Raw genomic sequence first — 72,089 nt, forward strand, 5'->3', positions numbered from 1 at the left:
GCACGGCGTCATGCCGGCATCCATATTTAAAATGTTTCAACATAATATCCAGCCTCTTATACATTCTTCCTGAAGGCCTGGACTCACTGCAGCCCCTCTGAAGAACAATGTGTAAATATTATACCATTAAAAATGTACATACTCCTAACCCTGAAATTCTAATTCTACTAATATCCCTTAAGATACACTAGTCAGGCCTATTTATTGCAACATCATTCACAATAAAGACTAGAAAAAACCTAAATGATCATTAATTGATGCTGTTTAAATAAATTATGCTGATTCTAGCAGGAATGCCATGTGGCTCTTTAAAAAAAAAAGCATAAGGTGGACACTTAAGTGCTTTATGGAGCAATTTGCCAAAATATTTTTAAGTGAAAAAATAAAGAAGCAAATTGTGTGATAGAAGAGTGTAAACAGTATAATTCTCTTTAACAGTGACAGAAAAAAATGTACTATATAGTTCTTCATTTAAGTATCATTTGTCTTTCCACACTAAAATATGACCTCCATAAGTGCAAAGACTCTTTTTCCCTACTCTATCCCTAGTATCTAAACATATCAAGTGCTCATTAAAATTTGTTGTTTACTAAATCACAAAAAAAAAGGCCTGGGTGATTGGGGGTCTGGGGTGGGAGAAAGACTTGTTTTTCACTGTTTACCCTGCACATCCTAGGGCAGAGAAGCTCCTATCGGCCTCACTTCCCATCTCCCCACCATGCATTCTGACCTCTGGCTACCTCAGCCGATTTACTATGGCCTGAACACACAGGCATGTCCACAGCAGGGCATATTCTCATTCTTTTGTCTTTGGCAACCTTCTCAGCTCTTCCACTGAATTCTCACTCACTCAGCCTGAATCACTGACTCTAACCCCTTAGTTGCAAATATACTGGTTTCTTCCTCTGGCTTTCCTTAGTCCTTTTCTTTAGCACCTCTCAGGTTATCTAGACCCTAAAAACAACACTCTCCCTGCAAAGGCCTCAATGTTCTATCTGGACAAAGACCAATTTTTACTTATCAAAAGGAGCCCAGGATGGTACTCAGCAAAAAGTTTGTGCCAATCAATGTTTAAGAATGAATGAGCTCCAGCCAGGTAGCTCAGTTGGTTAGAGCATCATCTCCATATGCCAAGGTTACAGGTTCAATCCTCAGTTAGGGCACATATAAGAAACAACCAATGAATGCATAAATATGTGGAACAAGTTGACATTTCTCTCTCTCTCTCCACCTCTCTTTCTCTGTCTCCCTCCTTCTCTCTCTCTAAAATTAATCAATAAAAAATCAAATAACAAAGAATGAATGAGTTTCATAAAATTCCCTAAATGAAAACAGACCAGATGCCCATCAACTGGTCAACAGCTAAATAAAACATGGTATATCTATACAATGGAATGTTAGTTAGCAGTAAAAAGAAACTACCAAAATATATTGCAATGTAGATGAACCTTGAAATCATTATGCTAAGAGAAATGAAAACAGTAACACAGGATCACAGATTACATTATTTTCTTTACACAAAATGTCCAGAATAGGGAAATCCATAGACACAGAAAGCAGACTGGTGGGCTTCTAGGGCTGGGGAGGATGAGGGGCTGGGGCAGAGCAGGGGCGTAGTGACAGGTAAAGGGCATGGAGTTTCTTGCAGGGAAATAAAAACATTCTGAAAATTGATTGTGGTGATGGATGCACCACTCTCTACCAAAAGCCATTGAATTATATACTTTCAGTGGGTGAACTGTTTGGTTTGTGAATTATATCTCAATAAAGCTGTTTAAAAATTGAAACTAAAAGGATGAGTGAGCAAAGGAGTGAATCATGAACAAGGTTCATACAGGTTAATGAGGCAGCTCAGTAGGTAAAAAATAAAATAACATAAAAAATAAAATAAAAAACCTCTCTCACCTGACTTGCTAATTATCGAGTTATTGACACAACAAATATAATTGAGTTTAGTATCCACTGACACCATGCCAGGATAGCTAATACCCACGATCACAGAGCTAATTGCTTAAGATGATAACCTGGCATTTAACAAGATATTAATTACCCACAGAGCCTTATTACTACTACTACTGTTGTTGTTGCAGTTGTGTTAAAAACTAGACAGACAAAATATCTGAAGCATTGTTAGAGAGTATGAGAATATTGCTTGCCCAGTCTGAACAGAGCCCCCAAGAACAGGTCATTTCCATGCCTAATACCATCGCTGTGTCTGGGCATTTTCTGTAACACTGCCTGGCTTCTCCTCACAAACGAACAAGCCTTTAGGGGAAAAAAAAAGAAAAAAAGAAAAAAAAAGCAGAGCCAGACGGTGTGCGCTTGGAGCCACTTGCCCTGTCACTGCTGGGATGGATGGCCCTACCTGGGGCGCCGAGGAACACCCAGGCACTTGGCCCCGCCGCTGTTCTTCAACACAAACCTCCGAGTCCAGCTCCCAGTGCCTGGAAACGTGGATAGATAGCTTTAATTACACAGTCCTTTAGGACACTTCCAGGCCTTCACTGATGCATTTCATTTCCTTCTGCTGTGGGCCCCTCATGCCGTCTGATATAACTCAACAGAAGATTTCCCCGGGAGGGATTTCGAAAACTAAACCTCCAACTTTGCTGACACTGCAAGAATTGCCTGAGCAGGGCCCACTTTGCCTCCTTTCTCAGAGCTGGTGATGCGCAGTTCCGGGAGCTCATGAAAACCTGGTCACGCCAGAATTGCACTAAAATTCCTGTATTCCCCATTGTCTCCAGGATGGATACCAAATTCCTACTCTTGGATTCATGGCCCTTTGAATCTGGCGCTGTTTGCCCCTCCCTGCCAGCCACCACGTCCCTCACTCACCATCTTCCTCTCCGCCACCAGCACTACTAATAAGCCCTCACCTGCTACCACACATTGCACTTATCCTGTGCGTGAATTATCTCATCTCACCCTCCAACAGCCCTTTGAGGCCAGGGGTGTTGTTATCTCCATTTTACAGATTAAAAAAAAAAGAGGGGGCTGGGGGGCAGGGGAGAGGCGGGCTGAAACAACGTCCCCAAGTCTTATAGCTAAATAAGTGGTAACATCGGATTTCAACCCAGCCAGTCTGACTGTGATTTTAATCACGTCACAATTTCACATGAGCAATACCAAAGTATTTGTAATTCCCCCAATGTGCATTTTTTTCCATGCCTCTGGGCAAGATTGGATCTGGTTTTTGCAAGGCTGAAAGCTTACACGGTTTCAGAGGCCCTCTCTTAAGAAAGAAAGGGCTAATACAAATTTAGGTATTAATGAGAATACTTATTTCGAATAATAAAACAATGGCAAGTCACAAATTTTTAAATGCTAAAACACACCACAAAGCTTTAAAATCCAGGAAATAACTCAGTTTCTATAATCTTTCTGACATACATGTTCATAATATGGTTTTCTTATATTTTGTTTGTACCAATCAATTGCTTATTCATATGCCCCAAATTTTGTTATGTCATTTTTTACAAGCAGAATGGAAGGATAATTCAGTCTTTTCTCAAGAGCAGAGTCTGGTAAACTGAGTCCTGACCTCAGCCGCTGTTTTTGTAATTAAGCAGCCATGCTTATTTAGCTATTGTAAATGGCTTCTTTCTTGCTACATGGAGCCAGAGTTGAGTGCTTTAGCAGAGAAGGTGTAACTACCAAGTCTAACATAGCGACTCTCTGTCCCTTCTACATAAGAATTTTGGCAACTCTGCTCTAGAGCAATGGTGTCTGAAGGGGAGCCTTTAAGAAAGGCGCTCTGCAACTTGCTTTCATTTACTTCCCCTTGCATACACTGTTGCCTCTTGGCCAGAAATGTACCTCTGGTCTGGATCCCTCCTTTAAGATTCAGCTCAGTCATGTTCTCCCCGAGAAAGCATTTCATGACCCCCTCCCCCACCAGCCCATCAAGCTCACTCTTCTGTACTCCTACAGCCCCATTTAAACCCCCTTTAAGTTAATGTAGGGAAAAATCATTTCTTTAAGCACTCTTTCATTCAAGGTTGGGAAGATGATGGTATGACCCAGGGTTGAGCATCCCCAAACCATGAGGGTACACATTGATTTGAAAAGATTAACAGACTGCAGCTGGCTGCTTACCTTCTATTCTCCCTTACTTAGTAACAGAATATGATTTTATTCAGAGCATTGTTTTGTCAGGTTCAAAGATTACATTTTGGTCAATGAGCTATAAATGGAACTGTTGTGTGGCATTTGGAAAAAGGTTACTACTAAGAGTTGCTTGGGCTTGGAGGTGACTCCTTTTTCTGTTATCACTATCCTCCCTTCTTTCAGCTTCTTATAATATGGATGCAATGACTGAAACCCCAGCAGCCACCTTGGACTACGAAGAGAACTTGAGTATGGGTATCAATATTAAGATTAGTAAAATAGAAACACAAAAGGTAGTCTATGTCCAAGCTAACCTGTTGAACCACCGTAAGAGCCCTGAACTATCCACCTTCAGACTATGCTTACATTAATGACTAAATCTTCGTGTGTTCAAGCCACTGTAAATGAATCTCTGCTCTGAGCAGCCAAATGTGACTCCTAAGGGGTACAGGAGACTTAGAAAAATATAGGACATTATAACTAGATAATATAGGCACTAAAAATTTGATAAGAATTAATCCTTTTATTTTTCCAAGTGGGTTGGATACAAATACTAAATTTCTGTCAATGCCATTGCTCCAAAGCTCCTTTATGTAATAATTATTGACTTCTTGTTTATAATCAGGCCTGAAAGTAATGTCTCTGTTTAATTAGTTTCCTGATGACTTTCTTTTTCTTTTTTTAATTAAACAATGCCACAGACAAACTTTTGAAGCTAAAGACAGTTTAATGGATATGATCTGTCTGCCTTTCTTTTCCTGACTGTATTCATTATAGGCAAATCAATGGAAATTGATAAACTCATGATGGAAAAAAGAATGTATTTGTATTCATTACAAGGGATTGGAGATAATAATAAAATGAAATGTTGTTATAGTAAGATATAAACCCAACCTACAGAATTGTTCAATATGAGAATAGCTAGATACATTTCATTACTGCGATAGAGAGAAGCTCAGAAACGGAAGCCAATAATTTTAAAAGTCTTGAGCGCAAACTTATGCTGACTATACAGTTCAATACGTTAATTGACAATAAATCCTGCTTGCCTCTAAAGGCACTTGACTAGTCATTTTCAAGATGGTCATGATTTTTTATGATGTGGAACTTTTAATTTACAGGGATGATAAAAATAGATTTACTTTCAGCCACTTGTATGTGATTTAATTACCTAATCAACTATAAATCATCTACTATTGAAAAAGTAATTTAACATAGATGATATTTGGCTGTCATAGTTTTGGGTTACTGCTGGGGAGAGTTTGGTGAATGGAGAGGAAAGAGACTATGGCAGGGTGAATCCTCTACACTTTTCTCCAAAGTCTTAAACTCTGCAGAGTTAAAATTGGATGGTTTGGCTTTACCTTAAAAAAAACCCTCAGTTGACATTTTACCTATTTATTTCTTAACCAGGTATACCTTTCAGGGATGTAATGGTGTCATTATAGTGGGAAAAATTCAGACTATTATTTTTCAGCATTTTCCAGCTCTTTTATGCTATTATATTGCCCCTAGTGACAACTTTGATGTGAATCTAAAATGGTAGTTAAGATTGACTATGGAAAATAGATGCTCAGCTCAGCAGAACCTGCTAGATTAAATGTCTGATTGATAGATGATGGTTATATATGATTAAAGAAGAAAGGCGTGGTTTCCTGGAATAATTGGAGGTTCTGAAGACCCAATGTCAGAAAACCTGCTAGACTGTCTCTTTCCCAGCTTGGTCAGACAGCTGAGACACTCCCCTTTACTATTTGCCTCTCCAGGAAGTCAAAGTGTACAGCCCTTCTGTGACCATATGCTAATTACTAGCCATATGTTTCTAAAAGGCAAATCTTATCTTGTTACTTGGCAGCTCAGAATTCTTCAGTGGTTTCCCATCATGCTCAGGATAAAGTCTAAACTTTTAGGCAAAGCATCTTCTGAACACTCATACTCTTTGTAAATACTTCCCATACTATATGTTTCAAATATTCTGCAGGTCTTCCAATTTCTGCAAAATTATGATTTATTAGCTGGCAGGGTGGATGGATGGAAGGAAGGATAATAAATGGGTGGATGACGGATGGATGGATGTTTGGAGAATTAATAAATAGATGGATGGATGAATGGATGGATAGATAAGTGGATGGCTGGTTTGCTGGCTGGATAGGAAGATGGATGGATGCAAGGATAGATGGATAGAAAAGTGGGTAGATAGATTAATCAATAAATTAATGAATGAATGAAATTTCCTTCTCATTCATAGAGATATTTAGCCCTAGTCCCTCAAATATCTTCCCTTGATCTAATTCATTCTTCTCCAGTCTACATCTCAGACATGTCAGTGGGTCTGCATTATATTTACTTGCCAAGTACTGAGGTGTTACGCCCTTTGCTGAAGTTTAACCTTACTCATAGTTCTAAACTTCCATCCTCATTTAGCCTCTGGGGAGCCTTGAGGTCCTAGTGGTGGACAGCATTTTCCCTGAATCATGTTGCACTTAAGTATCTCTCTCTGACAGTCAGGAGCAAGATTCTTAGCTTTTTCCTATTCCCAAACTTCTATTTCCTTTGGCATCAAACTTTACCACCTATTAGCTAGAGATGGCTGCAGTTATTGGCTCACACATAGAGCCAACATGAGTGACACATTCTGAGCTGAGTCAGCCAATATATTTTCAATTTTTAACATGAGACTTTTCCCCAGGTTTGGTGAGGGTCTTTGAACCCTCATATAAAACTCATATTAGTTTTGCAATAATACAAATGACTTATACAAAAAAAGTTAATAATTTTTAAAGCTGTATAATGGATAAATTATTCTATTGCATCTGTGTAGATACATGGAATTTATTTTTACCTGGTTGAACTCTATATATTAAAATGAGCAAAGTTGTAGAACTTATACTTAAAACAAATATGTGTGTTTATATCTAGCACTGAAAGGAAAATGTAGTAGCTAAATTATATTCTAGTACAAAAATATTATACCAAACATGAAAATTTTTTTTCATTTTTATATGCCCTACCCCAGTCCAAGAGCATCGGCCCATATTTTCACAGAATTGCATTGATATTCCAGGTCATTTTGTTTTCTTGCTTTGTTCATTCATAGTTGATCAAAAACCTTCTTCTATATTTGCACACAGTTTTCACTATGATAATTTTTAATATCTGCAAAATATCCTACCATTTTGATGAAATATCATTTAGTTCATTACTCCCCTATAGATGGACATTTTTATTATTTCTATGTTTTTGTTGTCATTGAAGATAATGCTGCAAAGACTAATAAAAGATGTTGAATATAGAAAGTCTAATTAAAATTTCTCATCAATTTTTTCCTTCTCCAAAGAGTATCTGATTATCTTAGAACTCATTATAGCCTTAATTTCTATTTTCTTTTTTCAGTTTTCATACCTGTTGGTCACACACTTAAAATTTTACAGTTCTTCATTTCTCTAGCTTTAACCTTAAGAAACATTAAAAGCCATTTGCACAATAACTCAAATTCGAAGTCAAACCAACCTGCATTTAAATGCTCCATCCATCACTTAATAGCTGTGAGAAATCAGAGAGGTGATTAAATATGTTTAGACTTCAATGTCCTCATCTGCAAAATGAGAATAACATCTATTTTACAGGTCTATTATAGAGCAAACTTTAAGAAACTTTCATCATTACTCTTAATATCTTTATTATCATTTTGTTTGAATAGGTTTAGAAGGTTGAACTCAGAGAGAATGAGGTCTGAACATTGTAATGAAGATTTTTTTTTTCAGTTTGTCTTCTTTTTTTTCTTTCTGTTTTCCATTTAAATAACCATACAAGTTCTATGCTGACAATGGACCAATTATGATATGTCTATACCTAATGAGTTGTAGTAATCATTCCCTGAGATTTTTTCCCCATGTTATTATATAATATTCATAAAAATAAAGTTTAGAATACATGGCAATGAGTGGGTATTTCATATTTTTGTAACCATGGTGATTCATAAAATGGTTTTGAAATTTTTACTATTGTAAATAACATAGTGGCCAATAACTTTGAGTGTAAAACATTTTCTTCAAATAAGTATTATTTCCTTAGGGTGAATTCTTGAATTTAAAATTACTATGTCAGATAATATACACTTGATTCATTTTGAAATCATTATGTTTTTCTATAGTATTCTGCTAATTTTTTTCTACCTGCTAAACCCTCTTAGGTTCAATAATATGATAGTAGAGGGAACATGACAGAAAGCTTCCAAAAATCAGCTCAAGTAGTTTAATAATGTAACATTCATGATCTGAGAAATGTCATATATGTTTTCTTTTGTATTTTGTTGTTTCAGTCTGTGTTGGTATATGAAATAACCAAATAAATATTGTTTTCATAGTAAAAAATAATGTAACTTATACAACATAAAAGCAAAGACATATAAATTAACCTGGAAAGTGATATTATGACGGGGGGAAGTAAACAGGACTTTTCATTTTACTAAAAACTCCATAAGTTGGGCTAGAATACCAAATATGAGTATATTGATAAGGTTCAATGTAATTTTGTCTTCCACTGTGTGTATAACAAATGTCAGCCAAAGAGTTTCTGGCTTAAAATGATATTCTGTGTTTAAAATTTTGCTTCATAAAAAATGTTTGTTTGTGACTATTGTTATTAAGAACAGTGGTTTTCCTTTCACTCTTAGTGATGAAGTTCTTCTAGACAAGCATATCAAACAAAATGTGGGACTGTGGAACTAAGCTTGGCACTCTCTCTCTGTCTCACTCATACCCCCCGCCCCTCTTCTCTCCTAACCAAGCAGATCGCTGCTCACTTCTATTCTGTCAGATGCTCACTTCCGCTAACGAATAGTTAATGAGTTTTGGCATCACTAAAGGCACAAGCACAAACAAGACTGCTAGATCACGGGATGGCCAAAATTGTGCTTATGGAATCCTCAGATCCAGCCCCTGAGCCATTTCCTAGTTTCCCCAGTAGTCTTCTGGAGCACAGAATGCTTAGAAATACAGCCCTATTTTAAAACTGCTTTATCTGGCTGCATCCTCTCCTCTTGGAATTGATAGCATGTTGACTCAGAGTCATAATGGTAACTTCCTCACGAACATCTGATGTTGTGAAATTAACAAAGATGAGAACTCCCCAACAGTTGAAACCAAGAAATGAATTATAAAAATGTACTTCAGTCACAATACCAGAGAGAATCCGGTTATGAATTAGTAACAGATGGGAAAGTACTATTCACTTCTAGTTTTACATAAATGTCTATAACGCTTGTTCTGATCATAAGTTTTTATTTCTTCCAGACCTTCATTATGGTTCTAGCAAGATTCACCATTAAAAAATAATAAAAAGCTTGGGATGGGTAGATGGCATTTTTCTGTCTTCCCTCTCTGTTAAGTAAAAAAGGTAAATAATAATTCAGGTGAAAGGTATACACATCATTTCATTTTTTACTTTTTGTATTGCAATACAAATGATTATACATTTCCCCTAAACCACTTAGCCAAGTGTATTTTTTTTTTTTTTTTTTTTGCATTAGCAACTATGCTGTGAAAGGGAATTGCTAGTTATGGAGTCTCTTTCCCCTTTCTTACCCATACTAAGTACTACTTTCCCATAACTTCAGAAAGTAAAAATCTTTAGTGTTTGCAGCAAACTCTTGCTGTAAAAACTGCCTCCATCAACACTGTGCTTGGATGCTAATATATAGCACAAATACAAGTCTTCTTGACTTCCCTTGACCCTCCCTTCTTCAGGAAACTATCATTGAACTTCTAGACCACTCAGCTGCCATCTTTGCTGGCTCCATTTCCAAACCCCTTGAGTTGGCTGGGGTCAAGGTTGAAGCCCTGGGACTGGATAGCCATCATTTCTGATATTCTGATCCTTAAACAACCCAAGTCATCCCTCCTCTTGGATAGAATATCACACCATGGGTTATGAGGCCCAGGCTCCTGAGGGATATTCAGGGTCAAATGATATAACATTGAAATGTGGAAGGTCAGTTTCCCATGAGGTGAAACTTAACCAAAGGGAAATAGGTGTGAAAGGACCTGGGCAAATAAATTCCTCCTTTTTCCTCCTTATGGAGCCTCCCCTTAGGTGTAGTTCCTTCTTGCAATCCTTCCTGAGAAAGTCCCTCTTGCAGAGCCGCCATGCTTGCTGAGCAGTCCTGATGCATCTGTCCCTCCATAGCTTGTTATGAAGTGGTGGCCATAACTAAAATGCAATGCATAGCATCACTTCACGGCTGTCCTTGCCTCACTGTCATTTTTACTGTCCTGGATGTCCAACTGTCAGGCAAAGTGTTAGCACTTTAATCCTTGCCTCAAGCTCTGCTTTCTAGATGGGCTACCATCTACCTTAGACTGCATAATTATTAGCGTTTCCCCCTTTCACTCTTGAAAGTTATAGAGCCACCTTCTCTCTAGAAGACAAAACTTTGGGGAAAATGGAATGAAGTATAGTAGATTGAACAGTGACCCCAAAGTTTTATGTCCAAGTCCTAACCTCTGGTACTTATGAATGTGACCTTGTTTGGAAATAGGATCATTGCTGATGGAATTAATTTAAGGACCTTGAGATAAGATAACCCTAGAATTAGTGTGGACTTTAAATATAATGATGATTATTCTTATAAGAGATAGAGGAGAAGACAGGGACACACAGAGTAAAGGGCCATGTGAAGATGAAGACAGAAGTTGGAGCGATGTGTCTACCAGAAAAGGAGGTCCAATAATTGCAGGCCACCCCAGAAGGGTGGAATAAAGGCATGGAATACATTCTCCTTCAGAGCCTCCAGATGGAACCTATCCTGCTGACACTTGTATTTCAGACTTCTGACCTCCAGACCTACAGGAGAATAAACTTCTACTGTTTTAAGTCACCGAGTTTGTGATTCTTTGTTATAGCAGCCCTCAAAAACTAATACAGAGAGGATGAAAATGTGTAGTTAGCTTTTCTCTGAGAAGGACTGGGCTGGACTTGACTCATGCTTCCCTCTAGATTTAGGAAAATACTTACTACTAAGCATCTCTTAGATCCCTTTTCAGATATGGATTTCTTTTAAACAACATTGGTTAATTTATAGACCAAGAAAGAAGATAAAGACTCTGGTCTACAACTTGGTACACCCTTGGTCTTTGCCCAGACATGCATACTCCTAGCCTAAAATCCTACTTCACTGAGGCTTGATAGCTGTGCTCTGCAATGGAACAGATCTGTACTTTCCAAACAAAAGTCATTCTCCAACCTGGTGAACTCCTATTGATCATTTAAGAACTAGCTGAAATGTCACCCCTTCTATGGAGTCCTCCTGATTTTCACAACCACTGAGCATCCCCTCTCCTGTGTTCTTAAAATAGCTAATATATTTTTTAGAGTACTGTTCATGTTTTACAAAAACTATCAATTTAATTTTCTATCTCTTCCACTAAGCCAGTGTGCATTCTGTACTCAAGGGGAGCATGTGTGATCAGAAGCCCGTACATAACTATGTAAAATAAATGATGGATCTTGTTCACAAGGCAGGATTCTTGAAACAGTTTCTAAGAACAATTCCAAGTTCAGAAATTATGTGCCTCTCAAATTTTTTTTCTCCAAATTAAGCTGCTTACTCCCCATAGTCAACCTTCCTTCCTAGAGCCAACATTTTACTTGTGAAAATACTTCTAAAAGTGGAGATAGTGGGTAATGAAATAGTAGGCAGCAAGACAGACATCAGCAAAGTAAGAAAGGAATGATAAGCCAGGTACAGGAGGTCACCAGAGCACAAAGCCCCAAGTACCTAGCAATGGGTAAAACTGAGCTTAGAACTTGCTCCCCAGGGTGACCTTTCCTTCTCTAACATATCACTGATCATGTATTTTGGACCATCCCTGATCTTTCTTCCCCTGGCATGTTAACCAGTTATGCAATAGACCCCCACTTAGAAGAGAAACAAGGGGTCCTGGAAAATAGCCTCATATGACTCCCATATAAGCCCTTACATGACCACTCCTTTAAGCATTAAGCCCTCAAGACAATGTGGTTTTGACCCACATCAAATAACCTTAGAAACACAGAGATAGAGGTTTGGTCAAATTAGAGATAACATCTAGGCCTTAGTTGTGTTTTGGTTAGAGGCCCAGAAAAGCAGCAAGGCCAGGCAGGGTGACACCATGGCTGAAATCAGGATGGGCAGTGATGACTAAAGATCCCCTGTCATGGCCCTGACCTATCAGTGGGGACCACAGTCCTGAGGAGACACACCTACAAAGCTAGTGAATATACTATCGAGATCTTCCCTGAGACCTCCAGATAAAAAGCCCTTAAGACAAAGTCCCAGGGCCTCTCCCTCTCTCCCTCTCTCTCTCCCCCTCTCCCCCGCCCTCGACCAAGCATTTCCCCATCCTCTTCTTTCCCTAGACGCAGTCTTTCTCTCACATACCTGCGCTCTTCCCTCTTTCTTTCCCACTGGCACATTTTCTTCGCCTTTCTTTCTCCAAAGCTTCAATGGCCCTTCTTTTGCTTCTGTAGCAAAAGCCTCTGTAGCTTGTATCCTGAGTCTACCCAGCCTAGCTGGCTCATTTCTTTCATGGTTCGCTTCTTCTACCTCTGCGACTTTCTAAATAAACTTCTGTTTGAGTTGCGTGGCTCTGAATTATTTTCATAGCCAAACTCAAAGACCAAGGTCTTATATCTGCTGCCATTCACCATAAACAATATAAGCATTATTTTAGAGAGACTTTCTAAAGAACCATAACAAGTCTATTTGAATCTTTTATTTGATATTAACTAGATATTTTATTGTAAGTGAGCAGGGAGTTTCTGGTTCACCAGTCTTTATTGCTTTCTTGAACACATTTCAACCTTTTCCATTGTTCAATTCCATATACCCCTCAATCTTTTTTTCCTGCAAATTTTAACTCCTCTGCTATGTTCCTCATAACTCCTCCTGTTAATGTCTCTGAGAATCCACTGTTGAGTTGTCATTTTGAATGTGGATATGCTTTGAACCATGCTGAATTTTGTTTTTTAAGTAGGACTGTAAGAACTTGAGTACTTTAGGTTCTTTTACCCTTAGCCAAAAATACTTGTTCCAGGATGTTTTCTGCTTAATTCCAAGGGACTGAGAGAGCCCTTCTCTGAAACAATGAGATCTGTTTTAGTGTATGTTTGGATGAGTTCTCATTTCTGATCCTGGCATAATTAAGTAAATGTTCTTGATGTCCATTTTGAATTCCTGCAGAAGGACGCAGAAAATGTTCAGCATAATTTTCTGACTCATCTTCTTGCCCTTTTATTGGCTCCTTTTCTTTAACCTGTTCACATTGGACACCACATTTCTTCCCCAGCGTCACCTCATTCCATGCTTCAACCACATTCCATGCTTTAACCACAAAGAACTTTTTTGAACCTGCCTCTGTATGTTTGTATAATCCTTCCTTTCTGAAAGAAATTATCTTTTCCCCCTTCTGTAACAGACACACTCACCCTTCAGCATTTAGAGGGAAACCTCCCTTCAACATAAAGTCTGATGATGGCTCACAGCACTTTTTTCCTATCCTGTGATCACCTATTGAGATGCGAGGCTGTTCTGGGTCTCCTTGTTCTAGAAAACTCCAATACACAACACATACCTTTTTCTTCTCCATTATAAGAATTTCTATTATAAGTTCTGGCCCCTAACGTTCATGGAGATGGATTCAGGGATAACAGGCATCCTTGACTTTCCAGCAAATACACTTACACAAACACTGTCTTTAATCTTTAGGCAGAGCAACAGCTCATAGAAAAGGCCTAGGAGACCATATGAATTAGCTGGGAAGGGGTTGTCCTAATTGAAAGAATATCTAGGTAGAGTTTATGATAAAGCCAAGCCTGGTTTGGTAATGTCAAAGTGAAGAGGAAACTGTATCAGAAGTTGGGCCAACTTTATATTGGAATACCAAAGGAGAAAGGCAGGTGGAAAGACAGGAAACAGAACTGAATATGAGAGAGGTGAGCAGGTCCAAACCCATTTGTTGAGTTTCTAACATGAGTCAAAAATATGCATCTTTTAGTGATATAGTTTCTCTAGATCTGCAAAATGATGGGCCAGAAAACTACCAGTTTCTGAGCACTTAATCTGTGCTCAGCACAGTGTTAGATAATTTGACCTCATTATTTCATTGAATCACCAAGTGACAATGTAAATGGTATATTATTGCCCACATTTCTCAAGGACACCAAGAGAGACACAAGATGGTGGAGGAATAAGTGGAAGCTACACTAACCCTCCTGGGACCAATCTGGAAACACAACTAAATTGTAGAGAAATTATCCTGAATAACCAAGTGTACACTAGCTGGAGAGAAGTCTTATAACCTCAGACAGAGAGAAGAAATCACTTCACCACAACATAACTGGTAAGGGATGTGGAGAAGTCATGAGCAGGCTGGCTGGGCTCCCATGGAAACCACCTGAGGCTCTGAAGGTATACTTCAGCAGCCGGGGGATTCCCACTGCAAGTGTGGTGTGTAAACCCCAAGCTGGTCTCCCCAGCCTACAACAATAGACCTGGGAAAGGAACCCAGGTAACATGCAGCTGTGAAAAGCACCAAGGTTTCTGTCTGCCAGGGAGAGATGTCTGGAGACTCAGAGAACCTATAAAGGACCAACACAAAAAATTTTTTTTGCAGCCACTTACCCTGGGCTCTGGCAGAGGGGCAGGAAATGGTCGAGAGACACATGAGGAGAGTCTGGGGCTGGGAAGAGAACTGAAGGAATAGCCACCAGGATCCCTGAGCTGAGTTATTCACCACACTGCAGGGGCCATCTTTCTCAGGCAGAGCACTCTTCTCCAAATGGCATCATCCTGTGGGGAAGCAATAGCACTGCCCACAGGAATAACTCTGAACCACCCTGTGGAGTTTAAGCAGGGCTGCTGGTTACACCTTGAGGCTATATCACTGATTAACTAATTGGCAACTAATGCAGATCTCTGGGAGCTCTGAGACTTTAGCTGACCTTCCCACAGGCCTGAAGCTGATAAAAGCCAGCCTTAGCGTACAGCCTGGTTCTTTCTGCCCACAAAAAATCCAATAGAGGGGGCCAAATGTGAGAATTGCTGATGGCTCTAACCAGGTTGACCAGGGCCAGTTACAGTGGTGTCTGACAAAGGTTTACACCAACGTCTACCTAATACATAGAAAGAAACAAACAAAAAGAAGCAGACAAAATGGGAAGACCAAGAAACAGACCCCTGTGAAAAACAGGAGAATTCTCCAAACGATGAACTAGATGAAATGGAGATAAGCAAATTGTCAGAAAGAGAAATGATCATAAGGATACTTAACAGCATGAAAAAAGACTTAGAAGCCATAAAAAAGGACCAGTTAGAAATAAAGAACTCAATATCTGAAATAAATACTACACTGGAAAGAATAAACAGTTGGTTAGATGAAGCATAGGATCGAATCCGTGATTTGGAAGTCAAGGTAGAGAAGCACACTCAGGAAGAGCAGCAAAGAAAAAAGAATTTAAAAAATGAGGAGAGCTTAAGAAATATTTTAGACAACATGAAGCTTAACAACATCCGCATTACGGTAATACCAGAAGGAGAAGAATGTGAGAAAGGGATCAAGAACCTATTTGAAAAAATAATGATCAAAAACTTCCCTAATCTGGTGAAGGAAAAAGACACACAAGACAAGGAGGCTCAGAAAGTCCAAAACAAGTTGGACCCAAAGAGGCCTACACCAAGACACATCATAAGTAAAATGACAAGACTTAAAGACAAGGAGAGAATCATAAAAGCCTCAAGAGAAAAGCAGATAGTTAGGTACAAGGGAGCACCAAATAGACTGTCATCTGATTTCTCAACAGAAACATGTCATGTCAGGAGGGAGTGGTGTGAAATATTCAAGGTGATGAAAAATAAGGACCTACAACCAAGGCTACTCTACCAAGAAAAGCTATCATTTAAAATTGGAAAAATAAGGAGCTTCCCAGACAACAAAAAGATAAAAGAGTTTGTTAACACCAAACCAGTACTACAACTGTTAAAGGGGTGGTTGCTTTAAGAGGAAGAAGACAACAAATAAAAAGAGAAAGAAATAAACCAGAGGAAAATAATCTAATAATAAAATGGCACTAAATATGTATCTATCAATAATCACCTTAAATGTAAATGACTTAAATACTCCAATCAAAAGACATAAGTTAGCTAAGTGGATAAAAAACAAGACCAATATATATGCTGTCTCCAAGAGCTATATATCAGATAAAAACACATTCACTAAAAGTAAAAGGATGGAAAAAGAGATGTCATACAAATGAAAAAGAAAAAAGGTGGGGGTAGCAGTACTTAATATATGACAATGTAGACTTTAAAACCAAGGCTATAGTAAGAGACAAACAGGAACACTACATAATGATAAATGGAACAGTCCAACAAGAGGATATAACCCTAATAAACATTTATGCACCCCATATAGGAACACCTAAATATGTGAAGAAAATCTTAGTGGACATAAAGGGAGATATCAACAGAAATACAGTCATGGTTGAGGATTTTAACACCCCATTGACTTCAAAGGATAGATATTCCAAGCAGAAAATCAAGAAGGAGACAGTGGCCTTAGACAACACACTAGAGAAAATGGACTTAATTGACATCTTCAAAGCATTTCACCTCAAAGTAGCAGAATATACATACTTTTCAAGTGCACATGGAACGTTTTTTAGGACAGAGCACATGTTAGGATACAAAACAAGTCTCAATAAATTTAAGGTTGAAATCATATCAAGTATCTTCTCTGACCACAAGGCAATGAAACTAGAAATCAATCACAAGAAGAACTCTGAAAAACACACAAAGACATAGAAGCTAAATAACATGTTATTAAACAATGATGGGTCAACAATGATATCAAGGAGGAAATCGAAAGAGAGCTTGAAACAAATGAAAATGAGGATACAATGATCCAAAATCTGTGAGATTTTGGGAAAGCAATCCTAAGAGGGAAATTCATAGCATTTCAGCCTGCCTCAAAAAACAAAACAAACAAACAAAAAAAGCTCAAATAATATGGATGTTAAATCTGTGCATGCATTTAGGCAGGAGAGTGGCAGGCACATTACAGGCAGAATTGGGGGCCTATGCTCTAAACTTGAACATATTTAAGTGGCAATGAAATAACAAAGTCAATCAGAAACTCCAAATCAATTTCTTCCATCATTAAACAAACACTTTATGTCAACAATGGTACTAGATCCTCAGAAGATAATTGATGTCAGAGAATATAAACTCCCACCGTAGGTGGCTGGGGAGGTGGAGCAATGAGTCAGTAGTCAATAACTAAGCTATTCTCAAGGCTATTAAGCAGATGGAAATGTTTCCATAAAATTCCAATGACCCTCTTTGAAATCCTTTGACTAGGTTTTTTTTTCTCATAGTGAGTCTTAAGCTGCAATAGGGGTTATAAAAGAGACCAAAAATGATGATAGAAGAGGCTTTAACAGGTTAGCCAAAGATTGAACCTCACAAGGGAGGTGGAAGTCTTTTGCCTATGAGTGCCAATGGGCCTGTACTGCTCATTGTAGGGAGAAGCAAATGGCTGAGAGAGGCAGAAGGGCTTAGAGAAATCTCAGGTTGACACTTAAGTCTCTTAACCCCTCCACTGCCTTCCTCATAATGAGGGAATCTTGTTAGAGGTTGAGACTGAACTAAGCTTTATAGAACTCCACTTGGAGGCACCAAATAGAGATGGGCTTAGTTTGTCCTGGGTTCCTTTTCCCATGGGTAGAGGCTGATCCCATTGAGGCAGTGCCCATGTGAGACCAGCTATGGCCAAATGAGAAGCTTAGAGCCCTGACTTCAGACTACAAGAATGCCTTTACATCAGACACACTGAGGTTGAACTCCAATTTTAATGTACTAATGTCATATCTGAATTTTGGTGTCATTTCTGTTCTTATTTTGAAATGTTTTTTAAATTTTTATTATTATTATTTTTATTGTATTTTTTCCATTAGCATTTAGTCCCTTTGTACCACTCACCCCTCCATAATCACCACACTGTTGTCTATGTCCATGAGTTATTTTTGCTCAATCCCTCCACTGCCTAATGCACCTCTTAACTGTCATCCTGCTCTCTATCAATGTGTCTGTCTCTATTTTGCTTGTTTAGTTCAATTTGTGCATTATATTCCACATATGAATGAAATCATATGGTATTTGTGTTTCTCTGACTGGCTTATTTCATTTAGCATAATGGCCTCCAGGTCCAACCATACAACCATGCAAAGGGTAAAATTTTCTTCTTTTTTATGGCTAAGTTGTATTTCATTGTGTAAATGTCCCATAGTTGTTTTGTCCACTCATCTACTGATGGCCACTTGGGTTGCCTCTATATCTTGGCGATTGTAAGTGACACTACAATGAACAAAGGGGTGCTTATGTTCTTTCAAGTTAGTGTTTTGAGTTTCTTTGGAGATATTCCCAGAAGTGGGATATCAAAAGGCAGATCCATTTTTAATTATTTGAGGTATCTCCATACTTCTTTCCACAGTGGCTGTACCAATCTGCATCCCCACCAGCAATGCAAAAGAGTTCCCCTTCCTCCCAATCCTCACCGGCACTTGCTGTTTGTTGATTTATCGATGATAGCCATTCTGAGAAGTGTGAAATTATATCTCATTGTGGCTTAATTTGCATTTCTCTAGTGATGTTGAGCATCTTTTCATATGTCTTTTGGCCATGTGTATATCCTCTTTGAAAAGTATCTATTAAAGTCCTTTGCTCATTTTATTAATTAGGTCGTTTGTTTTTTGGTGTAGAGTTTTGTAAGTTCTTTATAAATTTTGGATATTAACCTCTTAACGTATTGGTGAATATGGTCTCCCATTCTGTGGATTGTCTTTTTATCTTGTTGATGTTTTCCTTTGCTGTGCAAAAATGTTTTAATTTGATGTAGTCCCATTTATTTTCTTCCTTTTGTTTCCCTTGCCTAGGGAGATACATCTGATAAAATATTGTGAGCAATGTCTGAGATTTTGCTGCCTATGTTTTCTTCTATCATGGTGTATGAACTTTTTTTGGTGCGTTGCTGTATTTAGTTTGCTAATACTTTGTTGTGGATTTTAGTGTGTATGTTCATCAGAAATATTGGCCTATAATAACTTTCTTCCTTTGTAGTGTCTTTATCTGGTTTTGGAATTACTATGATGCTGGCCTCATAAAATGAGCTTAGGAGCTATTCCTCCTCTTGAGTTTTATGGAATAGTTTGAGAAGGAGAAGTGTTAGTTCTCCTTGGAATGTTTGGTAAAATTCACCTGTGAAGCCATCCAGTCCAGGGCTTTTGTTTGTTGGGAGTTTCTTGATTAATACTTTAGTCACTAGGTAGAGTCTGTCTCTTCAGATTTTCTGATTCTTTCTAATTTAGTTTTGGAAAATACTATGCTTCTAGGAATTTTCATCCAGGTTGTCCAGTTTTCTGGCATTTAGTTGTTCATAATATTTTCTTACAATCCTTTGTATTTCGTTGGTGTCAGTTGTTATTTCTCCTCTTTCATCTCTAACGTTATTCATTTGGGTCCTCTTTTTCTCTTGATGAGTGTGGTTAAAGTTTTGTCAATTTTGCTTATCTTTTCAAAGAACCAGCTCTTGGATTCATTGACGTTTTGAATGTTTTTTAGACCGTATTTCATTTATTCTGCTCTGATCTTACTATTTCTTTCTTCCTGTTCACTTTGGGCTCCGTTTGTTGTTCTTTTTCAAGTTCATTTAAGTATGAAGTTAGATGGCTTATTTGAGCTTCTTTTTTGTTTTGTTTTGTTTTTTGGGGTTGATTCATTGTTTGTTTGGGGTTTTTTTCCCCCCTCAGATAGGCCTGTAATGCTATGAATTTCCCTCTTAGGATTGCTTTCCCTGTGTCCCACATATTTTGTATTTTGTCCCCAAGGTATCTTTTGATTTCTTCCTTGTTATCATTGTTGACCCATCATTGTTTAATAACATGTTATTAAGCTTCCATGTCTTTGTGTTCTTCTTGTGATTGATTTCTAGTTTCACAGTATTCTTCTTGTGATTGATTTCTAGTTTCACAGCATTGTGGTCAGAGAAGATGCTTGATATGATTTCAATCTTCTTAAATTTATTGAGATTTGTTTTGTGTCCTAACATGTGGTCTATCCTAGAAAATGTTCCATATTCACTTGGAAAGAATGTACATTCTGTTGTTTTGGTGTGAAATGCTCTGAAGATATAAATTAAATCCATTTGATCTAGTGTGTTGTTTAAGGCCACTGTCTCCTTGTTGATTTTCTGTCTGGAAGATCTATCCCTTGAAGTCAATGGGGTTTTAAAATCCACAACTGTGACTATATTTCTATCAATCTCTCCTTTAATGGCCATGAAGATTTGTTTTACATATTTTGGTGCTCCTATAAGGGGTGCATAAATGTTTACTGGGGTTATATCCTTTTGTTGGATTGTTCCCTTTATCATTATGTAGTGTCCTTTTTTGTCTCTTACTATAGCATTGGTTTTAAAGTCTACTTTGTAGCATATAAGTACTGCTACCCCCGCCTTTTTTCTTTTCCATTTGCATGAAATATCTTTTTCCATCCCTTTAATTTTAGTCTCTATGTATCTTTCTATGAAAAGTGTGTTTCTTGGAGGCAGCCTATATATGGGCCTTGTTTTCTTATCCATTTAGCTACCTTATGTCCTTTCTTGGAATATTTAAGCCATTTACATTTAAGATGATCATTAATAGATACATATTTAGTGCCATTTTATTGTTAGACTATTTTCCTCTTTTTTTCTCTAATTCTTTGTCTTGTTCTTAAAGCAAGCACTTTAACAGTTGTTGTAGTACTGGTTTGGTGTTAACAAACTCCTTTAGCTTTATGTTGTCTGGGAAGCTCCTTATTTCTCCTTCAATTTTAAATGATAGCCTTGCTGGGTAGAGTAGCTGTACTTGTAGGTATTTGCTTTTCATTTCACACCACTCCCTTCTGGCCTGAAATATTTCTGCTGAAAAATCAGATGACAGTCTATTTGGTGCTCCCTTGTACCTAAATATCTGCTTTTCTCTTGAGGCTTTTATGATTCTCTCCTTGTCTTTAAGTCTTGTCATTTTATTTATGATGTGTCTTGGTATAGGCCTTTTGGGGTCCAACTTGTTTTGGGCTCTCTGAGATTCCTGGACTTGTGTGTGTGTTTCCTTCAGAAGACTGGGGAGGTTTTGGTTATTATTTCTTGAAATATGTTTTCAATCTTTTACTCTCTCTCTTCTCCTTTCTGGTACTCCATTGATGTGGATGTTGTTATGCCTCAAGTTGTCCAAAATGCTTCTTAAGCTCTCCTCATTTTTTCAATTGTTGTTTTTACTTTTTAAAAAGATTTTATTTATTTATTTTTAGAGAGAGGGAGAAAGAGAGGGAGAAAAATATCAATATGTGGTTATATCTCATGCACCCCTTACTGGGGACCTGGCCTGCAACCCAGGCATGTTTCCTGACTAGGAATTGAACAAGCAACCCTTTGGTTACTGTGCCAGTGCTCAATCCACAGAGCCACACCAGCCAGCTCTCCTCATTTTTTTCCAATTCATTTTTCTTTTTGCCATTCTGCCTGGGTGTTTTTTTCTACCTTGTCTTCCAAATCACTGACTTAGTCTTCTGCTTCATCTAACCTACTATTTATTCCTTCCAGTAGGATATTTAATTCAGATATTGCATTCTTTATTTCTGACTCATCCTTTTTTATTGTTCGATGTCTTTTTTTCATAGAGTATCCTTATAAACATTACTCTAGACTCTGTCTCTGATAAATTGTCTGTCTCCATTTCATCTAGCTTTTATTCTGGAGAATTCTCCTGTTTTTCATTCGGGGTTTGTTTCTTGTTTTTCCCATTTTGTCAGCTTGTTTGTTTGTTTGTTTCTATGTATGAGGTAGATCTTCAAAGACTCTGGTGTAGGTCTTTGTCAGATGCCTCTTTTTACTGTCCCTGATCATCTTGTTTGGATCTATCAGCTGTCTGTAGGATGCAGCACCTTCTGCTTGGCCTATTTGTGTGTAGTAAGACCACCAAGGCCAACTCTTATCAGCACTGGGCCTAGAGGAGGGTCAGCTAAAGTCTCATAGATATCTGCCTTAGCTGTTAAACTAGTCAATGATATAGCCTCAAGCTGTAACCAGCAGCCAGGCTTAAACTCCACTGGATAGGAAAAATTAATTCCTATGAGTGGGGCTATTCCCCTCAGGCTGATGCCATTTGGATAGAAGTGTTTTACCTGAGAATGTTGGCTTCTGCAATGTGGGGAATGACTCAGCACAGAGATCCTGGTTGCTGTTCCTTCAATTCTCTTCCCAGAGCCACCAACCCCAGACTCTCCTCAAGTGTCTAGTTCACTCTACTCTCCCTCTGCCAGAGTCCAGGATAAGTGTCTACAAAGGAAATTTTGTGCATTGACCTTTTACAAGATTCTCTTGAGTCTCCAGCCATCTCTCCCTCTTAGACAGAAACCTCTGCTGCTTTTCACAGCTGCATGTTATCTGGGTTCATTTCTAGCTCTGGTGCTATAGGCTGGAGAGCCCAGCTTGGGATTTACACACCACACATCTTAGGGAAAACTGCCCAGCCACTGAGATATCCCTTTGGATCTTCAGCTGATGCCCATGGTACAAGTGTAGAAATTTCAACAATCTGAGTACCTCATCTCCCTTCATTCAACCCTCCTAACTCTCAGTACTCCATAGTAATCTATGGACTGGACTTTCCCATAAGGGTTTAATAGACAGAGTGAGTGGACCACCTCTCCAAAAAAAACTATCTTTATAAGTGTCCCTGATGTTTATAAAACTGAGAGACAATGTGAATATGGTAATTGAAAAAATAACAAACAGCATGCTGTAGTCCTGGGTTTCTCAGCCTCAGCGCTGCTGACATTTGGAGCTGGATAATTCTCTGTGGGCAGGGGAGGCTGTCCTGTGCACTCTAGGATACGTAGTAGCACCTCTTGTTTGTACCAACTAGAGGCCAATCCAACCTCCTGCCCAGTTGTGATGATCAGGTATTGCTGTATTGTCCCACAGAGGATACAATTGCCCTGGCTTTATGATATAAATAAATAGCAAAGTCCAGATTTGAGCTCCTTTATTTCATTCTAGAGTCCAAATACCCTGTACATCACAAGGGTATTGATGACTAATTCTGGACCCTTATATATATAAAGCCTCAACCCCTCTAGTCTTCATTTCACTAGTAGTTGTGCCACCCTCCCTCTACACACACACACACACACACACACACACACACACACACACACCACTCACAGAAATCCAAAATGTTTCCAGATTTTGCCAGGTGTTCTCTGGTTGAAAACCACTGCAGTAGAGGCTATGAAAACCCTGCTTCTTGTCTGAAGGATAACTCTAGAAATGGCTGGATCACTGGTTTGTATAAGGCACCATAATGATATCTGACATATGACATCCTCTTTAACCCTCGCGAAGTTCAGGGTGAAGATTGAAATTTAGGTCTGGTCAGCAACTTCCCCAGTTCACACAGATAAGAAACAGTGGAGCCAGGATTTGCATTTTCTTTCATTCTTCTAGGACTTCTCTCCTGGATCCTGGAGAAATCAGCATTAGATGGCAAAGTGAAACAATAAAGAAAAAAAACAGAAATCAGCATTTTGTTAGGTTTAGTAGTATTAGCAGTAGTGGTATATTTTTTAAGCAATCACCAGGTCACTGGTTGTGGCTAGTATATCAAGAAAAACAATTCCCTGTGGATTTTGAATGTACAGGATCCACAATCTCAATACTCATTGAGCTACATGTGTAGTGGGTTCTCCAAGTATTGCCAAGTCACAGAGAGCTGTGACTGCATCCCCCATCTGCCCCTTGTGTGGTTGATTTTATGGAATCAACCATGGTGACAAATGGCCCTGCATTTGGATAGCTGTCCCAGCTCATCACAGCTGAAACTTCCTGTCACTGTTGACATATGTGCACTCTGAGAGCTCTACTGCAATTGGCCATCTGTCCAGGAGGCCAGATCAATCCTCTGCTTTGAAATTAGCAATCGTAAAAGCCAGCTCTTCCCCAAAGGACACCTGGAGTCACAGGCTCACAGACCTCACCAGCAACTCAACAGCCACTGGTGAGGATGGGGGGTCCCCAGTTCAAAGAAGGGAGAGGGAGGGGATGCGCATAACAGATAGGAATTCACAGCCTCAACTCTGAAAGAGCCCAGGAGAAATGTTTTTCCCACATGTGATAGAGCAAAGGGGAAAGGGTATGCTTGATGGATTCAGTCAAGTTTGGGTTTGAATCTTAGCTTCGCCCCATGCAGGATGCATGATCTTGAACAAGTCACTTTACTGAGAGACCCAGTTTCTGCAACTGGAAAATAACAGACTCTTTTCTTCTTCCTTCCCAGACCACTACAGAAATAACTGGCATAAAAATTGGCCTTAGCAATGAGATAGAGACCAATTAGTGGTGAGGACTGTTTCCTGGGTGTAGTCAGCTCAGGCCCCTTGCAGAACATGGATATTATTATGTAGAGAGGGATGAGTGGGGAGAACCAGATGGCATGGCTCAAGCTTTTTTTAGGAGAGAAGCAAAAAAAGCATTAAGAGCCTCAGAAACATTCATAGAGACACATAGAAGGAAAAAGGCATATGAAGAGCCTTAACTTTTCATTGAAAATATAACACATAATTAGGGAAAATTTAAATTTTCCTAATTTAAGGATGAAAGAACACATAATAATAAAAATACTTTCCTCTACTGCCTCAGATGACCACATCTCCATCTCACAAGAAAACACTGTGGCTAGTTTCTTCTGAGCCTTTCATGAAACAACTAATTATAGACAGAGGAGAATTCTGCAAAAGAGACTTTTATTTTTCTTTTTATCACTGAAGATATCTTGCTCTATCTCAGAACATATATATCTGTCTCCTCCTTTGCCTGAGCATGGAATTTTCCACTGCATAGATGTACCATAATTTCTTTCACCAGTTTTCCCCTTCTACGACAACAAATATTTTGCTATTATAAACAATGCCACAACACAAACAAATTACAAAAATCATTCCTCGTGCACATGTAGGTAAAGCATTAGATACAGGTTTATGAGTTATGGGTATATACATGTATTCTTGATTTGCTAAACCACTCAGCCCTTCTACAGCAATGCATACACATTATCAGCTTGCACACAGAAGCACCTATTTGACGCACTAACAGACCTCACTTTTCCCTTTGAGTGTGGATGTATGTTTTTATTTGTTTACTTATTTGGGGGCTTGAGGGGGGTGATGTTGAACAAATGAACCATGAAACCCAATTTATAATTGTTGCTCTAATTGTGGCAAATTAAATTTAAAAAATTAAATATTATAAGTTGTGGCAATGTATAATTGTTGCTCTGAATTGTGGTTACTGTTTCTACTTCCACTACACCCCTGCAACAATGTATACCAGAAGCCTGTGACGGTACCTGCCTTGCCCAGGAGACTTCCTCTATGATGTCATTTTTGCAAATTATCAGCAGGGAGGGAAGGGGCTCGCTCTCTCCACTCTCTGCTCTCTTCCTGGAGAGATACACAAGAGGAGAAGGTTAAGGATAGTAGAGGCCACTCAGCTCACTACCTAAGAATTCACACCTGAACCTGCCACAGAAATAACCCAAAGTTCCTCCATCAATTGCAGGTGCAGGGCTGCCCCGAAAACCTGCTTGAGCTGAGCAGTGAAGTTGTTCACTGCTGATGCTCGAAGGAAAACGAGATAAATTGTGAATTCTTTGAAGGTAATTTATCCACTCCTCGCTACCTGCCTTTCCCATACATAGGCAATCCTGTGTTTGCCATGAGCCCAGAAGAAAGGCAAGACAGGTAGCAATCCCTTAGAGGCTGCCCCAGGTCAACTTTATCAAAATGATAAAATGTTTTGGGTCTCGGCAGCCCCCCAGGCTGACTCTGGCTTGGGCTTCCCGAGGCATTAAGGGGTGAAGAAGGTGAACGCACAGCTCTTGCTGGTGCATCCCAGTGGCGTTGCCTGTGTCGCTGCTGATAGCAGTTTTATCAAGATAAATCTAGTGCTGCTCAGGAAGGATATTAATAAATTATCTAGTAATGAAAAATGTGAGAGGAACCATACTCTTACATCAGGCTTGTGATGATTACTTTGATAGATGCACTGGCAAGATTTCCTCGACAAGGCAGAAATGAGAAACATGACATGTGGACCTTTAAGGGTGACCTCAGAGGAAAACAGAAGTGCTGAATGATACAGAAGCAGAAATAGGGAAAACCAGAGCTCTGAGGCACTGTGTGTCAACTGCCAGATAGATGGGCTCCACTGATCAACCGCTCATTGAATTCAGTGTCAAATGCAGAACAAGGAGGAGAATAGAGAAATGGAAGTCAGGAGATCAGATATAAAAAAAAACTGAGTCTAGTCCTAAGAGCATGGGGTCTCGATGGGCATAGATCTGGGCTGGAATCTTAGCTCTTTCTGGCAAATCACTAAAACATCTTCAGCCTCAGTTTCCTTTTCTGTAAATGATGAGTACAGCAAAAGCATTAAAGATGCCAGATCATAAAGGACTGCACACAAGAATAATTTGGAAAGTTTTTGAAACAAGTAAGTACTCAATAAATGGTAGGATAGTCACTTGAGAATTGGAGTGGGGTCCACTGTAAGAGATGTGGCTGTGATGACTCTGAAGGAAGCAGGAGCCAATAAGAGGCTGCTAAGGAGAGGAACCTAGTGCTATTTGTCGCCAGCCCTTGGCCCAAGTTACTGAGTCTCTGGTGCTCTGATAGATTTTAGGAATGCTAGAGGAAATCAGGCATTGCTTCACCCCGGACAGAGCACAAAATCTAGTGTGGAAGTCATGTTTGTAAACAAATAATCAAAATAAAGTATGATAAGAGCTTTGAGAAAAATTAACACATGATTACTTACAGGTTGGCTTTCTGAATCAATGGAAGGAAGGCTTCCTTGAGGAGATGAACTTGAAATGGAATTTTTTAGGATAAAGAGGAATCAATGGAGTGATGAAAGGGAAATGTTAAAGGTGTTTCCTTTAAAGCAAGTAAAAATGTGCCTGGAATTGTATGTGATTCTCTACAACTAAAATATAGGATGGAAATTGAAAGGAAGGAAAGTGGCTGGAGAGGTGAGCCTAGCCAGAGTAATTGAAGTTAGTTTTTTCACCTGTGTAGAGTACTAGAATAAGGTAGCAAGGAATCACTGACTTTATCGCATCTGTTTCTCCCCTATTTTAGCAAGTGCTTCTTGATCACTTTTAGAAACTTCCTCTCCCACACTCCTATTGATTTGTGAGCCGCACACAGGAGGCTGGGGTCAGGATGGGAGGGCAGTCAGTCACCTGAGGCATACCCATCTGCTAATTCTTTCTACCTGAGCCTTTAAGGAATTCATAGTGTGGCTCACTGAAGGCTAAAGGGCACAAGGACTAAGGCACATCTTTAAAAACTTGAAAGTATTCAGAAGGGCTGGAGAGCAGGGTTCTCCGAAGATGCATAGAGCTGGAGCCTTGATAGTAAAGCAGAGAGAGATCTAAGAAGTTTTACTGTGACTCAGATCCCAAGCCCTGCTGTAGGGAGAATCTTGATCTCAACCCCTACAGGAAACTAAAATACAACCTAGGCATGTGCCCTGACCAGGATTCAAACCTGCAACCTTTCAATTTATGGGAAGATGGTCCAGCCAAGTGAGCCACACCATCCGGGGCTCTGCTCTCCTTTTAAATGCAATGTCTTTTGTACATAATTACAGGATTTTTTTAAAGGAAAATGTGACCCACACATTAGAAAATGTGGTCAATAAACTCAGAGATTACCCAAAAGTTATAATCAGCATAAAAGCACTTTAAAATAATAACCACTATCAATATGATAAAGCATCTAGTGAAAAAAAGTGGACAATTGAAATGAACATAAGGAGAACTTCAGCAAAGAAATAAAATACTGCCAAAGAAAAAAAGTGGAAATGTTAAGCTAAAAATATAACATCATTAAAGAAAAATATTAGCAAATGGGCCTAATGGTCAGCTGGATATATATATCATAGAAGAGATCCAAGAGGATGGTGGAATAGGTAGAAGATACTCTCACCTCCTCCTGGGACCAAATTAAAATTACAACTAAAATATGGAATAATCAATCTGAATGACCAACTGAAGACTATCTGAACAAAAGCCTTATAACCAAAGATTTACAGGAGAAACCACATCAAGACTGGTAGGAAGGGCAGAGGCACAAAAAGGGCTGCCCCACTCCATGGGTGGCAGCTGAGATAATGGAGGGATATCTCAGCCACAAAGGTTCGCCCTGAGAAGTGTGCAGTCTCAACTCCACACTCACTCAACCCAGAGCACCAGAACCAGGAATAGGCTCTCACATAACATCTGGTTGTGAAAAGCAGTGGAGATTCTGTCCATTGGGGAGGGGCAGGAGTTGGCTAGAGACACAGGTGCTCATTTTAACAGCCAGCGCACAAAATCTCATTTGCAGCCACTCAGGATGGGCTCCAACAGGGGGAGGTGGGGCAGACTAGGGTCACATGAAGAGAGACGGGGGTTTGTGGCTCTGGGGAGAGAGCTGAAGGGACAGGGACCATAATCCCTGTACTTATTCCCTCTCCCACATGACAGATGCCAACTTTCTTACATGGAGCACTGCCCTTTTTACAGCATCTGCCTGGAGAATGCAATAGCCCCACCTTCTGGATTCCCTGTAGGCCCTCCCTGTGGAACTCACCTTGCTGAGGAGTCAGCTGACTGGGTCAGTATAGAGGTTTGGGCAGATTCATGGGTTGTCTGACTGAGTTGAGTGCCTTTGGGGCAGGGGCCATTTCTCCCACTGTCCCATGAACCTTACTGGCAACATGTCCTCCTCCCTCACGTGGGAGATCTGTTAGCCCCACCCTCCAGGCTCTGTGCAGCCCAGCCCTGCTGAGGTCAGGTATCTTGCAGAAACTGGAACAGACTGAGTTGTGTGGATATAGGACTGGGGCCATTTTTCCCTAGCACACCCAGCCAGTGCAGAGCCTTCTTGTCACATGGCCAAATCTTGGTCTTTTTGGCCTGCTAAACTCTGCTGGCCTCACCCTGATGACTCCCTGATACCTGGCCCCATCACAAAGGTCTACAGACCCCCATCAAGAAATAGCTAGATTTGGTATACCATGGAACTTTTGAAACTATCAATCTAGTGAACACCACTTGCCCTGACCTGGTGACTCACTGAGAACCTACCTCATGCAACTCAGGTACTAACAGAGACTCAGACTTTGAGTGACTAAACCTAACAGGGAGCTTGTGGATGAAAGGAGGCAGAGGCAGATCTCAGGGTGCCTTGGGCCTTTTGCTGACTATACCCTGGGCTCAGTGCTGGTGGAAGCCCATCTTGGTGTATACATAGGTCTTTTCATACACACCAAGGCCCAGAAGAGACAGCCACAAATTGTGGATTGCTTTATAACTCCAAACAGGTTGCCCAGGGTCAGTCAGAGTTGCTCCCAAGAGGTCCCAGAGCAGATACACCCAGTGGACAGCTTCCTAAACAGCATATCCAAAGGGAGATCTCAACAGGCCCCGGACCCTGCTGAGGTGAAATATGTGTACCTGCACAGCAGCTGGTACACTGTGGTTGAGGTTGATCTTCAGTCAGTTTTCCTGATAATCTTCCATACACATGAATAGGCCAAAAGCAGTTCAAGACTCAATTATAATAGGAGGACTCACATAATGCAACCAAGTGGCATTCCTGGTACAACCAGCTCAGGTGATCAAGGAGCCTGTACCACTGGGTCCTACAGGATACTTACTGCATGAAGCCAAGATTGGAACACACAAAAGATCTACTTAATACATAAAAACAAACATAAAAAGGCAGCCAGATTGGGGAGACAAAGAAACATGCCCCAAATGAAAGAACAGGGGAAATTTCCAGGAAAAAAAAAAAAGCTAAATGAAATGGAGGAATCAATCTACCATACATGGAGTTCAAAAAAAAAAAAAGTTCTCAGGTTGTTCAAGGAACTTAATGAGAAATGCAACAGCATGAAAAAGGATAGACAAAATAAAAAAGAATCAGTCAAAAATAAAGAATATGATATCGGAAATAATACACAAGAAGGAATACACAGGAGATTAGGTAAAGCAGAGGTCTGAATCAAGAATTTGAAAGACAAGGTAGAAGAAAACACCTAAGCACAGCAGCACAAAGAACACAGAATTTAATAAATGAGAATAGTTAAGGAACCTGTGGGACAGTAAGCATAACAACATCTACATCATTGGGGTACCAGAGGAGAATAGAGAGAGTAAGGTTCAGATTGAGAACCTATCTTAAGAAAAAAATGGCTGAAAATTTCCATAACCTGAAAGAATGCATACAAGTGCAGAAAGTGCAATGACCCAGACAAGATAAAGAAGAAGAAAGAGGAAGAGAAACATTCTTATAAAGAATAAAATAGCAATAAATAGATAACTTTAGATAATCACTTTAAATGTAAATTACTTACATGCTTTAATGAAAATACATAGGGTAGCTGAATGGATAAGAAAGCAAGACCCACATACATGCTGATAAAAGAAACCCACCTCAGACCAAAGGATACACATAGACTAAAATAAAGAGGTGGAAAAAGGATATTTCATACAAATGGCAAGGGAAAAAAGCTACAGTAGTAATACTTTTATCTGACAGCCTTTAAAACAAAGCCTATAGTAAGAGAAAAAGAAGGACAATACTCAATGATAAAGGGAACAATCCAATGAGAGGATATAACCATTGTAAGCATTTATGCACTCAACATAGGAAAACACATATAAAGCAAATCTTGATGGACATAAAAAGAGAAATTGACAGTAATACAGTCATAGTAGGGGATTTTAACTCCTTATTGACATTGATGGGTAAATCTTCCAGACAGAAAATCAACAAGAAAATGGTGGCCTTAAATGACACACTGTATCAAATGGATTTAATTGATATCTTCAGAGCATTTCACCTCAAAACAGCAGATTATACATTCTTTCCAAGTACACATGGAAAATTTCTTCACAGAGACACATGTAAGAACACAAAACAAGTCTCAATAAAGAACACTGAAACCATATCAAGCCTCTTCTCTGACCATAATGGCATAAAATTACAAATCAATTGCAAAAAATTAAACTGAAAAACACATAAAGACATGGATGGTAAATAACATTACTAAACAATGAATGGGTTAACAATGAAATTGATGAAGAAATCAAAAGATACCTTGAAATAAATGAAAATGAGAACAAAACAACCCAAAATCTATGGGACACAGTGGAAGCAGTCCTGAGAGGGAAACTCATAGCATTACAGGCCTGCCTCAAGAAACAAGAAAAACCCCAAATAAACCATCTAGCTTTACAGTTAAAGGCACTACAAAAAGAACAAAGAATAAAACACAAAGTGAGTAGAAGGAAATATTAAAAAGCAGAGCATAAATACATCATATAAAGTCTAATAAAACAATACAATAGATCAATAAAACCAAGAGCTGGTTCTTTGAAATGCTAAGCAAGATTGACAAACCTTCCAGACTCATCAAGAAAAAAAAAAGAGGACCCAAATAAGTAAAATCAAACATGAAAAAAAGTAACAACTGACATCACAGAAATACAAAGAATTGTAAGAAAATATTAGGATCAACTATATGCCAACAAATTGGACAATATGGATGAAATGGATAAATTACTAGAAACATACAATCTTCCAAAACTGAATGAAAAGAATCGTAAAATCAGAATAGATCAATTACAACTAATGAAATTGAAGCAGTAATAAGTAATAATAAAAAAGAGACCCTCCAATAAACAAAGCCCTTAACCAGATGGTTTCGTAGGTGAATTTTACTAAACAGTCAAGGAAGAACTAACACCCAGCCTTCTTAAACTATTCCAAACAATTTAAGAGAAGGGAAGACTCCCAGGTTCGTTTTACCAGGTCAGAATTATCCTAATTCTGAAACCAGATAAAGACACTACAAAGACAGGAAAATATAGGCCAATACCCTGACGAACATAGATACTAAAGTTCTCAAAAAAAAAAACTGGAAAACCATATCCAGCAATACATTAAAAAGACTATACACCATGAGGTGGTAGGATTTATTCTGGGGATACAAGGTTGAACAATATGTGCAAATCAGTAAAAATGGTACATCACATAAACAAAATGAAGAATAAAAATCACATCATCCTATCAACAGAAGCAGGTGAAGCATTTGGTCAAATCCAGTACCTGTTTACTATGTAAACTCTCAGCAAAGTGGGAATAGAAGGAACATAATAAAGATTATAAATGACAAACCCATAGCCAACACCATACTCAATGGACAAAAACTAAGTGTTTCCCTAAAGATCAGGAACAAGACAGGGATGTCCATTTTCAGCACTCCTATTAAACATAGCCCTGAATGTCCTAGCCACCACAATCAGACAAAAAGAAGAAATAAAAGGTATCCAATTTTAAAAGAAAGAAAGAAAAGTCTTTACTTGTAGATGATATAATTCTGTATATAAAGAATCTTATAGATTCCACCAAAAAACTACTAAGACTGATAAATAAATTCATTAAAGTAGTAGAAAACATAATAAATACCCAGAAATCAGGGAAATTTTTACACACCAGTAATGAAGTATAAGAGAGGGAAACTAAGAAAACAATCCCATTTACAAATACATCAAAAAATATATAGGAATAAATTTAATCAAGGATGTACAAGACCTATACTTATAAAATTATAAGACACCGAAGAAAGAAACTGAAGAACATATAAATAAATGGAAGCATATACTGTGTTCATGGGTAGAAACAATTAACATAATTAAAATGTCCATACTACCCAAAAAAACCTATAGCTTCAACATAAATTCTTATAAAGATACCAAAGACATAGTTCACAGACCTGAAACAAATATTCCAAAAATTTATATGGAACCAGAAAAGATCCTGAAGAGCCACAACAATCTTGAGAATGAAGAATCAAGTTGGAGGATCATGCTGATATCAAACTATACCACACGGCCATGGTAATCAAAATAGCATGGTACTGGCATAAAAACAGACATATAGCTCACTAGAACAGAAGAGAGAACCCAGAAATAAACCAATGCTTTTATAGTTAATATTTGACATAGGAGGCAAGAACATACAATAGGGTAGTCAGTCTATTCAATAAATGGTATTGCGAAAAAATGAAAACTAGACCATCTTCTTATACCATACGCAAGAATAAACTCAAAATGGAATAGGAACTTAAATATAAGACTCAAAACCATAAACATCCTAGAAGAAAACATAGGCAGTAAAGTCTCAGACATTTCTTGTAGTGATATTTTTTCTCATGTCTCTTCAGGCAAGGAAAACAAACAAACAAAAATAAGTAAACAAAGAGGACTACAAAAACTTTAAAAAGTTTTTGTACACAAAAGGAAACCATCAAAATAAAAAGACATTTCACTGAATGGGAGAACATATTCACCAATGACACATCTGATAAGAGAGTAATATCAAAAATTTATAAAGAACTTATAAAAGTCAACACCAAAAAAACCAAACAATCCAAAGAGCCTAGATAGACACTTCTCTAAAGAGGATATACAGATGGCCAATAGACATATGTAAAGATGCTCAATAACAGTAATCATCAGAGAAATGCAAATTAAAACCACGGTGAGATGTCATCTAACACCTGTAAGAATGGCTAAAACCAACAAATCAACAAAAAAAAAAGGTTGGTGAGGATGTGGAGAAAAGGAAACCCTCGTGCATTGTTGGTAGGAATACAGATTGGTGCAGTCACTGTGGAAAACAGTGTGGAGTTACCTCAAAAAATTAAAAATGGAACTGCTATATGACTCAGCAATCCCACGTCCGGTAATATATCTGAAGAAACCTGAAACACTCATTTGAAAGGATATACGCATCCCTATGTTTATTGCAGTATTATTTGCAGTTACCAAAATTTGGAAGCAGTCCAAGTGCCCATCAGTAAATGAGTGGATAAAAAAAGCTGTGGTACATGTACACAATGGAACACTATATGGATATAAAAAGAAGGAAATCTCACATTGCAACAGCAAGGATGGACCTAGAGAGTATTTTGTTACGTAAAACAAGCCAATTAGAGAAAGACAAATATCGTACGATCTCACTTATATGTGAAGTCTAATGAACAAAATAAACAAAAAAAAAATAGAAAAAGACTCATGGATACAGAGAACAGACTGACAGCTGTCAGAGGGGAGAAGGTTTGGAGGTCTGGGTGAAAAAGGTGAAGGGATTAAACAAAAATAAATAAATAGCAACTCACTGATGCAGACAACAGTATGGTGATTACCAGAGAGAAACAGGGCTGAGGGGAGGTAGACGAGGGTAAAGGAAGGATAAATTGTGGTGGAAGGAGACTTGCCTTTGAGTAGTGAACACACTACAATATACAGATAATGTATTATAGAATTGTGCACCTGAAACCTACATAATTTTATTAACCAATGTCACCCCAGTAAATTTAATAAAAATTTAATAAAATAAAATATACCATAGAAAAGTGAGAGTCAATAAAATGATCTGTACTGACTCATCAAGGGAAAAAAAACAGTGTCAGAGACCTATGGGACAATGGGAAACAGTAAAAGAGTCAGGGGACAGGAAGAGGTCTGCTGCTCACCGCTGTCTCCCCAGGCACAGGCACAGGACCCGAGTCCTGACAGCAGAGGTCCAGAGGAGAGTTCTCACCTTTCCTCTTCCTTTGATGTCTTAGAACGCCTAGTTATGTTGGCTTGAAGTATAACTTGAGTTGCCCAAATATGCATAGAAAGAGCTTTACTTAGAGTATCTCCTCTTCCTCTCTCCACCTATCTTCCATATAGTGGAACGGATTTTGGAGTCAGAATAAGATACACATGTATGGAATTGACATGGTGGCCCTCCTGCCCTGAACTCCCTGTCCCACCTGCGGTCCCACTGAGATCTCCTTTTAACCTCCATGTCCTCATCAAATGTCTCTCATCCGCCTCCTCTGCACCATTGCCCTCCCTACCTCTTGCTGCTTTCTGTGCATGTGCTTTATGAATACACCACTACGTCCATGACGTCAGGGTTCAGTGACATCAGAGTCAGGGGAAGGGAGGAGTAGATGGACACTGCTCCATGCCATGCCAAATACAGTCCTTCCCCACTTCCTACTTAAAAACACAATATCAAAGCAGGTGATCTCTTAAGGACTATCTAGATTAGGGTCCTCAGGTGGAGGTCAAACTGCTGAGCTCCAAGGGGCCCCTTGAGTTGATATACAGTATGCATCCTCACACAGGTTCTGTTGCAAATGAAGAGAAGCCTCAGAGACCACCAGCTTCATAGCTCTTTCCACTCTGATTCCTTACAAATCTTTTCTTACTGACTCTGATCGTTGACTATATTACATGGAGTCAGGAAATACCAAAATTTGTTTTAGTTCTCCAGAAAAACAACCGAGAGAGAGAGAAAATGAAATTTTAAGAAAGTGGCTCATACCATTATGGAGGCTGGCAAGGCTGGAGACTCACGGAAGAGGTCTTGCAGCTTTGAGTCCGACAGCTGGAAGCCCAGGCAGAGATTCTATACCGCTGCGCAGAAGCAAAATTCCTTCTTCGGAAAACTGTCTTTGCACCTAAGACCTTGAACTGATTCAATACCCATATACATCTTAAATATATGAGTATTTAACCGCCATATAAAGACAACAACAAAGTTATGCTTTCTCCTAACAAAATACAACTGTCCTCCATACAACTGGAAACATACTAATTTTGAACTTTCTCCAGAAAAGACAATGAAGTCTTCAGATGGTGTTCGCTCTTCTGCTTGATATGTTGTAACTTCAATACTCTAATAAAAAATTAACAATACTCTAACAGTATGATATAAAGTTAACAGGTCTTATAATAAGGGAATAAGAGGAAAGAAAACATATGCTTGCTTCTACAGGGTCTGGCACAAATAATGCCCCTTTTTAATTACAAAATCATAAACATGTCATTCTGTAACATAATATCACACTCAAGTACACCATATAACATTTTAGGTGAAATGTTCAAATTAAAACTATAAACTATTACACCCATATTATTACCCTATCAACCACACTCAAGCATGCCTTACTTCTGCTGGACCCTATATATAAACATATGCATATCAAAATATGGGGAAAAATGCTTAAAACAACTATACTGTATTACACAGTCCTTATCTTTTCCTGTTGTTGTTTTACAGGTTAGGAAATAGACTCAGATAATAATCTATGAAACTGTGGTTTGAGCTTGATTCTCTCTGATGCTAAATCCTTTTCATTTAGAGAGAGAAAGAGAAAGAGAGAGAGAGAAGAGAGGTAGGTGAGATGTAAATAAGGCTCTCTCTACACATGTTATTGTATGACTAGCAATGGCATGCTGAAGCCAGATTGTACCGTACCTGAGAGCTGACCTTGCATATCATTCTTAGCTGTGCTTTCAGTAATGTTCTTAGTACCTTGAAGTCAATTATAATGAGAGTACTCATGCTATAGAAATTGGCAAATATTACAAATAAGGTCTTTTTGTGTGTGCAACCCCACCCATTTGTCAAATATTATTTGCATATCACTGAATATAAAGTACATAGTAATGGGGACATTATACATGATTTTTTTTCACTCCAGCACCTACAGCAGTGCCTTGCACATAGCAAGTGTTCAACAAATGTTGACTTAATTAATTTAGCTAAGCTTAAAATCCTCACTGTACAGCTGGGAAAGCTGAGGCTCAGAGAGGTTATCACTTGCTTAAGGTTGCCCAGTGAACCAAGCTTTAAATCCAGTTCACTGTGATTTCAGACCTAAGGCTTATACAGTCACAACCGAGAAAGGGGACTCAAGGGTAGGAGAGATTCCTAAAGACATTTCAACCACCCCTCCAGAAGGACTCAGAGAAGGTGTCATCACCAGGAAAACCACAGGAACCAGAGGCCAGCTGCCTCGTAAGCATCATTGACACGTTACCCACTGTGCCATGTGTTTGACAAAAATAAATTTTCTCTCAGCCCACAACTTTCTAATTAGGCTGTATTCGAATATCTCCAGGCTTCAAAAGGACAGTAGAATCAGATTAAAGCCTTTTGGAGCCAAGAATGGGTAGGGTAGCCACTGGCAGTTTCCTTCTTGCTCAGTAACCTGAGTCTGGCCCTAAGTCTACATTCTTCTTCCAGGACAACGATCATGATTAAAGGATTCCTTCTGCAGCTGAGGCTCAGTGATAAGGGCTTCCTGTTCAGACCCTCCTAAATCAGAGAAAGAAAATATATCATAATTTTGCATCAACTTCAGTTCTAATAGATTTTATTTTATTTTTACTAGAGGTTTGGGAGCATGGAAAACTAGGTTTGGTCAAAGAAGCATATCCATAATTTGGTTGATGAGTTTTTGATGGGAGGGTCAATTGCATAGTGTATTTAATTAATCCCTCTTATTTTTGAGGCATACCAACTACCTTGCAGGGAAGGGGCCAGGTACTCACTAAGCCCTACTGTGTGCCAGACATAATGAAATGTGGCCAATATATTGTCTCTTATTTACATAAAAATTTCCAAAGGTTGATATTCTTAATTTGGTTTTATAGGGAAGAAAATGCTCTTGGAGGAGTAAAGCACTTTGTGCAAGATCACATGGCTAGTGAGTGACGGAGCTTGTAAAACAACACAAACATTCTGAACCCACAGATTTCATCTCACTGGGGTCTCTTTTCCAGAATATGGTCTGTAGCTGCTCAGAGTCCCAGCCAAAGGTTGCCCTAAACAGGGTCTGAAGGAAGCAGCATTGGACTTTGGTCTAGGCAGTGGTTCTCAACTGGGGGAGGGAAAAATTTTACCCCTTTTCTCCCAGGGGATACATGGCAGTGTCTGGAGACTTAACAATTGTCATAGCTGCAGCGGGGAGGTGTTATCAGTATCTAGTGGGTAGAGACCAGGGATGCTGCTAAACACCCTACAATGCAAAGGGCAGCCCCCACAACAAAGAATTACCCAGCCCAAAATGTCAATTGTGTCCAGGGTGATAAACCCTGGTCTATAGTGATCATATTTTTTTCTTCCTAGAAATAATCCCACTAGAGAAGAGAGTGCTGAACTGGAAAACCCAATCGGGTTTCAGGTAAAAACTAGGAAGACAGTTAGAGATCCCGGAATCGTATTCTAGTCTGCTTGCAAAGCTTTCAAGTTCGCTTCCAATCAGTTTCCTTACCCACTCCATCTCTCCCCAGTTACTACTTGAAAATGCTTACAAATACTAGGTTTCATCAAAAATATTATATACAGTATTTTCTATCAATTCATTGACATTAAAAATTCCTGGATTTGGGCTTCATTGATTGTGTTAAGAGTTGAAACAAAGCAGCCTTTAAAACCAAAAAGAAAAACAAATCTGTACCATTCTTATTACCAAAGTAATATGTGTTCATTGTTGAAAATTTAGAATATAGAAACAAACAGGCAAATAAAATTCTATGACAAACACATCATCCAGAGATAACTGTTTATTATAGTTTGGAGGACAAACTTCTAGTCTTTTTTTTCCATAAATATGTATGCAAATGAAATTATTCAAATAGACCCTGAAATAATTAAGAAAGCATGCAAATTCTGAAAATAATAATAATAAACATAATAACAGCAGCAACAATAGCAGAAATAAAATTTAATGCTGAAAGAGTACAGATTTTATGCCAGATGCTGTTCTGAGACCTTCACATTTATGAACTCATTTAAATACTCTCAAAAACCCTGTGAGGTAGGTACTTTTATTCTTCCCATTTGCAAGATGAGAACACATAGACATCAAGACCATCCTTAGAAAGGGCCAACTTCACCTGTAGCTGCTCAGGAATGCACCTGAGGTCAAGAAGATGATGCAAGCGTTCCCTCCCCTTCCCCTAGTCATGTTTTCATCCACTCCCCACTTCCTGACACCAAAAGTTGTATTGGTTTCCTAGGTCTGCTCTTACAAATTACCACCCACTGGGTGGTTCAAACAACAGAAACGTGTTCACTCAAGTTCGGGAAGCCAGAAGTCAAAATCAAGGTGTTGGCAGGGCCACACTGTCTCCAGTGGCTTTAGTGGAGGAGCCATCCCTTGCCTCTTCCAGCTCTGGTACCTGACCACACTCCTTTGCTCCTGACCACATCTCTCTCAGCTACATTTTTAAATTGTTTTCTTTTCTGACAGAACCTCCAAAATATCTCTCCATCAATCTCCCTTTCTTCTTGCACTTCTAGTCTTTTCCCTTCATTTTTTCACCTTCATTTTGCCCCACGTCCTTGAGCCAAAAGTCCCATTTTTGTGTGTCCACTCCCACAATCAGCAGTATGTTGCAGTTGTCTCAGAACCTTAATCTCCTAAGAGTGATTTTTAAAAGAAAACTCAAATTTCTTTTGCTAATGTTAGTTGCTTCTGTCACTTAACTTAAAAGCTCTTTCTGTTCCCATAATGAACATGGGGAATGGCGAATGAAGAGTGCAGAGGGAGGCAGAGAAATCTGGCAAAAGGAAAAAATAATTCCTGTTTTCATATCAATTAATCCAAACGACCAGGGGAAAGCTCACTAAACCATCTCAGCACTTTTTAGGGATCCTGCTACCCCCAGTGTTCCCTTTAACACTACTGGAGAAGAAGAAATATCCATGGGGAGGAAACTATATCTACACATAGTATCTACATATAGTATGAAATATCCATGGGGAGGAAACTATATCTACACATAGTATCTATATATACAAACAGTATTTCTTTAAAAAAAAAAAACAGAAACAGAATTTCTTCAACAATATTCTCCTTCCTAGGGCTCTCTAATCTTTTCTTCAAACCTGAGATGGATGGACAAGGAATTTCCCGATTTTTAAAGTCAAGGTGATGTGCCCTTTAACTCGGGTTAGCAAAAGCAGGACTACAAAGAAGCTTTCCATGGAATGACACAGCCACTTTTGTTTAGGGGGCCTGGGCATCCTCGATGGCATATGTGGCAGGGCAGATAATTAAATAACGGTCCCAAGGCTATCGCGAAATGCTGTCGGTGGTACAGAGGGGCCAGAATTCAAGCCTGTAGCAAATAGAGACATAACTGCTCCATGTGACACGCACTCCTGAGTTATACTTTATTGCAAAATGGGCTCCGTCTCCAACCTCAATCAAATATTTTATATGTACACATATATCTTTGTGCTTTGAAAATGAGAACATCTTCATATTCCTAACTGGTATTAAGTTTACAGTGTTGGAGGTTTCATTTGCATAATAAAATGCTATGCAAGAGGAGATGAGGGTTAATCAAAGGGTTTTATCACTCTTTTTAATTATCTTCATTATGCTGGAACAAGATGTAAATTTTAATTTACCTTGTTAGCTAGCAGATTCCACCAAACTTTGGATATCCTAATCATCTGTCATTTTTAATAGGCACAGATGCCAGTGATTTTAGCAAACTCAGTGCCCTAAATATTGTGAGCTTTATTAATCTGATTGATATATCATTTAATATAATTTGGCAATTATTAATGTTAAACATAGGAGCAGTGTGAGCACCCTAGAGGGTGTCCCGTGAACCGCAAATGGATTCCCCCATTTTTCTTTCCCCATCCTTTCTTTCTCAACTTATATTTAAAATGCTCCCTGTTCACACAGCCCTTCTTTTTTTTGCTCCTTCTCCATCAAATTTGTAGCCATAGTTTGCAATTCATGTGCAGTTATTTTTCAGTGACCTAGGAACTCTCTAGGTTTATAAAAGGATATGGTAGTATGTTCTTAGCCCATGGACATGACAAAAATTTTCAAGGAATGGGCAGAGAGGCGACGTCTATGTAAGATGTAGGGTTTAATCTCCTAAACTCATCATAAAGAAGTCAAACGCAGTTTTCATCCCATCCTGGGTGATCAAAGACAGAGCCTGCAGACCACAGTTAAATGAGTACATGACTGAGGAATAAACACCAAAGGTGGTTTTCCTGGGCTCAAGGAGATAAAAAAATAATGCAGAAGGAGAAAGAGGTGCCTTGCCTTCTCTGCTGCTTCTGAGCACTGAGCCGATGGCAGGTGAGGATGTGAAGCCAGAATGACAGAAGCTGAGCAATCCTGCTGGTCAGATTGACTAGCTAAAATAGATGTTTTTTATTGCCCTGAGTTCAAATTTTAGAAAATGTGAAAGGTGGCATTGTGAACTAAATGTTTGTGTCCCCCCAATTCATATATTGAAACTTTGCTCTCCAAAGTGCTCGTATTAGGAGGTAAGGTCTTTGGGAAGTAATTAGGATTAAATTAGGTGAAGAGGATAGAGGTCTCATGAATGGGATTACACCCTATTAAAAGTCAAAAAAGAGCTTGCTTCCTCTCTCTGTTCTTTGCCATGTGAATATATAATAAGAGATGAGCAGTTTTCAGACTGGAAGAGGTCTCTTACCAGAGCCCAACCATGCTGGCACCCTAATCTCAGACTTCCAGCCTCCAGAACTCTGAGAAATAAATTTGTCTTATTTATAAGCCACCTAGTCTGTGGCACTTCATTGTAGTAGCCCAAGCTAAGACAGCTAATGTGTTGTAAATTAATTATAATATTTGATGTTAGAGCCATAGGATTCCAGCTTTGATCTCCTAGTGGCTACCTAGCATGGACAAATCACTTATCCACTCTGAGCCACAGTTTCCTCAAATACAAAAATAAGATGGGTCATGATCTTGATCATGAGTTTTAAGTGACATCAAGCTTGGATTCTGGCATAGAGTAAGTACTCAATTACTGTGTATGATATTGTAATCTACAATAAGAAATATATACTGGATCTTAGTCCCCATTTCAGGCACAGAGCTTCTAAAACCCTTGGAATTTCCAGTCATAAGAGTGATAAATGTCTCTTATTATATTAATGAGGTGACTTTTGGAACCCACCTAAGGATGTGTTGAGGGAAGAAGTTTCCAGAAGTACTAACCATGTGATTAGAGTGGTAAAAATTTCAGTCCTACCCCACTGAATTACAGGGATGGGGCAGGGGCTGAAGGTTGAATCAGTTGCCAATGGTCAATAATTTAATCAAGCATGCTTATATAATGGGCCTCCATTAAAAAGAACAAAGGTTTCCAGGAATAGTAGGTACATATGCATGAGTTCTCCTGTCCCTGTCCCTCCCTTTCTCTCTCTTCTTCTCTCTTCTTTCTCTGAGTACTACACAGGCTTCCCTTTCTGGGTAGAGCCAGTCTATAGTTAGCTTTAGTACCAGTAATGGCTTGAAAATATTTAAAGGAGACTGTGTAGTTTGGATCAGTCATGTAATATGGTTGATCCAAACAATGAATACCATGTCTAGAAGCCATTTTGAATGGCAGCCATCCCTTTCTGTGGAAACTATAAAACTCACCCTCACTTCATAAGTTATATAAATATCTAGACACCACTACGTTGTACACCTGAAACTAACATAATATTGCATGTCAACTGTGGTTGGAAAATAAATTTTTGAAAAACTCACCCACTCTAAGAAACCATCATAGTCGCTGGGACCAGGGATTCATGATCTACCTGTCACCGTGTCTTCAGAGCACCCCTTTCTGAGCTTTATTTCTGGGCAATGCACTCGGGAACAGATGCTAAATGCTTGTATCATTATGGCAATGGCACAAAATCAGTGGTCCTATTAAAACACAGACCTTATCTTAAGATACCCCCCAAAAGAACATTTTTATTGCTATATATAGAATTCCTCTTGCAACAAATGTCTTTTAGTAAAAATCAATAAACACTATTTTTACAAAATAACAGTGATTGGTGGTTTGGATAGTTAATTGTGTGCATGTGTTGTGGTTTTATCAGTTAAAAATATATGTGACATAGAAGGAATGGACCAGTTACTAAAATTAGAATGTAATCTCTTTGCAGAGATACAGGATTCTTATGTCAGCAATATCCTACAGAACTTTCTCTGGCAACGAAAATAGTCTATTCTTGTGCTATCCCACATGGTAGCTACTGGCTACATAGAGGCGTTAACTACTTGAAATGTGGCTAGTGCAACAGAGGAACTGTATTTATAATTTTATTTAATTTTAAGTAATTTAAATTTAATTTTAAGTAGTAACAGGTAGCTAGTGGCTACCATATGGGACAGTGCACTGTGCATCCCAGCTTGCAGATGACACTCTCAATGACTTCTTACCCTACAGAGAAACTTGGTTTTGTCACTCTGTGGCACAGTGATTTGCTGGGCTGTTCTCAAGGTCTAGCAGGATTGGTCATCTATCTCATTGTTTTCCACCATTTCCCTCATTTGTCCATCAGTGAGTGAGTATCCATTATGCACCTATCCTTGTGCTAGACATTAAGAAATCAAATAAAGTGATGGTTCCAGAACTCACAGATCAGTGGGGATGACAGGCTAGGAAAGAGGCAATTACCGCCCAGGAGTTCCATGATTGATATGGAGAACCAGGTGCTGAGAGACAAGTAATGAGGTCCTCTAATCCAGTCTAGGGAGGGGAGGGGAGGAGAAGAAGGCTTCCTGAACAGGAGGATGGAAATGAATTCTCCAAGGTAGGAAGGACTAATTTCTAGGAAGGAGGATGTGCCTGTGCAAAGAAATGGCAACATATGAAAATGTGAAGTTGTAGTTTACATTTTCAACCACACATGGTGCAAGAAAAAAAAAAAAACACTACTTGAAAAGAATGTATTTTCTTCTAGCTAAATCTCGATATTTCTAAATATAACTCTCCATCATTCCAGGCTGGCAGGAAATTTAGTCTCTATTATTACCATGCCTGTTCTTCCAGGGTCACCCAAGGTCAAGCAACACTCTGAGGTTCTTAAATGGTCTGTTCTGGAATCTTTGACAAAAGCCTTCTAGCACATGTGCTACACTCATAACCATTAATATGTTTATTTATCTTGCAATGTCCCCTGTTCCTCAAGACCTAAGGTCCCAGGGTCCTGGGTTTAATATCCCTAATTTCCCTTTGCAGACAATCCACTCTGGAGCTTCAAGGACAATAATGTTATTTCTTTACACTTTCTACCTAAATCCCCATCACCTTACTCATCTTGGGGAAGTTCCATCTTCCTCAAATGTTAGTGTTTTGTCACATGTGCTTTTGATCAGGGAGAATGATAGACATTATCTCTTATCAACAGGCCCTTAAACAACCATTTTTGGTCCTAGGGATGGGGAAATTAAATGCTCTTACCATTAGGTTTTTTTCTTAGTAATTCATTTGTTACAAAATATTCAGGATATGAATAATTCCTAGAAACCTACCATACAGCATAGTGCCTATAGTTAACCATACTGTATTCTATATGTAAGTGTTTCCTAAGAAGGTAGATCTTAAGTGTTCTCATCACAAAATAATAGCAATAATATTACCATAATAAATATAATAACAATAAGAGTAAAGAGCAAGACAAACTTTGGGGGTGATAAATAGGTTTATAACTGATTATGGTGATGATTTCACAGGTGAATATAATACTTACCTCTGAACTCACCTAGTTGTATATGGTAATTATGCATAGCTTTTTGTATGTCAAAAGTTTTTAATATTGAGGAAATGGCAGGTATTTTTGTATTATAGGCCAAGGAATATCTTAGGGAGTGGCAGAAGATCAGTGAAAGAAAGAAAGGTTTGGGTCAAGGAGAGCTTTAGATGGTCTTAAGGAGCTTGGAGTATGGGATCATTAGGGTGATGGCATCAGGGATATTTTCAGGCTCTTTGTTAGTATGTTTAGGCTGTCTGTATCTGAACTCCATTGTATGTGTACAAGAAAAGATTTACCTCTGGGTATAATGCATAATCCTTGATAGCCACCATAGTCTCCCTCCCACAAAATAAATTAAAAAGAGGATGTTATGGGTTGACTTATGTCCCACAGAAACATAGGTTGAATTCTTACCCCCAGTACCTCAGAATGCAGCCTATTTGGAAGTAGAGTATTTGCAGATATAATCAAATTTAAATGAGGTCATTTTAATCAAATATGACTGGTGTCCTTATTTGGAGAAAGTTTGGATACAGAGAGAGACATGAAGGGAGAAAAGATGATGTAAAGAAGCACAGGGAAAATACAGCCAAAAACTAGCCTAGGAACACCTGAGACTACTAAAAACTAGGAGACACCTGGAATAGATCCTTCTCTAGTGCGTTACAGGCAGCACAGCCACTCTCACACCTTAACTTTGGACTTGTGGTCTCCAGATTTGTGAGACAATAAATTTCTGTTGTTCTAAGTCCCCTATTTTGAAGACAGCTGTTACTCACTTTTTCAGCCTCCCTTGCAGCTATAGTAGAAGCATGTGACTGAGGTTTAGTCAGCCACATGTATCCACCCAGGAAAAGGAGCACAGCAATAACATCCATCTTCAATGTGAGAATTGTGCCCACCTGGGCATCAAATGCCCTCACTGCACTGCTGCTATGGCATGAATTTTCCCAGGTTCTGACTTTGTTGCCTTTCTTTGTTCCTGTCTGTTTCTTAAAGCTGGCCACTCTGCGTGCTGAGAGTCTTACAGTAAATTCCACTGCTACTTAAATCAGCACACAACAGTTTCTTTTGCTTGCAACTGATAACCTGGCTGATACAGATGGGAAACCAGGAAGGATGTAATGCATCCCTGGAGTGGTAAGTGGGGGACAGGGGTGAAGAATAGTCTGTAAGAGGGGGTTAAGAGGCTCCAGATAAGAAGAGAGAGGATTAGACTCCAGGTGGGAATTAGGAATAGGGTAGAGCCTGAATGAAAATGAGGGTACATAGTATAAAGTGTGTGTGTGTGAGTGTGGATAGATGTGCACATACATTTGGACGTTTTCAGCCAAAGATCTTCCAGAGGGAGAGCAGCCAAACGTGCCCATGGGGTGAACTTCGGTCGCTCACTAAACAGTGCGTTCAGGCTTCACCGGCACGGAGCAGGGCAAACGACAGTTTCCAAGTTTGAAAAATGAGCCGCTCCACTCGCCTGGTGCTAATGCCTTTTTCGAAGAAACTTACATCTTGGAAATGTCATGACACATTGCAATCACGGAGAACACAGCCACAGTAATTGGGAGTGTTTCTTCAAGAGCACAGCGTGTCGAAGAAGATACATGGCTCGCAGCATAATTTCCTGCAACAATGGTGGTGGGGCGGGGGTGGGGGAGCAGGGATGCGAGGAAAGCTTCCTTTGGAATAAATCCTGGCAGGAGCTCCAGCTGTGGGGACTTTTCCTGGATGATAGAACTGCTTTGAGAGCCAGAAGGAGGCAGTGCCGGTCCAGGCTGGCTACTAATTAGCTGTGTTACTTTGGCCATACCTTTAGATTGCTCTACAACTCAGTTTCTCCACCTTTTAAATGAAAATGAGTATCACATGCTTTCCATTGTTCACAGTATTGCATCATATGCAATCAAATCCCAATGAACTAAAAATCATTGTAACTTATTTAATATATACTACTTGCTAAGCATGTACTAACAAACTTTATTCATTAACTGATTTAAAACACACAAGAACCTCATGAGATGGACACTATAATTATCACTAGTAAGAGGAGGAGGACTTAAGGTACAGAAAAGCCAAATATCTTTCTCAGAGTTATAAAGCTAGAATGCACCAATGTCAAGATTTGAACTCAGTCTCAATATGGGCTCTGAATTCATGACCATCATATGGTTCACCTCTCACAATGGACACATTAGGTTGTGAAAAGAATTAAGTGCTAGTAAATATATTGTATGTTAATAATGATAATGGTGAGAATTCTTTAAAAGAGGCAGTGAACAAAACTGGAGTGGATTTGCTTCTATTTGTGACAATTTGACTGAGCTGTTATAACAACAATAACTGTAATTGTTCCATACTACTGAGTACCCAGACAGTAGAGTATCAATAAATGATCCCAGTTTAGCTTTCTAGCAACTAAGTATGGGGACATGTTTCCTATTTTATAGATGTGAGCCCTAAAGCCCAGAGGACCTACCATTTCAAGAGTATCCAGCAAAATAAATGACTATTATGGGAGTCAAATAAAAATGGACAGATTAAAGAGGCTATGTTCTTTCCTCTCTGAAATACGGTGATAGGCCAGTTCCCCTCAAAAGAACACATCTGTTTAAAATATTTGAACCCTAGGGCTCCTCTTTCAGACAGAGAAAAAAGCACAAAGATGTTAACAAGATAATGTAAATATTAACATTCACTTTAAGAGGTTAAATTACCTGAAAGCCCTCATCTGTAAAGGCCAGCTTTTCTGGTTTGCATTCTCCAAAAGCGGTATAACCTTTCCATGAGGAAATTATGCAAGCGATACTGCTTTGCACAGACCTCCGGATTTCTGGGCTGTCATCTGGGGAATGAGGAGAAAGGTGAAGACTGGTTCTTCATCACCTGACCATGGACATCGGGTTTTTTTGAGGCCAGCTGTGTCCGACCCAACTCTTCTGCTCCCGTTAGTATGCCACTCTCACGTGACAAAGGTGTTCTGGAGAGATGAAGACTTGGAATAAAAACTCTTCAGTAGAAACGGAGATGTATCATGAAGATAACAATGTGTGACTGAATATAAGTCCTTTAGAAGTCCTGCTTTAAATAATTGCCAAGATCAATTTGTAACAAAATGATCAGTGCTTGCACAGAAACATTATAATTTACAAGCATGTTCAGCAACCTGTGGGTTGGTTGTCTTTAGTATTTTTCTATAATATTGGCAACATTTCCCTCTGAAAGACAGAGGAATGGGTTGATAGACACAAGGCAGAGGTTGAAAAGAGCAACGGCTCTGAAGACACATACATGACGGTGCCATCCAGTTATGACATTTACCAGCTGTGTGACAATTGTACAGTTCTTTTACTTCTCCTACACTCAATGACCTCTCCTATGTGGCAAGAGTAATTTCTTTAAGGCAGAAACTATGTATTATTTATATTTCTAGACACAGTGACCGGACATAGTAGGTGATCAGTTAATGAGTGGTAAATAATCACAATTCTTGTGACTATCACATGAAGTAACACTTTCTGAAAGGCCTTGCTGAATTCCCAGTACACACTAGGTGCTTAATAAGTAGATATTTTCTCTTCATCCATCTTTAGGCTCTCATTTGTGTCTTTGAAAACTCCACTGTAGACTTTGCATCTATGAACTCACTAGACACATGTTGGGAAGTTTAGTAAATATCTAAATGCAACATGTCTCATACTGAACCCCTGATCCTCCCTCCAAAACTCTCCATAAAGCTTTCTCCATCTCAAGTAACGGTATGCTATCCTAGTATTTGCTAAAAATAAAAATACAAAACACAAATAAACTTTTAAAATCCTTTGATAATTTTACACATTAAAATATGTTGTTACATTCTTGGCTGGATAGCTCAGTTGGTTAGAGCATTGTCCTGCTACACCACGGTTGCAGATTTGATCCCAGGCCATAGTACATATAAGAATCAACCAATGAATGCATAAATAAGTGGAACAACAGATTGATGTTTCTCTCTCTCCCCTTTCTGCTCTTATCTCTCTAAAATCATTAAATAAAAATACAGCATTCTAGTTAAGTTGGCTTAGTAAATACAACAAACCAAAAAAATATGTTGTTTGGTAGATAAATAATTATGGCCCTTATATTTTTATTGCAGATTGCATGTTCTATCAATGTAAGTCGATCCTTGTCTCATTTCATGATGTTTGCTTTCTATCTTACCTTATATAAAAGCAGAATTTCCAACTCTTTTTTTTTGTTTATTTTTTCAGATAAAGCTTTGCTTGCCTTATTGATTTTAACTTGTAATGTCATTTTCCTTTGCACTTAGTTGGATTTGATCTTTTTAATTTATTTTTTTTCTTAGTTTGAGAATCTTTTTTTCTTTTAATAGGGGAGTTTAAACCATAGAGATTTATTATCTTGATCTGATATATTTACTTTTATATGTATCATTCTATCTTACAGTCCCTGTATTTTGTTGTTGTTGTTCTTTTGTTTTATTTTTGGTGCTTTCTTAAAATTTCTTTTGTTTTTCTGATCTTTCCATATGGATTACATCTGTTCACCAAGAGTGACATTGTGATTTATAAAAAGAGCATTGGCTTCTGTCACAGGGATCCTGAAACCCTTGTGATTTCCCAAGTGAGATGTATAATAAAGGTGTCTTTTGTTACATTAGTGTGGTGACTTTTGACAAGCCCTTAGGTAACCTAAGGATGGGAGCTGGTTGCCAGGACAGCCAACCAGGTGATAATAGGGTTGAACTTTCAGTCCCACCCCCAACCTCTGACAGAGGGGAGAAGGTCTGGGAGTTGAATCAATCACCAATGGCCAATGAGTTCATCAATCATGCCAATGTAATAAAGCCTGCAAAAAACCCAAAATGACAGGGTTCAGAGAGCTTTTGGGTTGGTGAACGTGAGGAGAGTTGGAGACAGTGGCTCTTGGTGAGCATGGAAGGACCACATTCTTTCCCCATGCTTTATCCTGTGCATCTCTTCCATCTGGCTGTTCCTGAATTACATACTTTTATAATAAGCAGTGATCTAGTAAGGAAAATGCTTCTCTGAGTTCTCTGAACCCCTATAGCAAATTGAATAAACCCAAGGAAGAGGTCTCAGGAACCTCTGATTTATAACCAGCCAGTCAGGATCATAAGCACAGACAATAATCTGAATTTTCCACTGGCCTCTGAGGGAGGAAGGGAATGTCTTCTCACTGGACTGAACTCTTAACCTGTGGGATCTGACGTTATCTTTGAGTAGATAGTGTTAGAACTGAGAACTATAGGACATGCAACTTGCATCTGAGAATTGCTTGTTAGTGTGTGGAACTTCTCCCCACTTCAGAACTGGTATCAGAACCTACTTATCATGTAACTTTTCCAATAATATGAAAAGTATTCATCTTATTTTCTATTCTATTATTGGCTAATAATTTTTTCAAGAGCATCATTTAAATTATATTATCTTGTGTGACTCATTTCCACAACTATATGTATTTTAACATCTCTTAAAACTGTCTTGCTTGATAAGATGTAAGTCTCATGAGGCCAGGAACTTGGTCTCGCCACCACTGTAGTTCTGGCACCAAGCAGAGAGGCCTGCACACAGCACAAGATCAATGACTTTTTAAAGTAAAAGAATTTCTTCATCCCCACTTCCCTTCCTCTCAGGCTTCATAACTACAATCTGAGAGTCAAACCGAGGTGGTTTTTATGTTATTATTTTTATACTGAGAGCTTTTCTTTTTTTTCTTTTTATTTTTTATTGTTCAAATACATTTGTCTGCATTTTGCCGCCATGACTTCCCCCTTCCCCACCTATCACCACCTCCCTCCCTCAATCCTTCCCCACTTTGGCTTTGTCCATGGGTCCTTTATACATGTTCCTTGATTTGGCCCTTCCCCTTCCTTTCCCCGTCACCCCCCTCCCTCCTTCCCTCTTGTTACTGTCAGTTTCTTTTATCTTTCAATGTTGCTGGTTATATTTTCCTTGCTTGATTGTTTTGCTGATTAAGTTCCACTTACATGTGAGATCATATGGTATTTGTGTTTCACTCCCTGGCTTGTTTCACTCAGCTTAATGGTCTCCATTTCCATCCGTGCAGTCTTAAAGGGTGGTAGCTTGCTCTTTCTTTCTGCTGCAGAGTATTCCATTGTGTAAATGTACCACAGCTTTTTGATCCACTCCTTTACTGATGGGCACTGATGTTGCTTCCAGCACTTGGCTGTTGTAAATTGTGCTGCTATGTACATTGGGGTGCATAGGTTCTTTTGAATTGTTGTTTTGGAATTCTTAGGGTATAATCCCAGCAGTGGAATCACTGGGTCAACAGGCAGTTTCATTCTTAGCCTTTTAAGGAAATTCCAAACTGTTTTCCACAGTGGCTATACCAGTCTGCATTCCCACCAACAGTGTTCTAGGATTCCCTTCTCTCCAAAACCTCACCAGCACCCACTGTTTGTTGATTTGTTTATCATGGTCATTCTGACTTGTGTGAAGTGGTATCTCATTGTGGTTTTAATTTGCATTTCTCTGATGGCCAGTTATGATGAGGATCCTTTCATATATCTCTGGGCTCTCTTTATGTCCTTCTCGGAGAAGTGTCTGTTCAGGTCCTTTGCCCATTTTTTAATTGGATTCTTTGTCTTCCTGGAGTGGAGTCCTGTGAGTTCTTTATATATTTTAGAGATCAAACCCCTGTCTAAGGTATCATTGGCAAATATATTTTCCCATACTGTTGGTTCCATTTTCATTTTGCTGATTTTTTTTTAGCCATGCAGAAGCTTCTTATTTTGATGAAGTCTCATTTGTATATTCTTTCTTTTATGTCCCTTGCTTTAGGGGACATATCAACAAAAATATTACTGCATGGGATATCTGACAATTTCCTGTCTATGTTCTTCTCTAGGACTTTTATGGTGTCACAACTTACATTTCAGTCTTTTATTCATCTTGAGTTATTTTTTGTGTATGGTGTAATTTGGTGGTCGAATTTCAATTTTTTGCATGTAGCTGTCCAGCTCTCCCAACACCATTTGTTGAAGAGGCTATTTTTACTCCATTTTATGCTTCTTCCCCCTTTGTCAAATATTAATTGACCATAGAGAGATGGGTTTCTTTCTGGGCTCTCTATTCTGTTCCATTGATCTATGTTTCTGTTCTTATGCCAGTACCAGAATGTTTTGATTATAGTGGCCTTGTAGTATAGTTTGATGTCAGGTATTGTAATCCCTCCTATCTTATTCTTCTTTCTCAAAATTGCTGCAGCTATTTGCAGTAATTTATGGTTCCATATAAACTTTTGAAGTGTTTCTTCTATGTCTGTGAAATACGTCATTGGTATTTTAATAGGGATTGCATTAAATCTATAAATTGCTTTGGGCAGTATAGACATTTTGATGATATTAATTCTTCCAATACATGAACACGGTATAGGCTTCCATTTATTTGTGTCTTCCTTAATTTCTTTCTTCAATGCTGTATAGTTTTCTGCATAAAGGTCTTTTACCTCCTTAGTTAAGTTTATTCTTAGGTACTTTATTTCTCTTGTTGGTATAGTAAATGGGATTTTTTTTCCTGATTTCTGATTCTGTTATTTCATTTTTGATATACAAAAATGCCTTTGATTCCTAAATATTGACTTTGTATCCTGATGTATTGTGAAATTCACTTATTAGGTCGAGTAGTTTTTTGGTGGAGTCTATGGGGTTCTCTATGTACACTATTGTGTCACTGCAAACAATGATAGCTTTACTTCCCCCTTTCCAATTTGGATGCCTTTTATTTCTTTTTCTTGTCTGATCACTGTGGCTAAGACTTCCAATACTGTGTTGAATAGAAATGGTGAAAGCAGACAACCTTGTCTTGTTCCCAATCTTAGTGGGAAAGCTTTTAGATTTTGCCAGTTGAGTATGATGTTGGCTGGAGGTTTCTCATATATAGCCTTTATTATGCTGAGGTATGCTCCCTTTATTCCCACTTCACTGAGTGTTTTTATAAATGAGTGCTGTACCTCTTCAAATGATTTTTCCACATCTATTATATGATCATGTGATTTTTGTCTTTCCTTTTGTTTATGTATTGCATCATGCTTATTGATCTGCGAATATCAAACCATCCTTGCATCCCTGGGATGAATCCCACTTGATCATGGTAGGTGATCTTTTTAATGTAATGCTGGATGCGGTTTGCCAATATTTTATTGAGGATTTTAGCGCCTATGTTCATCAGCCATATTGGCCTTTAGTTTTCTTTCTCTTTTGTGTCTTTATCAGGTTTTGGGATTAAGATTATGATGGCCTTATAAAAAGAGTTTGGGAATCTTCCTTCTTCTTGGATTTTTTGGAATAGTCTGAGAAGGACAGGAGTTAGCTCTTTCTTAAATATTTTGTAAAATTCTCCTGTGAACCCATCCAGTCCAGGGTTTTTATGTGCCAAGAGTTTTTTGATTACTGTTTCAATTTCCCCAGCTGTTATTGGTCTGTTCAGACTTTCTGCTGCTTCTTCATTCACTGTTGGAAGGTTATATTTTTCTAGAAATTTGTCCATTTCATTAAGGTTTTCAAATTTCTTGGCATATAATTGTTCATAGTAATTTCTTACAATCCTTTGTGTTTCTGTGTATCAATTGGTATTTCTTCTCTTTCATTTCTGATATTATTTATTTGGGTCCTCTCCCTTTTTTTCTTGATGAGTCCGCTTAAAGGCTTGTCGATTTTGGATATCTTTTCCAAGAACCAGCTCCTGGATTGGTCGGTCTTTTGAATTGTTCTTTTAGTCTCTGTCATTCAATCATGCTCTGATCTTGGTTATTTCTACTTGCTCCGGGCTTTGTTTATTGTTTCTGCAGTTCTTGAAGCTGGAGGGTTAGGTCGTTTATTTGGAATGTTTGTATCTTTTTTAGGTAGGCCTGTATTGCTATGAAATTCCCTCTAGGACTGCTTTCACTGTGTCCCATAGGTTTTGAACTGTTGAGAGCTCATTTTCATTTGTTTCCAGAAATTTTTTTATTTCTTCTGTGATCTCATTATTGACTCATTCCTTGTTTAGGAGTATGCCACTCAGTCTCTATGAGTTTGAATGGTTTTGAGTTTTTTCCTGGAGGTTGGTTTCTAGTTTCAAGCCCTTGTAGTCTGAGAAAATGCTTGTTATGATTACAATTTTCCTGGATTTGTTGAGGCTTGTTTTGTGTCCTATCATGTGCTCTATCTTTTAAAAAATGTTCCATGAGCATTTGAAAAGAATGTGAATTTTGCTTCTTTGGGATAAAAGGTTCTATATATGTCAGTTAAGTCCATTAGATCTAATATGTTGTTCAGTTCCACAATATCCTTGTTGGTGTTTTGTTTGGAAGATCTATCCCTTTTTGACAGTGGGTGTTTAAATCCCCTATCAGCAGTGTGTTGCTGTCCATAATTTTCTTCAAGTCCTCCAAGATTTTCTTTATATATTTGGGTGCTCCTATGTTGGCTGCATATAGGTTTACAATGTTTACATCTTCTGATGGATTTTTCCTTTGAGCATTATGAAGTGTCTTTTTGGATCTCTCTTTATGTCCTTTTTTTTTTTGAAATCTATTTTGTCTGATATAAGTATTGCTGCTTTTTTTTCCTGTCCATTTGCTAGGAATATTTTTTTTCCATCCCTTTACTTCAGTCTGTATAAGTCCTTTGTTCTGAGGTGAGTCTCTTGTAAGCAGCATATGTGTGGGTCATGATTTCTTCACATTCAGCTATCCTCTGTCTTTTGATTGAGGCATTTAATCCATTTACATTTAAAGCTGTTATTGATAGGTACTTATTGATTTTTTTCCCTTTGTTCCTGTGTTCTTCTCTTTCTCATTCTTTTTCTTCGTCTTCTTTAAAGCAGTTCCTTTAGCATATCTTGCAGTTCTGATTTGGTGTGGGTATATTCTTTTAGCCTTCTTTTCTGTGGGAAACTCCTTATTTCACCTTCCATTTTAATTGAGAGCCTTGCTGGGTAGAGCAGTCTTGGTTGCAGGCCTTTTCTTTTCATGACTTGGAATATTTCTTGCCATTCCTTTCTGGCTTGTAGTATTTCTGTTGAGAAGTCAGCTGCTAGCTGTATTGGGGCTCCCTTGTATGTTACTACCTCTTTCTCCCTTGCTGCCTTTAGGATTCTCTTTTTGTCTTTGATATTTGCCATTTTAATGATGAAGTGTCTTGGAGTGGGCCTCATTGGGTTCTTCTTGAATGGGACCCTCTGTGCTTCCTGGACTTGTGTGACTTTTTCTCTCCTCCAATTGGGGAAGTTTTCCATCATCACTTTTTCAAACAGGTTCTCTATCCCTTGCTCCTCTTCTCCTTCTGGTATCCCTGTTATATGGATATTATTATGTTTCAGGTTGTCCTCAATTTCCCTAAATGCCTCTTCATTCTGTTTGAGTCTTTTTTTCATTTTCTTGCTCTTTCTGGGAGCTTTTTTCTACTTTGTCCTCCAGGTCACTGATTTGATCCTCTGCTTCATCTAGTCTACTTTTTATTCCTTCTTCTGTGTTCTTCAATTTAGTAACTGTATTCATCATTTCATCTTGCCTCTCATTGATAGTTTCTATGTCCTTTTTCATGCTGATATAGTTTGCAGTAAGTTCCTCATAACTATAGTTTTGTAATAACTGTAGTTATTTTGTAATTCTATCTGAGCTCACTGAGCTTGTTTAGAACCGTTGTTTTGAACTCAATATCTGATAGTTTACTTGCCTCTATTTCATTTAGTTCTCATTGTGGGGATTCCTCCTTTCCCTTCGATTGGGGGTGTTTCTTTTTCTCCCCATTATTTGTGAGACCCTTCTTTTTTTGCTTCTGCTTCTTAAATTGATCTGTCTTTATTTCCTGACTTTGTGGTATAAACTTCTATGGTAGGAGACTGCTGTTCTTTGTTTCTGGATCTACCTCTGATGATGTCAACTGTTGACCCAGTCTGACCTTAGACAGTCTTTTAGAGACTTTCAGTAATCTACTATCTGTGGCTGTCTCCTTCAGTTATTAATCTAATCACTCTGCACTTAGCAATCAGGCTTAAGCACAACAGGATTGGGCAGAGTCCCTCCTATGGGCAGGGTTATTGTGTCCTCATTGGTCTGCCTGAGCCAGATGGCTGCAACAACATGGGGGAAGAGTCAGCACCAGGATCCCTCTGGTTACTCCCTCAGTTCTCTTCCCAAAGTCTGTCTCCAGACTCTCCTCAAACATCTCTAGACAACCCTGCACCCCCTTTCACCAGGGATCTACTATCTGTGGCTGCCACTTTGTATTCAGCAGTCAGGCTTGTGTATCACTGCCAAGGCAGAGCCTTCTGGGGGTGGGGCTATTTTGTCTTCTCACTGTGCTGCCTCTCAGAGGAGTGGTCTGCCTAAGCAAGATGGCTGCTGCCGTCTGGGGGATTAGTTAACACCGGGACCCCTCTGGCCACTCTGTCAGTTCTCTCCCCAAAGCCTCCTTCCCCAGTCTCTCCTCAGGCAGCTCTAGCCCACTATGCTTCCACCTTTTCCAGAGACCAAGTTAAATGGCTGTCAATACAAATTTATGCATTGGCCCTTTAAACAGCTCTTTGTGTCTCCAGCCTCCTGTCTCTAGCAGAGAGCAACTCTGCTGCTTTTTGCAGCTACCTGTTATCTGTGTACTTTTTGGACTCTGGTGCTGTAGATTTGATATCCCCACCTATAGTTCAGACCCCACTCTTCTCAGGGGGATCCAAAGGGCCATTTAAATATCCCTCTGGCACTGCCGCCCGTGGGTGCCCAGCCCACCTTCTCATGTCTTTACAGCACTCCTTACCAGGTTAGGTTGTGCTAAAGCCCATTCCTCTGTCCATCTGAGGTTTTAAGGTTCCTCTCTCATCATTGTTCAGTTGTTTTCCAGGTGATTACTCCACAATTTAGTTGTAATTCCAGATTGGTCCTGGGAGGAGGTCAGCATGACTTCAATTCACTCCTCCACCATCTTGAACTATTCCTCTGATAGTTTTTCTTTTAAGAATTTTTTTGACCTTTCTGTACAACATTGTGGCCATACTTGCAGTGATCCTCCACCCACTTACCAAATGCAGCCCAAAATTTCACTACCTCTAAATCTACTGGGTTAGGCAAAAACTTCATTTGTTGTTGTTGTTGTTGTTTTTGCTGTTGTTTTCTGTATGATGGCTCTCGTAGCATCTAGTTGTCTTTTAACTTCATTCAAAACAATTTTGTTTAGATTTCATTGTGACAGCTGTCATATCAGCATACAATTTTTAAAAATCAAACTTGGTGAATTTTTGTGTAGCCTTTTTAATATTGAAGATGAAAGAATACACACAACATTTTTGGCATATTATGCTTTATTATTTCAAGACAGGTAAAAATGCAACTGAAATGAAAAATATACCATATTTGTGCAATGTATGGAGAAAGTGCTGTGACTGATTGAATGTGTTGAAAGTGGTTTGCAAAATTTTGTGCTGGAGATTTCTCACCAGATGATGCTCCACGGTTAGGTAGACCAGTTTAGCTTGCTAAGTGATCAACTAGAGACATTAATTGAGAACAATCAATGTTATACCACATGAGAGATAGCCAATATACTCAAAATATCCAAATCAAGGGTTATTGGTTAAAATGAAAAATGTGTCTTTCATTTTAAAGAAAAAAACTAAACAAACTTTTTGGCTAACCCAATACTTAGACAACAACATGTGTTCTCTTGTCTGAAGTGAAAAAAGTCTAGTCTTAAAAAGGAGATTCATCTCAGCCCCTATAAGGTCTATGAGAAAAGGGGTATGAAGTAAAATTTTATTAAGGTGATTCTGTGCTTCAGGGAGTTGTTACCCACCTATATCTCAAGTAACTCAATGCAATAGTTATTTATTCTGCACCTATACTGAGTTGAATATTCTACTGAGTACAGGTGTAACATAGATGTATAAAACATTCATTCAACAAATGTGAATCAGGTTCCTAACACATGACATGCACTCTGCTGAGCACTGGAGACATAACAGCAAACTACAGACACACTTCATGTCATAAGATGCTCAGAGACCCAAGTGTAACTCACATCCAACTGCTACACAGCAAAATATGAAATCATGGGGTTTTTTTAAAAGCATCTTTTGGGCAGATGAAACAAAAAATTATTGTCAAAAAATTCAGAAATTCTAGAAAGTACCAAACACCTTTCCCTGAAAACTGGGAAAATGATATGCTGAGCCAAGTACTCAGGTACCTCATTCTGAAAGACAAATTGCTAGTAATCCAGTTAAATTTTAAATAGCATTATCTAAATGAAAAATATCAAAGTGTGAGATATCCAGCAAGAATAGCTCCAATTTCCTGCCTGGGTGTTAAGTAAGGAATAGACTGTTTAATATCATCTTGATAACATTTTTATAGGTTCATGTTGGCCCATCAGATTGCAATTTGTCACCTGCTACCTAACAATTTTCTAATTCCTCATCACTTTACAGTGTAAAATAATAGGCACAGAACTGCAAGCCTTTTTTTTTTAATAATAGAAAGGTAGAGTGGGAGTAAGGGGCTTTATTTCTAGCAAATGATATTTTTTCCTGGTTAGAATAAGAATGGTTGTCAATAATTCAAACACAATATAGTACTGAGCTCATTTCACTTTTTCCACTGAATTAATTTGTGAAAGATAACATAAAATGAATATGAAAATCCCTAATACTCTCTCTTCTTCACCTCCTACCTTTCCCAAAAATTGAGGGAGGGGTAGTTGTAAGAAGGTACATAAATGTTTGTGTAATACAAAGAGTTTGGACATCAAAGTTAGAGGGTCTTGGGTCTGAATCAAAGGTCAGACACAAGCAATGTGACCTTGGGAACCACCCACTCTCAAGACCATAATTCCTACTCACAGGGTTACTGGGGTAATTGGGGTTAAGATATAGTGTTTCCCATTCTAATTTAATGGGTACTAAACTATAGATTTTACCTTTGCAGTATTTGGCAGAGATTAGTACCTCCTCCATGAAAATCTCTTGATTTACCTTCCAGGAAATCTTATTCCTGGGTTTTCCTCCCACCTCATTATGCATTCAGCTCAGTCTCCTTCTCTCCTTCTCCCTTTTCCCCTCTCTTTTTCTCTTAGTATTTGAGTGACCCCCCCGCCCCCCAGTTCTTCACCCTCCTCTCTTCTCCTTCTACATTCACCATCTTGAAGATCTCATCTGGTTTCATGCAACACCACATATATGCTGAAAACTCAGATTTCCACCCTAGAACTCTCTCCCAAACACCAGAGTCATAGATATACCTCCTTTCTCAACATCCCTACCTGTAGTCTAATCAATACCTTAACTACAACATACTCAAAACTAAACTGGATCCTTCCCACAAATCCTTTTGCATCCACAGCCTTCCCCATTTCAAATGAGGGAGCTTGATCTTTGTAACTGTTCAGAACAAAAACTTTAAGGGCACCCTTAATTTCTTTCTGATTAAAGCACCCCACATTCAATCCACCAGGAAATCCTATGGCTATTTGTCATTCTAGAACTTGATGGAATAAGAATGACGGAGCTCTATAAAGAAAACAAAAAAACTTCACACCATGAGTTCAGTTGTTGTTTAACTCTGTTGCCAGTCACTAAATTATATAACTTGTCTTTTGCTCACTCTTTGCAGTCGTGATGATTACCAGATTAGCCAGTTTGACTATTTAACTATCATTTGCATGCTTTGATAAAGGAAAGAAATAGTGAGACTCTGTACCCTTCAGTCATTAGCAAGTGGGGGAAGAAGTGAGCTACTGGTGGACTGCAGAGAGACTATTATTGGCTTACTTGCCATTGTGGCTCTCGTGATGTCACCAGTGGATTGGGAACTAGAGAAATACAAGCCAAGGCACAGGGGTCATATCTCTGTTCATTTTCATCTTCTGAAATGTCATCTTCTAATTGCTATTGGCCAAAAAACAAGAATATTCCCCTAGTAACAGATGATAATTTACTAGGATAAACAGCAGAATAAATGTGTTCTTTGGAGTACTCCAAAAGCTAAATGTGTGTATGTGTGTAGCTTTTGAAAACAAGTTTCTAATTTTTATATCTACTGACTTTTATATAACTTATGAAACTCTTTCACCCACATGATTTCATTTGAGTTTCAGAACAATCAAGATAAAAGCAGAACAGTTATTACAATTCCCATCTCATAGCTGATTCCCTTTGCTTTCCATTTTCTTTTTTTTCTCTATAGCATATATCACTTCTAACATAACACAATGTACTTACTACTTGGGTTTGCATATTTTCCTCTCTTCTGTTAGAACAACAGTTGAAATCTTTATTTACTTCACTCATTAATCTCTAATGTCTAGAAGAGTCTCTAGCATATAGTAGGCATTCGATAAGTATGTGATGAATGAATGAATATGTCTATCAAGAATATATCAACAACTGTGTCATTGTTACAAGCCCAAAACTGCAATTCTTCTGGATCTTTATTCTTTCTCTTCTCTGAATGGTGTTCTTTCCCAGTATATGCCTACTCCTGTCTTAATATCCGGACTTCACTGAAAACGTTTGATGTTCCTGAAGACCTGATAATATCAAGTATTAGTCAGACAATGAAAGCTTTTAATGCATCATTTCACTACTTTCTTTTGGCTATCAGGAAGCTCAGAGCTAGATGGATTACTCAATCCAATCACCAGTTCTTCCCTTTTGTCTTTTATCCCATGTGCCTGGGTGCTTTGATAATAAACACCATTTCTTTTTTAAAAGTAGATATGAATATTAATGAGATTAAATTAAATTTAGATTGAACACAAAGGAAGAGATTTCCAAAGCAGCCTTCTTTCTACCAAATTGTGATGCCCAAATTATAATCCTAAAAAAAAAACTGTTAAAAATTATGGAATGCTTAATACATATCAGACTTACCACCCCTCCTTGGTTTATCATACCTGACCCACTTCTCCAGTTTATGGGACCTCGTTGTTTCTTGAAGGTATTGGAGTTTTAAGCTCCTGGCCTAGATGTCAGATAACATTTGAGACTTGATTGTATGAGCTGGAACAAGCGTGGTGGCTACATCTTTTTAAAGGGACATAAGTAGGACAGAGCACTTACACTATAGTAAAAACAAAAACCAAAAAACATCTAATTCTCTTCTCCCCCACACATGTATACTCAGTACCGAAATGTTTACATCTTACGTGTATTGTTTTCTACTGTTGCCCAAAGCAGGCACTTACCTTCAAGTGATGCAGCTAAGTGTACTGCATTCATTCTGTTACACTCCCTGCTTATTGAAAAGCCCAGATCTGGCAATGGCTGATTCAAAGCCTGCTTTCTCCCAGCCTTTGTTATGTAGATGAGTTTCCATTTTATTTTTGGTGTATCAGTGGAATCCTGAGTATTTTAATAGTTGTGAAGCTTCACTGAGCTCAAGAAGAGCTTAAGATACGAGGTGCTAAATTGGCTTGGTAATAATATCTAGCAGAAAATGAAGCTCTCTTTTTTAGTTCTCCCTTTCCTCCCTAATGATGAGGAGCTGATTTTTACTATTCATGTAACTCTTACATGAGGAACTCTGCAGTGGTCCAGAGTAATTCATCCTTAATTAATGTGCCATCTTTTCAACCTGTCCCATTTAATTATAAGAGCTGATGAATATGGACCTACGGAGTGTCTAGTAGTTGGAATAATATAAGGGAAGTATTAACTCTTGGCACTTTTTTAGGGTGGGAATTTTTTTTCCCTTGGAAAATGATAAGGATGTCAAGAGTTGTTTGTAAGTATTGTGAGTCCCATGGAATACATACTACCTATATCCACTGCTCTGACATCTGGCTTCTTAGAAAGTTTTTATCAAGCATCCCCAGGCTTCACATTTTTATTTCTTTTTCATGGGACCCTATGTAAATCACTTTTAAAACTTATATGCTAATCTTTCTCATTGTGAGGATGTATTAAACTGTAGTAAAATGTACATAATAAATTTATCATTTTAACTACTTTTAAAAGTGTACAGTTCAGCAGCATTAAGTCCATTCACATGGTTGTGCAACCATCACCACTCTCAGTCTCTAGAATGGTTTTCTCACCCCAAGATGAAACCCTGCATCTGTTCAACAAAGGCTCCCCAACCCTCCTTCCCTCCACACCTGGTAACCACTATTCTACTTTGTTTTGATGAATATGACTAATCTAGGTATCTCGTAAAAGTAAAATCATTATCCTTAATGGCTCTCTTATCCCATGCAGCACAATGTCTTCAAGGTTCATCCACATTGTAGTATGCATCAGAATTTCATTCCTGTTTCACTGTGTGTGTATTACATTTTGTTTATTCATTCATATGTCAGTGGATGTTAGAATTGTTTCTAACTTTTTGGTTAATATAAATAATGTTATGGATTTGGTGTACAAATATCTCTTTAAGTCCTTGCTTTCATTCTTTGGTGTATATACCTAAAAGTGGAATTGCTAGATTATATGGTAACTCTATGTTTAATTTTTTGAGGGCCTGCTATTATACTGTTTTCCAGAGTGGTTGTATCATTTTACACTTCTACCAGCAATGCACAAGTGTTCCAATTTCTCCACATTCTCAATATTTGTGTGTGTGTGTGTGTGTGTGTGTGTGTGTGTGTGTGTGTGTTTAAATAGTAGTCTTTCTTGGTATAAAATGTTATCTCATTGTGGTTTCTTTTTTAATTTACCTAATGATCAGTTATGTTAAACATTTAATCATGTATTTATCAGACAGTAGTATATCTTCTTGAAGAGACTACTGGAATTGTTTGCCCATTTTTAAGGATTTTATGTATTTATTTATTTATTTTTAGAGAGAAAGGGAAAGGGAGGGAGAAATAGAGGGAGAGAGGCATCAAAGTGAGATTGCCTCTCACGTGTCCCCCCACTGGGGACCTGGCCCGCAATCCAGGCATGTGCCCTGACTGGGAATCAAACCAGTGACCCTTTAGTTTGCAGGCTGGTACTCAATCCACTGAGCTACACCAGCCAGGACTCATTTTTTAAATTAGGTTTTTGATGTTGTTCTTTTAGCTATAGGAAGTTTTTTATATATTCTGGAAATTGATACATTTTCCACTAGACAATTTGCAAATATTTTCTCCCATTCTGTGGGTTGTCTTTCACAGTTTATGGTGTCCTTTGAGGCACAAAAGTTTCTAATTTGAATGTAGTCCAATTGATCTATTTTTTTTCTTTTGTTGCCTGTGCTGTTAGTGTTATACCTGAGAAATCATTGTCAAACTCAATGTCATGAAACTTTTCCTCTACCTTTTCTTTTAAGAGTTTTTATAGTTTTTGCTCTTATGTTTATGTCTTTATTCTATTTTGAGTTCATTTTTGTATATGATGTAAGATCGGGGTCCAACTCTGTTTATTCTTTTGTATGTGGATATCTGGTTTTCTCAACTTCATTTGTTGGAAAAAAATAACTGATCTTTCTTCTATTAAATGGTCTTGACATCTTTGTCTAAAGTCACTTGGCAATATATGTAAGGGTCATTTTAGAGTTTTAATACACTTTTCGTAGCATAATGCCTAGGAAAATGAATGGGCTTTGCGTTCAGGCAAACGTGAGTTTATTTATCTATTTTTATTTTTTAAGATTTTATTTATTTATTTTTAGAGAGAGGAGAAGGAAGCGAGAGAGAGGAAGAGAAACATCAATGTGCCAGAGGAGCATGGATCGGTTGTTTCTCGCACACCCCCAACTGGAGACCTGGCCCACAATCCAGGCATGTGCCTGTCTAGGAATCAAACCAGTGACCTTTCAGTTTGCTGTACAATGCCCATCCCACTGAGCCACACCAGTTAGAGGCAAACCTGGGTTTAAACCCTTACTTTTTCCACATCTATGCTGGGCAAGCTTGAGTGAGTTACTCAACCTTCCTGAGATTATTTTCCTCACATGTAAAGTCGATATGGTAATGCCTGTCTCTTAGTAAGGATAAGATAGAGCAGAAAAGAAAAACATCTGTCAAAAATACCAACTCTAAGGATATTTGCCATATTGGCATTGCTAATTTTTTAATTGTTGATTGTATTTTTCCATTACCATTTAACCCTCTTACATCCCCCTGCCCCCTGCAATCACCATTCTGTTGTTCATGTCCATGAGCCTTTTTCCTTTTTGTTCAATCCCTACATTCCCTAACCTCCCCTCCCCAATAGCTATCATCCTGCTCTCCATCTATGAGTCTGTCTCTACTGGCATAGTTAATTTGAATTGGAATGTTCTTATAAAGCTTAAAAAACACTCTTAGATGATTTGTTCTTGTATTTCATTAACAAACATTGTGCACAGCTGAGAGTTGAATTTCACACCTGAAGTTTGTCCCATCCTTTGTCCAACCTAAAAGTTTCCATGCCCAACTGGAAAGGATTAAAACTCAGGGATGCCTTTGGTTTATATTACATGATAATTTTTTTTCTATTTTTGATGTGGCTACCTTAAAAAAAATTGTATTGATTGGCATATCCAAAATCTTCTTGTCAATTAAAAACAGGGGGAAAGTAAGACAATACTTTGTGCTAATGATGATGCAGAGCAACCCACACTCATGCATTGCTGAAGGAAAACAAAACAACACAGCCACATTGTAAATCAGTTTGGCATTCTCTTATAAAATTAAACATAGATTTACAAAATGACCCAGCTGCCCCACTCCCATGTATCTTACCCTATAAAAATAAAAATTTGTATTCACACAAAAACTTGTAACCAAATGTTAATAGAAAATTTATTCACAATTGCCCCAAACTGACTATCAACCCAAATGCCCTTCAACTGGTGAAAGAATAAACTATGGTATATTTACACAATGGAATCCTACTCAGCAATAAAAAGGAATGCACTACTGATACATACAATGATGTGGATAAATTTCAAATGCATTAAGCTGAAAGCAGACAGACTCAGAAGGCTATAACATTATGATTTCATTTATGATGATATTCTTGAAAACTATAAATTGGTAGGGATGGAAAATAGATCATTTGTTTTCAGAAACTGTGATGGGGGAAGGGGTTGACCAAAGGAGAATGAGAAAAAATGAGGGCACTTGAATTTGGTGATGATTACATAACCGTGGGCATTTTTCATAACTTGCAGTACAAAAAGAATGTATGTAAATGATGCCTCAATTCTAAAAAAAGGATGACGATCTTCTTGGCTTTCTAACATATGTGTTCAAAATATAGACCTCATCTTAGATATCTTATACCTTATCTTATCTTGTACTGGATATCTTATGTGTATTGTTCCCACTGAAGTGATACCTTTTTTGCATCAAAAGCATGGTCATCAACTGTTGGACTTTTTGCTCCATGCCCTGTCAAACTTGTGAATCTCTTGAGAAGACTTTATGCTTCAGTGTTACCATTCATAGAAGAATTCATCAAGAGTCCCCCAAATTTACAAGATATTCAGGACCCATTTTTCTTCATGAGACATAATTTATTAAACAGGTGCCAATCTTTTATGTCTGTGAACTGCTAAGTATTACTGGTGATTCCAACAGTTACAATTTGTCAACAACTGTTTCCAGTGTCTTTATTTCACTTTAACTGTTGCACATTTTATTATGAATGACGGACTAAACGTATCTATAACATTGATAACTCAATTCACTTTGTTAGTAATGGTTTCTCAAGCAGCTATAACATAACAATAACCATACTGAGGATAAATATTTCATAAGGAATCCATTGTTATTTATTTATCAGTTATAACGTGTTTCAAAAACATTACAGGGTATTTATTAAACATTTATAGATAATTTTATGCTAGTACTAGCATGTGATATAAATACATTATTAATTCTCTTGAATTGTTGATGGATTGAACTCAAAATAAAGCTATGCCAACTGGGGTTCTTGCCAAATAAAGTGAAAGGAAAAGGAAGCAGTCTACTGTGCCTGAAATTTTCAAAGGCACAATACTGTTCCCTCAGAAGGTTATTTGTTAATTGTGGTTCTGGGTTCCAGAAATCTCTTAGCCATCCAGAACCAATACATGTTGATGTGGAGGAGATTGAAGAAGTCTCAGTTCTTAGTAGCAGCTGCTTTGAAAACCACCTATGATTGCACATTCAATCCATCAGCTCAAATTGACACGAGGTATTCTAGCAGTTCGGGGAACAGATTTCCTCAAAGCAGGAATTACGTTTCAGGTTTTTCTGGATTTTTTCTCTTTGACTTTAATTGCACCACTACTGCAGCATCTGGAAACCCTACTTTGTTTCCTTTACTAAGCAGAGCTCTTCAGTTTGTTTGTTTATTTGTTTTGACTTAATCTTTATTGCATTTTTTCCATTATCATTTAGTTCCTTTATATCCCCCCTCAGCGATCACCATGCTGGTTGTTCATGTCCATGAGTCTGTTTTTCTTTTTGCTCAATCCCTCCACCCCCTAACCTCCCACCACCCCCCACAGCTGTCATCTGCTCTCCATCTAGGACTCTCTCCCCATTTTCCTTGTTAGTTCAGTTTGTTTATTAGATTCCACATATGAGTGAAATCATATGGTATTTCTCTTTCTCTGACTGGCTTACTTCACTTAGCATAGTGGTCTCCAGGTCCATCCATTCTGTTCCAAAGGGTAAAATTTTCTTCTTTTTTTAATGGCCAAGTAGTATTCTATTGTGTAAATGCCCCATAGTTGTTTTATCCACTCATCTACTGATGGACACTTGGGCTGCTTCCATATCTTGGAGATTACAAATAACCCTGCAATGAATATAGGGATGCTTTGTTCTTTCAAAATAGCGTTTTGGGTTCCATCAGACATATCCCTAGAAGTGGGAAAGCTGGGTCAAAAGGCAGATCCATATTTCACTTTCTGAGGTATCTCCATACTGCTTTCCACAGTGGTTGTACCAATCTGCATTCCCATCAACAGTGCAAAAGTACTCCCCTTTCTCCCAATCCTCACCAGCACTTGTTTGTTGATGTATTGATGATAGCCATTCTAAGAGGTATGAGATGATATCTCACTGTGGTTTTAATTTTCATTTCTCTGATGAAGGTTGAGCTCTTTGAAATGCCAGAGTCAAAGTCTTCTTACCCATAAGTTGCCATTTCCCTGAAGTGAGGATGTTCTTCCTTTTTCTCCCCCACTACCCCACAGTTTTATTCAGATACAACTGACATATAACATTGCATAAATTTAAGGTGTGCAGTGTGATGATATGAGATATATAAGTATGCAAATGATTACCACAATAAGGTTCATTAAAATATCTATCATTTCACATAGTTACCATTTGTGTGTGTATGTGTGTATGGGTTGACATGCATGTGGTGAGAACATTTAAGATCTTTAAGTATACAATCCAGTGTTGTGAACTATAGTCACCATGATGTATATTACATCCCCAGAATTTATTCCTCTTTTAACTAGAAGCTGGTACCCTTGACCACCCTCACCCCTTCTCCCTCCTCACCCCCCACACTGCCAACCGCCATTTTACTCTGTTTCCATGACTAAATTTTTTTAAGATTCTACATATACGTGAGATCATAAAGTATCTGTCTTTCTCCATCTGACTTATTTCAATTAGCATAATGCCCTCAGATTTTATTTGTGTTGTCACAAATGGCAGGATTTCTTTCTTATGGTAGAATATTTCTGTTTGTGTGTGTGCGCACACATGCATCACGTTTTCTTTATCTATTCATCCATTGATGGACACTTAGGTTGTTTATATGTCTTGATTATTGTGAATAATGCTGTGATGGAGGTGCAGATGTCTCTTTGAGACAGTAGTTTTATTTCTTTCAGATATATACCCAGAGGTGGGATTGATGGACCATATAGTAGTTTTAATTTTAATTTTTTTGAAGAACCTCCATATTATTGTTCATAGTGGCTGTACCAAGCTACATTCTCACTGAAAGTGCACAAGTTTTCCCTTTTCTCCACAACCTCACTAGCACTTGTCTGTCTTATCTCTTTGATAATAACCATTTGAACAGGTGTGGGTGATATCTCACTGTGGTGTTGATTTGCATTTCCCTGATGGTTAGTGATGTTGAGCATCTTTTCATGTACTTGTTGGCTAACTGTATGTTTTCTTTGAGGATGTTCTTTCAAATTGATCCCACATTTATGCTTTCCCTATGGAGGAATTGTGGCTGAGTTTGCTGATATATATATATATATATATATATATATATATATATATATATACACACACACACACACACACACACACACACACACATTTATGAAGTAAAATTATTATTTATTTTTTCTGATACCTCTTTATCTGTGTTGTATTGGGAGGGTCTTCCTTCTCTGATTTCCTCCTCCTGCTCCTTACCCTCCTGTCCCTCTCTTTGGGCAACTACTTTTTTTTAAGCAAAGAGATTTATGTCTATAAAAAAAAGGATTCTTGGTATGTTTCCAAGGTCTTGGGTTAGCACAAAACAACCATGTGAGAAAAAACACAAATGAACATGGGAAAAAGAGGCACTGTTATTCACTAACTGTATGTACAATGCCTTAAGCTTTGCTCTGCAGCATGTAAGTAAGCTGGCTAGACCTGCTCTATGGGTTTGTTTTGGATAATTTCTGACATAGCTTGATATTAACATTACCTAAAAATTTTTCAAAAATGAAAATCAATATGCCCAGCAAAGGCTTAAATGGACAGGCAAACTTTGATAATGTTCACAACCACATAGCTGACAGTAGTCATATGCCTGCCAGATGGGAATCCTACTATTTGTGCTTAAGATTGCTTTGCCATTTTAAAGACTTTAAATGCTGTGAAGGAAAGAGTAATGTCAATGTGACTTTTCAGAACAATATATGAAGCCCAAATCAAAGACAGAGTTTCTAGCTGTTTAAAATAAATAGCATTTTCTAGTTGCAACAATACCCAAACCACCAGGTCCCCCAGCTTCAAATACACCAACTGGATTGGGCATATTAGAATAAGCAGACCAATGTCTGGGTTCACCAGGCAGTATGAAACACTGGTGCTAATGTCAAGAGCGCAGAAAGTTGATCATGTTCAGCTGAACGAGAACTTGAATACCTACTATGTTCTAGGTGTTGAAAATACAAAGACAACTAAGAAAGCTCTTTGCCCCAAGGAATTGCTATCTAATAGACTTGTTTAGTCTCTGGTATTTCACGGTAGATTTTGGGAACTTGCAACAAAGATTTCAGACTTCAACAGCAATGTTATGTGCTGGCATGCGCGGGCTAAGAAGAGAGATTTGTCCCTAAGCAGCCATCATTGATCTCTCCAAAGCTAATTCTTGTATTATTGTCCCCATCATGGCAAAAACTTATATTGCTTTTTATTTCAGGCCCTTGGTCACAGTACCTTGAATTAATTAAGATTTGGTCCAGGAGCCGCTTAATTGCTTGTACTTAGATTGTGGGAATTTAACAGAAAGCTGGAAATGACGAGACAAGTCATGCATAATACATCCCTCATACCCCTTGCTGAGTGACCATTACACTGATGGGTGTTATTTCATTTTTTTTAAATCAGCACATGGTGCCAAGAACCTGGCATTTTCAAATACTCATTAGTGTTATGCTCTGGGCTTAAGATAGCAGTTATTAAGGAAAGAAGTCTCAAGAGACAGAATGAAACCACTGTGGCTAACAATGACAGAAGTTCAGGTGTATCAACTCTCATCACTTACGAAGGCATCGCATGGCTAAATTAGCTTTCAAAGTCTTAAACTGAACATGCAAGGCCCACAAATGTCATGTGGTATATTCTCTGGAGGTTAAATTTAGGTTTTCCCTGGCTTCCACTGCCAATTTGAAAGAAAGGAAGATGTCAACGGGTGCGGAGTTGAAGTTGAGAGTAGGAGGCTGCCAATGTAGAATCCACTGATGCTGACATTGAACTGTCTCTGAAAATCCAAGCCATGGAGCAACGACAGCTGTCCCCAAACTTACCCAGACTGCTCATTAGCTCTCCAGTTTGCTCCAGCGCAACATCAATTTGCTCCAGTTGACTTATCTGGCCAGGGGGTTCCAGCCACCCATTTGCCTTGATGACAATGGAGAGTATTTAGATGCAGCTGGCAATCTGCTAGGCTGGCATTAAAAGAGCAAGGTAAGGAGAAATGCTGTTCATCAGACCACAGGCACAGCAATAGAGGAAATGTGCACAGTGATTGCTTGGCCTAAGAACACTGGAAAGGAAGACCACAGATTGAGAAGATGCTTACCTTCTAACCCTTCTGTCCTGTAAAATTATCTTTAATGCAAACTGACTTCTCATTGGGATCTCACTTGAAGTGATTGGTGGGGAAAAAACCCATCTTCCCCATATTTAGTAATTGAGGAGTCTTGGTATAAAGGTTATTTTCTTGAATAGGTTATTGGCTGCATTAAAAAAAAAAAAAAGGAAAGAGGATAGGGGCTTAAATGATGTAGAATTTTTTTCTCCCTCATATTAAAAATAAACTTTAGCTCATAAAAGAAGAAAGCAGAATGGTGGTTGCCAGGGGCTGGGGAAATGGAAGATGTTAGTCAAGAGGTCCAAAGTTTCAGTTATACAAGATGAATAATGTCTGGAGATCAAATGTACAGCAATGTGACTAGAGTTAACAGTACTACATTGTGTACCTGAAATTTGCTAAGAGGATAGGTCTTATGTATTCTCACCACAAAAAAATAAATAAATAAATAAAAATGAATAAATAAAAGGTGGCTGGGGAGAGGAATGAAGAAAGTAGGGGAAAAAATGGTGATGTTGTGAGGTGATGGATATGTTAATTAGCTTGATGGTGTTAATTAGCTTCACAACATATGTGTATAAATTCATCAAGTTATACAAATTAAATATATAAAATTTTTATTTCTCAATTATTTCTCAATACAGCTAAAACAAAGTTAAGAAATACAGAGTTCAGGCCAATAAGGTGGTTTAGGAGTTCAGGTTGTCCTTCTTAAGGTCACTTCATTGTACAGGTTGGCTGCTGGAATTCCAGCCATCACATCCCCATTCTAGACAGCAGGAAGAGGGAAGGGCAAAAAGGATCCACTTCCAGTTGAGGTCCTTGCCACAAGGAAGGCTGCGATATGTGCAGTAGTAGCTGAGCACTTTGCCACACAAATACAATCAGAGTTTTGCTACTAAATAACAAGGGAAGAATAGATATTAGGTAGGCAATAGCTGTCTCTGCAATTGCCATAAAATAACACCTATTGTCTAGAATCTGGAGAACCAGATCAAATGCCTTTTCCACAGAACATACATATAACACAGGATGTCCAAACTGGGGAGTTGCTTAAGTATGCGTGATATTCCCAAAAAACCACTCAGAGGACCAGCAGATATAAGCATCCGTGGGCATGCTGTTTATTACTCACATTACAGGGGAGTGCCCGATGTTTGTGGGTGGGGCAGGAGAGACCATGCCCTGCCTCCAGCCTTGGTTCTACTTATTGGGTTAGGAAGGGAGCAGTGGCAGGGGGCAGGGAGCAGTGCTATGAGGCTCTGATAAACACAGGAGGCTTGAAACATGAGGACCTTGAGAGACAGGGGCTTTGAGAGACTGTTTTCCTCATTTCTTATGGCTGTTGGCCAGACGGCCATCTGTTCTGTGAGGCAGTGTTGCCATGTCCTGAGCTACCCCACGAAACAACATAGCGGGAGGCATCATGGATTAAGAGTCAGACCTCCTCTGATACTTACTAACTAGGTGACCTTGGAAAATATATTTAAGTGCTCTATACCTTTATTTCCTCAAATACCAAATAACATCTCAGCCTTGTTGTCTACACAGGGAACCATCTGCTCAGATGATAAGTGTGGAAGCACTGAGTCAAACAGAGACATGTCAAAAAATAAATGACAGGGCTTAATTAACATTATTATGACCAATTCACACATTTTTTTAAAGAAAATTCACTGAAAGTCCTTCATTTGTCATAGAATTATTATTTATACTATGTTATCATGAGAGCACCTTCTGTGTATATAATACTTCATAAAACATATATCACTTTTATACATGGATTTTATTTCATGCCCTCGAACACCCCTGTAAATGATATAGGGGGGGAATTGCCATTTACCGAAATTTACTTGTGATGAAATACAAGATAAAGAACGAAGTGGTTTGGCTAAGCTCACACTGCCTGTGAGCAATAATAACTCCAAGTATGACAACTCATCAGATCCTAGCTTTTTTAAAGTGATCAGTGCTTCCATTTAAGAATGAGGTTGTTGCTGTGGTCTTGCAGAACAGGTACCAGCACCTGGAGACCCCCAGCCACCTGATTCTCATCTGCCAAAACTGAAAATCATGTTATTTCCTTTTTTGCCCCTGTACTTCTTCCTCCACTCCCTGTCTCAGCAGAAATTACCATCTTCTCCTCTCAGCCAAATGGAGGACCCAGGAGCCACCTTGTTCTTCACATTCATCACCGCATTGTTAGTTTCTTTTTA

This window comes from Pteronotus mesoamericanus, unplaced genomic scaffold, assembly GCF_021234165.1.
Source record: "Pteronotus mesoamericanus isolate MK-2021 breed Mesoamerican mustached bat unplaced genomic scaffold, CSHL_Meso_final scaffold_167, whole genome shotgun sequence".
Classification (NCBI taxonomy): Eukaryota; Metazoa; Chordata; class Mammalia; order Chiroptera; family Mormoopidae; genus Pteronotus; species Pteronotus mesoamericanus.